Below are 69,770 nucleotides of genomic sequence, written 5' to 3'. Positions count from 1 at the left end.
TGCAATTTGCCAGCCACAGTAGCGAGACCACTTATAAAGTGGGCAAATTCGACACAGATGCCTCCGGATCCATCGACCCAGCTGTGTTTTACTCCCAACATCTGCAAAGCAACGCGGAGAAGCCAGGGAGGCTGGATGCCAAGGAGGATTCTGGGAAAACAACAACACGACTGGAGGAGAAGCAGGAAGCAGAAGGAGACTCTGCTCTCCCGAAGGACTCTGGGAGGCCTGAAGAGGCGAGCGAGGCAAAGGATTCTGGGAATGAAGCCATGGCAGAGACTCTCCCCCGCAAGGAGAGCGAGGCACAGCCGGGGACGGAGCAGAAGGGCTCCGGAGTAACCGGCAGCGTCATCTCCGTAGGGCCGGAAGTCAAAAATGGGGTTGCCGCCGAAGGAAATAAATCAATATTTCCTGGTCTGGTGGATTATAAACCTGAAAACGCCAACGAGAACATGGCGGACGAGATCACCCCAAACGCAGAGCGTCTTGTAGCGGAAATCTCCAAGTCCAACAGCTTGATCAACGGTGCCCCTCCAGCTTTGGAACGGGAGGATTCTGGGGGCGAAACCCCAAGGCACGATGGGAAAGGACTGGCCGATGGTTCCTCAGCTACCCCTAGCCAGGACCCGGGGGATTCTGGGAAAGGCGAGGCGGAAGCGACGAAGGAGGTGGTTGCGCCTCCTCGGCTCAAACGGCTCACCTCCCGCGGCAGCGTGGAGCGGTCCCTGCAGCGTGCCCCCTCGGTGGGCAGCGCAGGCCCCGTGGTGCCTCCCCGGGCCCACTCGGTCAAGTCCGCCTTTGCTCACATGCGCGACGCAGACCTGGTGAAGAAGCGACGTTCCCGGTTAAAGAGCGAGTCCCTCTCGGTGGAGGAGACGGAAGGGGGCGGGCAGGCGGAGGAGCCCGGCCAGCGACCGGCTGTGGTGAGCGGTGCCCGGCGGGGGGCAGTTTTGGGAAAAAAAATTGGGTTGAATTCCTTGGGTTAATGCGTTGTTGATTTTTTGGAACAGTCCTCTACTTACGACCACAATTGAGCCCAAAATTTTTGTTGCTAAGTGAGGCAGTTGTTAAATGAGTTTTGCCCTATTTTATGAACTTTCTTGCCGCAGTCGTTAAGTGGATCACTGCAGTGGTGAAGTTAGCACAGGTCGTCCTCAACATACGACCACAATTGAGCCCAAAATTTTCATTTTGTGAAGTGAGTTTTGCCCCATTAACAGTATACGAATTTTCTTTCCACGGTTATTAAGTGAATCGCCGCAGTTCTTAAATTAGTCAGACGGCCGTTAAGTGAATCTGGCTTCCCCATTGGCTTTGCTTGTCAGAAGGTCACAAAAGGGGATCGCGTGACACCCCCCCCCAGGACACTGCGACCGTTATACACATGAGTCAGTTGCCAAGCATCCTGCTTGTGATCACGTGACTGTGAGGACTGCTGCAACGGTTGTAAGTGTGAATAACGGTCATAAATCACTTTTTTCAGTGCCGTTGTAACTTTGAATGGTCACTAAACAAACGGTTGTAAGTCTATAGTGTGCTGGGAATGACTGCTCTGGGTTGAGCCTCACTGCCTTCTGCTCTTCTTTATCCAGGATGACGTTTGCAACGAGGGGACAAAGGCCCGACAAACGAAACCACCAGGTGAGTTAGGTGTGTGTGTGTGTATGTCTACAAGGGGTTGGAAATAAATAGTGTTAAGGCCAATAGCCTCCGGAAAGTGGGTCTGGGTCATCAGATTCACAAGAGACTCAGCAATAGCAGGATATGCTGTAAAAAAAAAATATGCCAAATCTAATTTTTTTTTCCATCCTTGCAGCCCCTCCCGTCGTTCCTTCCCCGGATCAGCCTCTGGACTCCGAATTGAGAAACAGCCACCATGAAGAAGAAATTCCAGTAAGAGGCAGAATGTGGCCTTAGAGTAGATAATTTTTTTGCAGAGAGTAAGAGTTTGGCCTAGTGGTGAAAGCACGAGGATAGAAAATGGGAGATGTGAGTTCTAGTCTCGCCTTAGGCAGGAAAGCTGGCTGGGTGACTTTGGGCCAATCACCAGGAGATGGGGAGGTCTAGTCCTGCCTCAAACTACACAAGCCAGTTGGGTAACTTTGGGCCAATCATCAGGAGATTGGGAGTTCTAGTCCCGACTTAAATTACAAGAGCCAGTTGGGTAACTTTGGGCCAATCACCAGGAGACAGTGAGTTCTAGTCCCGCCTTAAAGCACAAGAGCCAGTTGGGTAACTTTCAGCCAATCACCAGGAGAGGGTGAGTTCTAGTCCCGCCTTAAAGCACAAGAGCCAGTTGGGTAACTTTGGGCCAATCACCAGGAGGCAGTGAGTTCTAGTCCTGCCTTAAAGCACAAGAGCCAGTTAGGTAGCTTTGGGCCAAACACCAGGAGGCAGTGAGTTCTAGTCCCGCCTTAAAGCACAAGAGCCAGTTGGGTGACTTTGGACCAATCACCAGGAAACGGTGAGTTCTAGTCCCGCCTCAGACCATAAAAGCCAGTTGGGTGACTTTGGGCCAATCACCAGGAGGCTGTGAGTTCTAGTCCCACCTTAGCCATGAAAGCCAGCTGGGTGACTTTGGGCCAGTCCGTCTCTCTCTCTCTCAGCCCAGCCCACCTCACAAGGTTGTTACTGGGAAAATGGGAGGAGGAAAATATGTTGGATATATTCGACACCTTGAGTTGTTCGTAAAAATAATAAAGGCCGGGAAATAAATCAACAAATAAATTTTTTTAGCTTCTGCAAGATTTAAACATGGAGCCACAAGGTTGAGCTGCAACAACAACAACAAAAAAAATCCAGCTACAAAATTAACTCCAGGAAGTTTGGCCAGGAAGGAAGTTGGCAGCCCAGCCTTTCGTAAAACAGGAATGATAACACAAAGCAAACGCCGGCCTCATTTCTCAGCTCCTTTGTTTGGCTTTCTCATGTGCAAAGTTCCTTTTTTTTGCCATTAATCTGGAAGCCAGGCAGCCCAGCACATTCCGTTAAAATTTGAAGACTGAAAATGTAAACGAATTTAATTTAAATTTAAAAAATGTAACATGGCGCTCAGCTTGCTTTCGGTTTAAAAATGCAAAATTAAACTGAATTTAAAGTTTAGAAACCTAGCATTAAAACAAATTTAATTAAAATTTAACATTTAAATGGAGGCTCATTAATGACCATGTGATTCGCTTAATGACTGCAGTAATTTATTTTAAGTACCTTTGCAAAAAAAAATAAATTGTAAAATGGAGCTTAACTCACTTAACAATCACCTCACTTAGCAACCAAAATTTTGGTACCAAATGAGATCGTAAGTTGAGGACTACCTGTATACTTAAAGATCATTTAGTCCAACCCTTGTGATGCCCAGGCTGCAGTCACACAAATTCAAATCTCTCAAATACCAAATGAAAATTTCCCTCCAAGCCAGGATTTTTGTACAGGTGTTTTTAAAAACCGCAGCTGGGAAGTTCAAAGCCCCTTGAGAAATTCAGCTTTTCAAATCCGGAAAGTTTCTAGCCCTCATGAGGACTCGGAACACGAGCTCCTGGCGAAGGGCGTCTCATGACTTCTGTCCAATCATGTGGAAATTGAGCAATGGTTGAATTTCCTTCCTCTCTTTGTGGTCTCTGGGCTGAAGGGGAAAGACGATGAACAGGACTCTTGTTTGTTGTGATCACGGGTTCAAATTCAGAGAGAAGGAGCTTTCCCCCCCCCCTTTCTGTGCAGAGCTGAGAGGTCCACCAGGACTTCTGTTGAATAGGACAGGAAACAATTCATTTCACAACCGAATTTCAAGAAGTCTGCGTGACCTCAGCCCAGGAAAAATCATTCCCAATTCCCATTGATGATTTCTCCGGATCAGGGGGAAAAAATATATAAGGGGGGGGGGAGAAAAAAAAAGAATTTTGCTTGTCACATTGCAAAATGAGGCTATGCAAATGGTAGACAACGACGGTGATAAATATGAGACATTTGCCAAGTGCCTGAATTTTGATCCCACGAACGTGAGGATGCAGCAACGGTCATAAGTCACTTTTTTTCCCCCCCACTAAATGAAATGGTTGTAAGCCGAGGATTTTGCTGTTTTCGCTGTAGAAATTTCAAGACACCAGCCAGTACGTGGTTGCTGAATTGCGGGCTTTGGAGAACGAACAGAAGCAGATTGACGGGCGGGCAGCGGTGGTGGAGAAGGAGCTGCGGGATCTGATGGAAACAGGTAAGGGGGGATTCCCGTTGGGCAAAAACAGCAGCAAGCTAATTTTTTCCTGCCCTTCCACTGGTTAATCCCTGGGGTGCCATCCCAAAACATCTGGAGCAAAACGTGGACACCGTCGTAAACCAGCAAGGTCCCCATCAGTCGAATTGCAAAAAAAAAAAAAAAGCCGTTTTACTTCAATCAGAATAGAGCTTGGAAGGGACCTTGGAGGTCTTCTAGTCCAGCCCCCCTGCTCAAGCAGGAGACCCTGTGCCATTTCAGACAGGTGGCTGTCCAGTCTCTTCTTAAAAGCTTCCAGTGGAGCTGATCCATTTTATAATGGGGGGGGGAAAAATCACATTACCAATATTTTTGTGGGGTCCTTCTGTGATTCTGCTGCCATCTACTGTCTGATTGTGGGACTTGCACAGAAATCAGCCTTTGGGTGAGCACTTTACATTTTAAAATACTGTATTCTCAATTCTGGGAAAATATTTAGGAGATTTTAGCAGTCCATACTATGAATCCTGGACAACATCTAACCCTTTGGCTATCCCTGTCCGGCCGCACGAGGTCAACCAGAAATTAGAAACCAAATGTAATAATTGCATTGCAATTGCATCGTTTTTATCTTGAAGGCAACTGCTATTTTTTTTTCTCCAATTGACGTATGTGCGTGCATATGTGTTAGAATAAAGAATAGAATAGAAGCTGGAAGGGACCTTGGAGGTCTTCTAGTCCAGCCCCCTGCTTAAGCAGGAGGACCTATACCATCTCAGACAGGTGAATGTCCAGTCTCTTTTTAAAAACGTCCAGCGATGGAGCGCCCATGATTTCTGGTGGCAAGCTGTTCCACTGGTTGATTGTCCTCGCTGTCAGGAAGTTTCTCCTTAATACCAGGTTGCTTCTCTCTTTGGTCAGTTTCCAACCATTATTTCTTGTCCTTCCCTCTGGTGCTCTGGAGAACAACCTGACCCCTTCTGCCTCCCCAACTTCACAGCCCTGTTGGTTCAGCTGTCCATAACAGTTCCAGTTTCTCTTGTGGGATAATTAATTGCCCACCCTGGCTTGGGAAGGCCTCTCTATCCATTTTATATACAGAATATCCCTAACTCCATGCACACATCCACCAACGTGAAAAGCCCTTCCTTGTGCTCCCCTTTAGGTGCAGATAAGTTGAAGGAGGAGGAACTGATCCAGGAATGGTTCACATTGGTGAATAAGAAGAACGCCCTGATCCGACGACAGGATCAGCTACAGCTGTTGTGAGTAGCAGAAAGAACAAACCCTTTGTCTGAAATGGTGGAGGGTTTCCTGCCTGAGCAGGAGGTTGGACTAGAAGACCTCCAAGGTCCCTTCCAACTATTCTATTCTATTCTATTTAATTTTATTCTACTCTACTCTACTCTACTCTACTCTACTCTACTCTATTCTTGTTTCTATTCTACTCTACTCTACTCTACTCTACTCTACTCTACTCTATTCAATTCAATTCAATTCAATTCTATTCTATTCTATTCTATTATTTCTATTCTACTCTACTCTATTCTTGTTTCTATTCTACTCTACTCTACTCTACTCTATTCAATTCAATTCAATTCAATTCTATTAAATTCTATTCTATTATTTCTATTCTACTCTACTCTACTGTACTCTACTCTACTCTACTCTACTCTACTCTACTCTACTCTACTCTATTCTATTCTATTCTATTCTATTCTATTCTATTCTATTCCATTCCATTCCATTCCATTCCATTCCATTCTCTTATTCTACTCTACTCTACTCTATTTTATTCTTGTTTCTATTCTATTCTATTCTATTCTCTTCTATTCTCAAAATGAGCCATCGCATGATCGGACCCAATTTACGACCATTTTTACTATAGTCACTAAGTGAACTGTGCAGTCGTTAAACGAATCACACGCTCGTTCAGTGAATCACAGGACTGTTGAGTGAATCCAGCTTCCCCCACTGACTTGGCAAACCGCGATTACACCCGGCTGCGAGACACTGCAAACCGTTTGTCAGTGCCGGTCAGTGGCCGAGTACCCAAATTGCAATCGAGTGACCACACGGGTGATGCAGTGGTCATAAGTGCGAGGACCGGTCGTGCGTCCCTTTTTCCAAGGCCATCATAGCTTAAATGTTGAGCTGTCATTTAGTTTTTCCTCAGTCTTCAAAGCATCCCCCACATCCATCGACACACCCCGATTTCTTGCTCTTGGGACCGAATGTCGCTTATCTTCTTCCAGGATAGAAGAACAAGATCTAGAACGGCGGTTTGAGCTCCTGAGTCGCGAGCTTCGCGCCATGATGGCCATCGAAGGTGAGAGGGCAAGTTGGGGAGCCCCCTCGAGAGGAAAATGGGCACTTAGGCCTCATTGTAGCTCCCTGGAACAAAAAACAAAGAGGTTCGAATTTGGGTCTCCAGAAGGCCTACCTTAAAGGGGTGTTGTAGTTGTTCAGATCGGGAAGGTGGAGGGTGGGGATAAAAACCCAGGTCCCGCCCGCCAGCTGCTGACCCCATTCTCCATTTATCGACTCACAAAGATAGCGCTCTACGACGGGGCCTTTTCGGTGGTGGCCCTGAAATTGCTTAAAATCTGTATACAGCCACTTAAACAGCCACAGTTGAGCTCAAACTTTCCGTGGCTAAGCGAGACAGTTGCGTTTTGCCCCATTTTACGACCTCCCTCGGCGCAGCCGTGAATCGTTGCAGTGGTTTAAGTTAGTCACAATAGGCCGTCTTAGATTGGAACGGGCAGTTCATTAACAAGGTTGTCCACAGTTTGATTCTGTTTTTCTCAGTGCCCCTTTGTTTTTTTTAAATAATAATAATAATAATCCCCCTTTTTGATGCAACCATCTTAATGGGGAGGTCGGCCCTGCCTTCCCCGGCTGTGTTTTTCAGCCTTGGAAGAAGCTGCTTTCAAGAGTCGCTCGGCTGTTGGTGGATTTGCTTTTCTCCTTGACTCAAGTCGGGGAAAGGCAGCTGGCAAATCTGTTTAAGGGAATGTCTTGATGGAAAGCCTCGTTTTTTCCCCCCGCTCTGCAGACTGGCTCAAAACAGAAGCCCAGCGGCAACGGGAGCAGCTCCTTCTGGAAGAACTGGTCTCACTGGTGAATCAGCGGGACGAATTAGTCAGAGACCTGGATATCAAAGAGCGTATGTAAGTAGGCGTCTTTTTCCTTTGTCTTTCTTCCTACGTTTCTTTTTTTCTTTCCTTCCTTCCTTATTTCTTTCTCGCTTTCCTTCTATGTCCTTCTTTCCTTCTTTTTCTCTCTCTCACCTTTATCCTTCCTTCCTTCCCCTCTTTTTTTCTTTCTTTCTTTTTTTCTTCTTTCTTTTCTTTCTTTCTTCCTTCCTTCCTCTCCTTTCTTTCCTTATCTCTTCCTTCCTTTCTCCTTTTTCTTTTCATCTCTCCTTTCTTTCCTATTCCTTCTTTCTTCTCCCTCTTCTCTTTGTCTTTTTTTCTTTCTTTTTCTCTTTTCATCGTCCCTTTCTTTCCTATTCCTTCTTTCTTCTCCCTGTTCTCTCTTTTTTCTTTCTTTTACTTTCTTTTTCTTTTTCTCTCTCCTTTCTTTCCTATTCCTTTCTTCTCCCTCTTCTCTTCCTTTTTTTCTTTCTTTTACTTTCTTTCTTTCTTTTCCTCTCCTTTCTTTCCTATTTCTTTCTTCTCCCTCTTCTCTTTCTTTTTTCTTTCTTTTACTTTCTTTCTTTCTTTCCCTCTCTCTTTTCTTTTCTATTCCTTTCTTCTCCCTCTTCTCTTCCTTTTTTCTTTTACTTTCTCTTTCTTTTCCTCTCCTTTCTTTCCTATTCCTTCTTTCTTCTCCCTCTTCTCTTTGTCTTTTTTCTTTCTTTTACTTTCTTTCTTTTCATCATTCCTTTCTTTCCTATTCCTTCTTTCTTCTCCCTCTTGTCTTTTTTCTTTTTCTTTTTTCTTTCTTTTCTTTTCTTTTTCTCTTTTTTCTTTTTCTTCCTTCCTTCCTCTCCTTTTCTATCACTTCTTTTCTTCCTCCTTTCTTTCTTTCATCTCTCCTTTCTTTCCTATTCCTTCTTTCTTCTCCCTCTTTCCTTTGTCTTTTTTCTTTTTCTTTTACTTCTTTCTTTCCTTATCGCTTTCTTCCTCCTTTTCTTTCTTTTCATCTCTCCTTTCTTTCCTATTTCTTTTTCTTCTCCCTCTTCCCTTTGTCCTTTTTCTTTCTTTTACTTTCTTTCTCTTTCTTTCTCTTTTCTTTTTTCTTTCTCTTTCATTTTTCTTTCTCTTTTCTCTTTTCTTTTTTTTCTTTCTTTCTTTCTTTTTCTTTTCTTTTCTTTTTCTTCTCACAGCCCAAATATTCTAGCCACAAGGGTACAACCAAGGTGTGTGTGGGGGGGGGTATTCCTTTTTAACCCCTCAACCATTCTGTCACTGGCCTCCCAAAAGTCTTCTTCCAATCTGTAGTTGCTTTTTAAAGCGGAGGACTTTTGAAGGGCCTGGGGAATTGGCATTTAATCTAATTTTAATTACCTTGAAATTAAAACAGAATGAAATACAAGTTTGGGCCGTGCTCACCCGTCTTTGCCAGACACCTCCCATCCCATCAAAAGGTTGTTCCTTCCTGTTGCAGGTCCTTAGCTGCAGTATAGGGTGAAGGCACTAATAATGCCTCTGTACATACCCGGTAGTTCTTTCCCATGAGGGGTTTTTTTGTGTGAAAAGCTTTCATTCTTTTTTCCCAATGGAGGAAAGACAAAAAAACGGTTTAAGATTCCTATCATGTTGCATGTCCTTTATTTTCAGTAGGAAAACAGCTTGGAAATTGGGGTAAAATAAATCAGAATAATTAGGTCCTAAAAGCCAGCAGGAAATTAAACTAAAACTAATTAACCAGCAGTAACTTGCAAAAAGCATGTTGACTGTTTGCAAACATAGGATCTGCCAAAAGGGAGAGCAAAGCATGAGACAGAAGGATACAGCCAATATTTTCTGACTGGGAGAAAACTATTATTAAACCAAGAGCTTAGTTTATTCACGACTGCCCCGATGGGATTTAGAATTTTTTTAAAAAAAAAACAAAACACCATCGTTAATACCCTAAGAATGAGCCTGCCAATTTTCTTCTCTAAAGCTTGCTGGGAACAGCTTTATAGCTATAATAATTATAAAGTAATTATAATTGATTATAAATTATAAATATTATAATGTTGATAATTACTTGTAAAATAATAACGTCAGGATTAAAAAAAGCCAGTTTGGTCTAAGGCTTAAGGCACCAGGCTAGAAACCAGGAGACGGTGAGTTCGAGTCCCGCCTTAAGCCATGAAAGCCAACTGGGTGACCTTGGGCCAATCACCAGGAGACTGTGAGTTCTAGTCCCGCCTTAAGCCATGAAAGCCAACTGGCTGACTTTGGGCCAATCACCAGGAGACGGTGAGTTCTAGTCCCGCCTTAGCCATGAAAGCCAGCTGGGTGATTTTGGGCCAATCACCAGGAGACGGTGAGTTCTAGTCCCGCCTTAGCCATGAAAGCCAGCTGGCTGACTTTGGGCCAATCACTCTCCCAGTCCAGCCCACCTCACAGGGTTGTTGTTGAGGGGAAAATAGAAGGAGAAAGGAATAGTAGACACGTCACCTCCTTGAGTTATTTATAAAAACAATAAAGGTTGGGTATATATACTGAAATAAATCAAAATAAAAAACCGAATAAAGAAATAAAAATAACGGAGAGACCTAACCAAGCTCCCCTGGGTTCTGTCCCCCCAACCTTTCCTTCTGTCTCCCTTCCTGTCGCACCCCGAAATCTCTTCAGAGCTTTGGAAGAAGACGCCAGGCTGGAACGGGGTTTACAGCAGAGGCGTCATAAAATGAGCCGGCGGGAAAAGTGCCGCGTCAGCTGAGAAGGGCTCCTGCCTTCGTCTCCACCAACACCCCTGCAGTGTAGGAAGCCCAGCTGTCTCCCCCAGACCGCCACCAACTTGTTGCCTCCCAACCGTGCCTCCGGCTTGCTACGCGCGTCTGTTCATGCCCAGGAGAAACGCTCTGTGGACTTTCCCCCCACTTTTGAGGGGGGGCATAAGTTAAGATGCACTTCAGGGTTTTGTTCTGTTTTTTTAAAACTCTCCCCCCCAAAAAAACCATCCCGGAAAAAACTTTCGATGGGTAATTTCTCTCTCTCTCTTTATCCGGGGGGAGAGAGATTTGCAACGATCTGTTTTTAGGAATTATTTATTGGGTTGCGTGTGTCCCCGTGTGCTTGTGTGCCTGCCTGCGTGCATGCCAAGCGGTTCTGGGTTCAAAAAAAACGGGTCGTTCCTCCCGTTTTGAGGATGAAGCTTTTGCCGGGCCCCGCCTTTTACTTGGGAATTTTTGAATTTTTTTTTAAAACAATCCACGCTTGATGGTACCAAAGCCGCCGAGTGCCTTGAATGCTTCCAGTGCCAAACCGGATGACGGGCAGAGCTTTATGCCCGCCTCTTCCGGAAATTTGGGTTCCTGAGTATTTGCACTAAATTTGTACTGGACTTTAGAATAAATGTTTTCAAAACGGGAGCCAGCTGGCGAGTGATGCAAAGGGCCAGAGGAAGGGGTGGGTTCATTCCCAGGAGGGATACAGTCCTAATTGTACAGGTAGTCCTCAACTTACAACTATTTGTTTAGCGACCATTCAAAGTCACGCCGGCACTGAAAAAAATACAGTTCATTTGGTTCATTTGGTGACCGTTTGAAGTTACAATGCAGCTTACAAAAGTGACTAACGACTGTCGTTCACACGACCGTGGACACATGATCAAAATTCAGACGTTTGGCAACCGATTCGTATTTACGACGGTCGCAGTGTCCCCAGGGGTCGCGCGATCCCCTTTTGCGGCCTTTTGACAAGCAAAGTCAATGGGGGAAGCCGGATTGGCTGAACAGCCGTGTCACTAACTTAATAACTGAAAGGATTCAATTCACAACTGTGGCAAGAAAGGTCGTAAAATGGGGCAAAACTCCTTTAACAAATGTTTCACTTAGCAACAGAAAATCTAGGCTCAGTTATGGTCGTAAGACGAGGACCACCTGATTGGAGAGAGATGGGGGTGCAGTTAATGTGCGGTGAGAGGGACACTCTTAAGGGTCACCTCTTTCAGTTAAATTCCTCGGGGTGCAGCGTCCGAGATCGGAGGTCAATGCAAGTTGATCCCTGCTCACGATTCCCACACGATCCTCCTCCTCCGGCGTGGAGCTGCGGGACGGAGCAAAGAAACGGATAAGAGCGCGGACTTCTTTCAGTTGGTAAACTGTTTCCAGGGTCACGAGCATGGCTAGCACACCGGTAAGTAGGTAGCCTGTTAAAGGGCAAAAGAAGGTAAATTACCTGACAGTGAGGACAATTAATCAGTGGAACAGCTTGCCACCAGAAGTTGTGGGTGCTCCATCACTGGGGGTTTTCAAAGAGAGACTGGACAACCGTTTGTCTGGAATGGTTATAAAGGCAGGGGTGTCCAAACTTGGCAACTTTAAGACTTGTGGACTTCAACTCCCAGAATTCCCCTGGTATAAGGTCTCCTGCTCGAGCAGGGGGTTGGACTAGAAGATCTCCAAGGTCCCTTCCAAACCTGTTATTCTATGATTCTAAGACATCTCCATCCAGTTTTTTTGGATCACAGCATGAAACAAGTTTGACTTCTTTCTGAAAAACCTTTTCAGCAGCCAGGTTTACAATCCTGGCATTTCTTGGTAATGTATTCAAATGCAAACCAGGCACGGCTCAAAGTGTATTTTTAATCTCCCAGTTCTAGTTTACAGCCATTTGTACGGGTGGTCCTCGGCTTACGGCTACAATTTTGCCCCCAAATTTTGCTTGCTAAATGAAAGATTTGTTAATGTTATGAATCAGTTTGCACAAACTTAGCTCATTGCGTGAATTTATAAGTTTGTAGACTGTGCGCATTAACCTTCCGGAAGATTAATTCTGTAATCCGATTAAGGGCGGCGTATGTATGAATGTGTGTGCGTGCACATATACGCCTGCGCACACACATACAACACTAAAAATTGAGATGGGGGCAATTACGTCCCAACCCATTCTTTGCACCACTAAATCTCTAGTGACTTCCCATTGTATTTTCATTTCTTTAAGTAAAGAAACATAGGGAAGACTGAGTTTAAACTAGGTTTAATCCAGTTAAACAAATATACTCTCCCCTTATGTAACAAAACAAACTAAGAAATCGTTTCCTTCTCCTTGCCTAACTAAAGAGTTGCTGTTTGTTCCTCTGTTTTACCTAAATAAGGGTTAAACACAGCCCCACAATAATTTAAATCTAGATAGCTTTATGAAGTTATGAATTTTACTCTCCAAGATTCTGGTCCTTCTGGCTGGGGAGGATGGGTGTTGGAACCCTAACACACTTAGACCGCACATCATTCTTTCCAAGAATGATTTTGCCCACCTGACCTGTTTTAAAACTGAATTATCTTTGTTGTTTGTGAGAATCGGTCTTAAACATTGTTTTAAAGCAGGCCCAGAGCGGCCCATACATACATAATCCTCGACTTAAGTTTGACGTTACAACGGCATTGAGAAACATGGCTTATGACCGTTTTTCACGCTGACCGTTGTAACATACCCATGATCATCCCCATGGCTGTAGATCAGGGGTCTTCAAACTTGGCCACTTTAAGACTTGTGGACTTCCAACTCCCAGAATTCCTCAGCCAGCCCTGGCTGGCTGAGGAATTCTGGGAGTTGAAGTCCACAAGTCTTAAAGTGGCCAAGTTTGAAGACCCCTGATCTAGTTGTTGGAGTGTCCTTGACCAGGCACAAATGTCTCCATTCCCCTCTTACTGTAATTCTGCTTCCTGGACCTCGGTGGTCCTCCAAGCCAAATTATCCAACGGCACTGATGGAAAAAAAAAGATATTTAAGGGACGTCGCCTGCCTCGGCGACAGGGATTCCTGGCTGACAACCTTCCCGCTCCAATTCCTGACGACTTACACGTGATGCTCAGCTCGTAAAACCCGTGAAGCGATGGGGGAGACATGACGCGGGGTACAAAATCCCCCAACCCAATGGTGCTGAGCGAGATGAAGCAGAAATAGATGGACTCCAGAAAGGTCCAGTTGTCCTTTAAGATCCAGAAGCAAATGGCCGGGATCAAGATGAAGAGGGTCAGGGTGGCCAGCCCCAGGACCATCGAGTGGCCTAAGGCCACGTGTGCCCACGGGAAGCCCCAGCGGCTGTGAATGTATCGCACCGGCCGGTAGGTGAGGACAGGCAACAGGCAGCGGAGTAAACATCTGACGAACAATATGGTCACTGGGATGCCCACGAAGCAGTAAAGGATGCTGATAATTTTGCCCCAGTCCGAGAGAGGAACCATGTTTCCATAACCTACGATCAAGAGAACGGCAACAGATGATTAGAGGTCTGGAGGAATAGAATAGAATAATAGAATAGAATAGAGTAGAATAGAGTAGAGTAGAATAGAATAGAATAGAATAGAATAGAATAGAATAGAATAGAATAGAATAGAATAATAGAACAGATATTGGAATATAAAATAGAATAGATATTGGAATATAGAATAGAATAGAATAGAATAGAATAGAATAGAATAGAATAATAGAATAGAATAGATATTGGAATATAGAATAGAATAGATATTGGAATATAGAATAGAATAGAATAGAATAGAATAGAATAGAATCTGGAAGGGACCCTGGAGGTCTTCTAGTCCAGCCCCCCACTCAAGCAGGAGAACTTATACCATCTCAGACAAGTGACTGTCTAGCCTCTTCTTAAAAATCTCCAGTGATGGAGCGCCCATGATTTCTAGTGGCAAGCTGTTCCACTGGTTAACTGTCCTCACTGTCAGGAAATTTCTCTTTAATTCCAGGTTGCTTCTCTCTTTGGTCAGTTTCCAACCATTGTTTCTCATCCTTCCCTCTGGTGCTTTGGTGAATAACGTGACCCCCTCTTCTTTGTGGCAGCCCCTCAAATACTGGATCACTGCTATCATGTCTCCCCTGTTTCTTCTTTTCTTTAGACTAGCCAAACCCAAGTCCCGCAACCGTTCTTCGTATGTTTTAGTCTCCAGGCCTTTGATCACCTTAGTTACTCTTTTCTGAATTTTTTCCAAACTCTCAACCTCTTTTTTCTGAGATGGTGACCAAAATTGGTTGCAGTATTCCAGGCGTGGTCTCACTAGGGTGTTATAAAGCGGTACTAATACTGCATATAAACTGTACAATGAACGTTTGAGGAAATTAGGTGGGTCTAATTCAGGGGTCTCCACAAAGTTGCCAACTTGTAAGACTTGGGGACTTCAAACCAGGAATTGCTCAGCCCGCAATTCTGGGAGTTGAAGTCCACAAGTCTTAATGCCGTAAATAATGCTATACTGGCTGGGGAATTCTGGCACTGAAAAAAGGGACTTATGACCATTTTTCACACTTACAACCATTGCAGTATTCTCGTGGGTCATGTGATTGACATTTGGATGCTTGGCAACTGACTCACATTTATGACCGTCACAGTGTCCCGGGATCACGTGATCCCCCTTTGCGACGTTCTGACAAGCAAAATCAACGGGGCAGCCAGTTTCACTTAAAAACGGTGTGACAAACTTGACGACTGCAGGGGTTCCCTTAACAAATGTGGCAAGGAAAGTCGTAAAACGGGGCTAAACTCGCTTAACGAACCTCTCACTTAGCAACATCAATTTTGGGCTCGGTTGTAAGCCGAGGACGACCTGTAATCGGCGACAATATAATATACAGGTTGCATTATCTGTAACTGGACAGCTTGTGTTTCAACCCAGCCGAGCGAATCGCACAGCCATTTTTATCTCCTGTTGAACACAAGGGCAGATTCCGCTGAAGGTCACGGAGACCCACTAGGCATTATATCCCTCTATTGTTTTTGCGAGCAGCAAAGTAAATTTCTGGCGTTTAGCCACGCCAAAAGAACATCAAACTGCATCAAGCCTTAACAACAAATCCATTGTGACTTTCCAGGGTCGGGATCACAAAGTACAATTTGCTCCTTTGAAATGACTTCAACCAGAGTAGAGCTGGAAGGGACGCTGGAGGTCATCTAGTCCAACCCCCTGCTCAAACAGGAGACCCTATATGCCATTTCAGACAAGTGACTGTCCAGTCTCCTCTTAAAAGCCTCCAGTGATGGAGCGCCCACGATTTCTGGAGGCAAGCTGTTCCACTGGTTAATTGTCCTCACTGTTGGGAAGTTTCTCCTTAATTCCAGGTTGCTTATATCATGGGGACTAGAGCCTAGTCCAGAGGGCTGGACTAGAAGACCTCCAAGCTCCCTTCCAGCTCTATTCTGATTGAAACCTAGGCTCCAAGGCAGAACAAGAAGCAACGGATGGAAACTAATCAAGGAGAGAAGCAACCTAGAACTAAGGAGAAACTTCCTGACAGTGAGAACAATTAACCAGTGGAACAACCTGCCTCCAGAAGCGGTGAATGCTCCGACAGTGGAAGTTTTTAAGAACAGACTGGACAGCCATTTGTCCGAAATGGTATAGACTCTCCTGATCAAACGGGGTTGGACTAGATGACCTCCAAGATCCCTTCCGACCCTGTTACCTATTCTATGTTTACAATAATCCTGTTATTCTATGGTTGCAACTTGCCACCAGACGTCGTGGCTGCTCCAAAAGGGAAGGCTTTTTAAAAAAGAGACCGGACGCTCATTTGTCCAGAATAGTAGATGGGTCTGCTTGGGCTGGGGTTGGACTAGAAGACCTCCAAGGCCCCTTCAGTTATTCTCCGGGATCCCTGCCCTGCGCAGACACAACCTAGGCGTCCTCCAGCATCCCCACGTGCTGGCTCCCCTCCCTTGCCCCGCCCTTTGCCCCCAGCTCGACCCGCAGGGCAGACGCGGGTCGGGCGCGTCGTGGGGAGGCGCTCACCGGTGGTGGTGAGGGCGCTGGCGGCGAAGAAGAGCGCCGAGGTGAACTCCCAGGCGGGGTCGGCCGAGCCGTTGCCCAGGGCGAAGGCGCCGTAGCCGCGGGCGGCCAGGACGCCCCGGAGCAGCCCGGCCAGCTGATGCTCGGCCAGGCAGGGCCGGTGCTCGGCCAGCAGCGAGGCGCGGGCGGCGCGCAGGGCGGCCAGCAAGGCGCGCTCGGCGGGCGCCTCCAGGGCGGCGAAGACGACGGCGCCCAGCAGCAGGAAGAGCCCGTAGGCGGCCAGCAGGAGCCCGAAGCGGGCCGGCCGCCGCAGCAGCCCCGTCGCCGGCTCCATCCAGGTGAGCTGAGCTGGCAGGTGAGCCTCTGGCCCCGCCCCCCTCACCTGCCGGTGCTGGCCCCGGCGGCCCTTTGGGGAGGGGGGGGGCTTAACAGAACTCTTGGGGAGTCGAGGAGGGGAGGCCACTAGGAAATCACGCCATGGAGAGACGGGAGTGTTCCCGCCGCTGGAGGCTCTCGCCCGCCTTTAGGGGTTCCTGCAGGTGGGAAGGGAGGCCACTAGGAAATCACGCCTTTCAGATGGGAATGCTCCTCTCGCTGGAAGGTCTCGCCTGCCCCTTTCGAGGTTCCTGTAGGTGGGAAGGGAGGCCACTAGGAAATCACGCTGTGGAGACAGGAGTGCTCCTGCCCCTGGAGGCTCTCGCCCGCCTTTAGGGGTTCCTGCAGGTGGGAAGGGAGGCCACTAAGAAATCATGCCTTTCAGATGGGAATGCTCCTGCCACTGGAGGCTCTCGCCCGCCTTTAGGGGTTCCTGCAGGTGGGAAGGGAGGCCACGAGGAAATCACGCCTTTCAGATGGGAATGCTCCTCTCGCTGGAAGGTCTCGCCTGCCCCTTTCGGGGTTCCTGTAGGTGGGAAGGGAGGCCACTAGGAAATCACGCTGTGGAGACNCCCGCCTTTAGGGGTTCCTGCAGGTGGGAAGGGAGGCCACTAAGAAATCATGCCTTTCAGATGGGAATGCTCCTGCCACTGGAGGCTCTCGTCCGCCTTTAGGGGTTCCTGCAGGTGGGAAGGGAGGCCACGAGGAAATCACGCCTTTCAGATGGGAATGCTCCTCTCGCTGGAAGGTCTCGCCTGCCCCTTTCGGGGTTCCTGTAGGTGGGAAGGGAGGCCACTAGGAAATCACGCTGTGGAGACAGGAGTGCTCCTGCCCCTGGAGGCTCTCGCCCGCCTTTAGGGGTTCCTGCAGGTGGGAAGGGAGGCCACTAAGAAATCATGCCTTTCAGATGGGAATGCTCCTGCCACTGGAGGCTCTCGTCCGCCTTTAGGGGTTCCTGCAGGTGGGAAGGGAGGCCACGAGGAAATCACGCCTTTCAGATGGGAATGCTCCTGCCACTGGAGGCTCTCGTCCGCCTTTAGGGGTTCCTGTCAGTGGGAAGGGAGGCCACTAGGAAACCACGCCTTTAAGATAGGAACGGTCCTGCTGCTGAAGCTCTGGTCCGCCCCTTCGGGGTCCCTGTGAATGGGATGGGAGGCCACTAGGAAATCACACCTTTCAGATGGGAATGCTCCTCTCGCTGGAAGGTCTCGCCCCCCCCCCCCATTTCGGGGTTCCTGTAGGTGGGAAGAGAGGCCACTAGGAAATTGCAACTTTCAGATGGGAACGGTCCTGCCGCTGGAGGATCTCACCTGCCCTTCAGGGTCCCTGTAGGTGGAATGGGAGGCCACTAGGAAATCACTCCTTTGAGACGGGAATGCTCCTCTCGCTGGAAGGTCTCGCCCCCTCCCCCCTTTCGGGGTCCCTGTAGGTGGGATGGGAGGCCACTAAGAAATTAGGCTTTTAAGGTGGGAATGCTCCTGCTGCTGCTGGCTCTCAACCCTCCTTCAGGCTTGTGACCACAACTGAGCCCCAAATATCTGCATTCTTTCCAGAGTCTCAACATCTTTTGTTTTTGTATAGTGTGGGGGAAAAAACTGGATGCAATATTCCAGACGGCAGCATTTTATATGCCAGCGGTACTAGTACCTCTATACTAATCAATATTAGAAGAACAGTTGTTGTGCAGGCTGATGTTCTTCCTTCTGGGGAAAAGATTTGGGGGACCTCTCAACACATCCTGGAAAGTTGGTTAAGAGGAAGATCACCAGATGGCACGCAGCACAAAGGCTGGGCTGGGTAAAATAGGGAAAAAAAATCCTTATCAAGTTGTAACCATATCCTTTCCTTTACTCACTCGTGGTAGGAAGGGACGTGATCCGCTTCCAGCAGCAAATTTCGGCTTATTGCAATGCTTCAGTTTCAGCACAGGGGGGCAAACCTGCCCCCCCCCCAAAGTCAGAAATCCCCCCACCCGTTAATATTTGCATCTGGGTCCACAGAGGTGAAGATTAGGGTCAAAAAGATACTCCTGAACTTACAATCATTTCTTTAAGGACCGTTCAAAGTTGTAACAGCACTGAAAAAAGTGACTTACGACCGGTTTTTCACACTTACGGCCACTGCAGCATCCTCGTAGTCAGGGGATCAAAATTCAGACGCTTGGCAACTGACTCGTATTTATGACGGTTGCAGTGACCTGGGGAGTCACGTGGTGACTCAATAATAATAATAATAATAATAATAATAATAATAATAATAATAATAATAATAATGATGATGATGATGATGATGATGATGATGATGATAATGATAATGATAATAATAATGATGATAATGATAATAATAATAATAATAATAATAATAATAATAATAATAATAATAATAATAAAGTTGGAAGGGACCTTGGAGGTCATCTAGTCCAACCCCCTGCTCAGGCAGGAAACCCTACACCATTTCGGACAAACGGCTGTCCAGTCTCTTCTTAAAAACTCCCAGTGTTGGAGCATTCACCGCTTCTGGAGGCAGGTTGTTCCACTGGTTAATTGCAAAGTCCATGGGGAAGCCGGATTCATTTAACGCCCGTGTGACTAACTTTATAACAACTGTGGCAAAAAAATGTCATAAAATGGGGCAAAACTCAGGCAATAGCTTCCTTGCTTAGCCACAGAACTTTTGGGCCGAATTGAGGAATACCTTTATAGCAAACCAAAGTTTATTTTTGTGGCTTTCTACAAAAAAAAACCCACACACACAATGTTCATGTAAATTCAAGGCCCAAACAATGAATGGTTTGATGGACCCACTTATTTCAAACAAGGGGCCAGGAGAAACCACAAAAAACCCCCAAATCCATCATATCTTAAGCAGCATCTTGTACGAACCCCGTTATAGGATCTGGGCTGCAAAAATCATGTTTCCCAACCCTACATACAGGTAATCCACATCTTACACACGTTTTGTTTAACGACTGTTTGAAGTTATGACAACCTTGAAAAAAAAGTGTGAGACACGACTGATCCTTGCACTAACAACCATCGTCGCACGATCAAAACCGGCACGTATTTACAATGGCCGCAGCATCCCGGGATCCCGGGATCCCCATTGGCGACTTTCCCACCCTACTTCTGACAAGCAAAGTCAAACGGGGGAAGCTGGATTGGCTGAACCACACCGCATGATTCGCTTAACGACCGCACTTTTCTCTGAAGTGCAGTGATTCCCTTAACAACCGTGGCAGGAACAGGTTGTAAAATAATCAGATACGACCAAGTTAGCAACTGCCTTGCTGAGCAGCCGAAATTCTGCTGTCCTCAGATCGGTATATTTTTCAGAGATTCTCAACCGCAGTTAAGGAGCTAGTCCCTCACGTTTGCCAATCTGAGTGGAGGACGGAATAAGCGCAGCGTGGCTTTGGAACGCAGGTAGACGCCAGAAGGGAAACCTCCACGCACAACAGTGTGCAATCCATCCTTGCCCCCCCCCCCCGGGTGCCCTTCTTGTGTCCGATCCGAATTCCCAAACAGACACGTGCGCAGAATGGCGATATCCAGAGGTTTATTTTGGTCTCGTTTCACAGGGTCGGCCCGCCCGGTGCTGGGACGGTCCTGAACACAGTTGGCTCCCCCGCTCCCACCCCCCCACCCCGCTCATGGGAGTGTGTGCGTGCACATACGGGGGGGGGGAAGGAAATAAGAGCAGAGGGGAGCCTGGCACACGTGTGAATTTCAAGTAGGGGAGAGAAGACAACAGTAGTAATGCACACTTAAAAAGTGCTTTGGCCTGCCTTGGTCCCTGCTTTTCGCTTTGGCCTCAAGATGAGGGCTGAGGACGGGGGTGCACGGACAACCCCCCCTCATTTCCCCCCCAGCCCCCCCTTGTCCTTGGCTCTCGTTGTGTGCAAAAAGATAAACAGCCCTTTCGGGCAAGGCCTCCATTGGCTGGAATTTTTTTCAGGGAGAGGAAAGGAATGGAAAGCTAACCAGGACCATGGGGGGGAGGGGGTTTCTCTCGATCCTGGTGTCGTTTCCCCCTGCGCCCCCCCTCCCCATGAAATGGGGAAGACCCACTGGCGTGGGAGGAAAGGGAGCAGAGGGGAGAACTAAGATAGCTGCCTGTAAGGAGGAACCAGGATGGCAACGTGAAAAGGGCACCACGAGGCGAGCCAACGCTGGCTTGACAGCTTAGTGTTCATTGCATAGCGGAGACGTGGGGAGGAAGTTAGCCCCCAGTTCTCACCACTGAGGATCTAGGGGTTGTTTTTTTTTTTTAATGTCTTTCCCTGTAGAATAGCAGTCTGTGGTCCTCCGATCTTTGGCCACACGACAGGCCAGGATCCCATCGCATGAAGTCTGGCAGGCCACATCTGGAAACTGTGGGTCCCTGGTCATTTGGGGATCGTGCCTCCCGGGGGGCAGGAGGTGTCCCCCCACCAGGACGAGGCTGGCAGATCCTCTTGTGGAGTTGGGTGTGGTCCGGAGGTCCAGCAAACGGCGGGGCTGAGCGTCTCTGGGGCTGACCGCGTGGAGCTCCCGAGAAAAGGGTCGGCGGGTGCCGAAAAGTCCCCCCAGGCGAACGGATTCGAATTGGGCGCCCCGAAAGGATTGGTGCTTTCGGGACCGGAGGTTTTGACTTGACGTGGGCCCAGACGGGGGGACTGGACCGGGGTGACCGCTGGCGAGGCCCGAGATCCCGACGACACGAAGCTCCAAGGGTCGATCCGGCTGCGGATTGGGGAAGGGCGGGGGCGGGAAATGAGGGTGGGGTGAAGGGAGGGGCGAGGGGAGCGGGGGCTGCGGGGGGAGGAGGGAGACGGGAAAGCGCCATCTGTGGAAAGACAGGGAGAGCAAAGCTGCAATTGAGGTGGGGAAGAGATTCTGGTGCATAGGTGGACTTCAACTCCCAGAATTCCCCAGTCGGCATGCTTTAAGATGGGTGGACTTCAAATCCCAGAATCCCCCATGCTTTAAGATGGGTGGACTTCAACTCCCAGAATCCCCCATGCTTTAAGATGCATGGACCAACGCCCAGAATCCCCCAGCCAGCATACTTTAAGCTGAGAGGGCTTCAACTCCCAGAATCCCCCATGCTTTAAGCTGAGAGGGCTTCAACTCCCAGAATCCCCCATGCTTTAAGATGCATGGACTTCAACGCCCAGAATCCCCCAGCCAGCTTGCTTTAAGCTGAGAGGGCTTCAACTCCCAGAATCCCCCATGCTTTATGATGCATGGACCTCAACGCCCAGAATCCCCCAGCCAGCATGCTTTCAAATAAGTGGACTGCTGCCACTCACCCCACTTTGGGGTCTTGGTGGTCCGGCCTTCCGCGAGCTGAGGGACCCTGGGTGACTCCCTCGTCCAGAGGGGCGGCAAGGCGGTCCTGTCCCCCACCGAGGCCAGGTCAATGAGGAGCTCCGTGGCAGCGTCGTCCGTGCAGGGCTCCACCTGCAGGGCAGGGGTGGGGTCTCTTCGGGGAGAGGGCTTCCTAGCACCTGGCCCCTCCACGGGCCTCTCCTGAGAGGGGATCGGCAACTCCCGGCCCAAGCCCAGGGCGGCCAGCAAGGCTGAACCCCGGAGCAGGACTCTCTCGATGAGTCTGGGCCCGCTCGGCCTTTCCAGTGTTGGCTCCTCGGTTTCTGCCGAGGTGATGGGAATATCACCTGGAAGGACGAAAGAATGAGAAAATGGTAAGTGGCAACTTGGCAAATTTAAACCCAGGTTGGACTGGGTTCCCTCTCAGTAGCCTACAGATTGGGGTCTGTTTCTCTCCGTAGAATATTTAGCCTCACTCTTCAGGCTGGTCGGCTTCCAGAATGAAAAACTAGAGTAGGTCCCAAAGATGTTTTTGCAGGAGGCAACTGGACTTTGAAGACGTTTCGCTTCTCCGAGAAGCTTCTTCAGCTCTGACTGGATAGTGGGGAATGGAAGGATTTATACTCCTTGCAGAGAGCTGGTTATTTGCATTTTTTTTAGAGAGTCGTTGAGGCCACTTGTAGGTTTATCTGTATCTTCAGGGTCATTTGAGTAGTGCAAAAATGGGAGTGGAACACAGTCCTTTCAGCAATTCCAAGAAGGCTCCCCATCCATTTGCACCACTCAGGTGATCCTGAGGACACAGATAAACCTGCAAGTGGCCTCAACGGCTCTCTAAAAGAAGGCAAATGACCAGTTGTTTGTTTTTCTTTGAAGACGTTTCGCTTCTCATCCAAGAAGCTTCTTCAGCTCTGACTGGGATGGTGGGGAATGGAAGGATTTATACTCCTTGCAGACAGCTGGTCATTTGCCTTCTTTCAGAGAGCCGTTGAGGCCACTTGGGAGGTTTATCTGTGTCCTCAGGGTCACCCGAGTGGTGCAAATGGGTGTGAAGCCTTCTTGGAACTGCTGAAAGGACTGTTCCACACCCATTTGCACTACTCAGGCGACCCTGAGGACACAGGTAAATCTTCAAGTAGCCTCAACGACTCTCTCAAAGAATGCAAATGACCAGCAAGGAATATAAATCCTTCCATTCCCCACCATCCAGTCAGAGCTGAAGAAGCTTCTTGGAGGAGAAGCGAAACATCTTCAAAGAAAAACAAGGAAGTCCAGTGGCCTCCTGAAAAAGCATCTTTGGGACAACCGTGACCTGGAGGACGGGAAATCTCCATAGACAGAAAGACGATTAGGCTGCTCTTTTTTATTACCCCCCCCCCAAAAGGCACAGCATAAAAGGAAAGATAAACCGGAGGGAAGAGGAAAAATAAGACGCTCCGTTTTCTATCCCTTAAAACTGAACAGTGATTATTTTTTGTCTTGGGATGCCACCACTGGCGTGTTATAATAACTAAAAATGGCTGTGGAAGCACTTTTAGACGTCTCTTTATGAAGTACAAGGCAGACCTCGGCTTACGACCACAGTGAAATTTCGGTTGCTAAGCGAGACAGTTGATAAGCGAGTCTTGCCCCTATTTTACGACCTTTCTTGCCACAGTTGTTAAGCGAATCACTGCAGTTGTCAAATTAGACAGACGGTTGTTAAGTGAATCCGGCTTCCCCATTGACTTCGCTTGTCAGGAGGTCGCCAAAGGGGATCACTGCGACCGTCATAAATACGCTGCGACCGTCATAAATATGAGTCAGTGGCCAAGCGTCCGAATTTCGTTCGCATGATCCTGAGGATGCTGCATCGTTCGTAAATGTGCAAAACGGTCCTAAGTCCCTTTTTTTCAGTGCCGTTGTAACTTGGAACGGTCACTAACCTGAACTAACCTGACCGCTGTAAGTCGAGGACTACCGTTAGCTCGAATTGCAAGAAAACCAAAAGGAAGACGATGGGACTCACCGTTTTGGCTGGACTGTGGATGCAGCTGCGAGTGTACAGGGGAACCGCCCGGTTCTACGTACCACGTCGTCTCTTCTGGACGCGATCTTCTCCTGCCGTGGAGAGAAACGAGGATGGGGGACAATCCTGAAACCGCTGCTCTGTGGGAGTCACTGAATCCGCCAGAAATACTTTTTATTATATTCTCCATTTTATTCTGGGGCTCACTGTGAGTTGTGACCCTAATTAAAAACTCTGGTCAGTCACTCTATGCAGGGTTTCTTAACCGAGAGCAACTTTTAAGATATGGGGACTTCAACTCCCAGAATTCCCCAGCCGGTCAGCATGTGTGGACTTCAATTCCCAGAATTCCCCAGCTGGTCAGCATGTGTGGACTTCAACTCCCAGAATTCCTGAGCTAGCCATGCTGAGGGGAAAAAGAGAGGTTTCCAAGCTGAGCCATGCTGGCTCAGGAATTCTGGGAGTTGAAGTCCACGGGTCATAAAAGAGCCAAGGTGGCCTACCCCTATCCTAGGACGAAGATTAAGAGCAGGGGTCTTCAAACTTAGCCCTTTTATGACTCGTGGACTTCAACTCCCAGAATTCCTGAGCCAGCGTGAGGGAAACTTTGGCCCCCTCATGACTGGTGGACTTCAACTCCCAGAATTCCTGAGCCAGCCTGGCTCAGCTTGGAAACCTCTCCCTTTACCCTCAGAGTGGCTGGCTCAGGAATTCTGGGAGTTGAAGTCCACGAGTCATAAAAGAGCCAAGGTGGCCTACCCCTGCCAATTGCGATGAGGGTAAGATAGAGGCTCTCTACCTGCCATTTTGTGTACTGCGCTCAGACATTTTGGGGGACCCCGGGCTCTTGGTATGGCCGTTCCAGGTCTCGTCTCCCCGACGGGGTGCTTGTCGGGTCCGGTTCTGATCCTTCTCGCTCGGTTCCACTGTGGGGAGGACAAAAAAAACCAATGGGCAATTAAACAAACTGTACATTTTTGGTCACGAGGATACAAAAAAGATGCTGAGACTCTGGAAAGAGTGCAGAGAAGAGCAACAAAGATGATGAGGGGGCTGGAGGCTAAAGCATATAAAGAACGGTTGTGGGAATTGGGTATGTCAAGTCTAGTGAAATGATGGAAGTCTTCCACTATTTGAGGGGCTGCCACAAAGAAGGGGGGGGGGGTCAACCGATTTTCCAAAGCACCTGAAGGCAGGACAAGAAGCAACGGATGGAAACTAACCAAGGAGAGAAGCTAGAACCTCGAATACTGACAAAATATTTGTAGCTCAGGGTTCAACTTTGGGGTCCTTGGTGCTCTCTGAGCTTGGTGGTTTTCTTGCAGACGTTTCATGACTCAACTAGGTAACTTCATCAGTGCTAAGAGGAAGAAGAAGAAGAAGAAGAAGGAGGAGGAGAAGGAGGAGGAGGAGAAGAAGAAGAAGAAGAAGAAGAAGAAGAAGAAGAAGAAGAAGAAGAAGAAGAAGAAGAAGAAGAAGAAGAAGAAGAAGAAGAAGAAGAAGAAGAAGAAGAAGAAGAAGAAGAAGAAGAAGAAGAAGAAGAAGAAGAAGAAGAAGAAGAAGAAGAAGAAGAAGAAGAAGAAGAAGGAGAAGAAGAAGAAGAAGAAGAAGAAGAAGAAGAAGAAGAAGAAGAAGAAGAAGAAGAAGAAGAAGAAGAAGAAGAAGAAGAAGAAGAAGAAGAAGAAGAAGAAGAAGAAGAAGAAGAAGAAGAAGAAGAAGAAGAAGAAGAAGAAGAAGAAGAAGAAGAAGAAGAAGAAGAAAGACGGTGGTTGTGGGGTCCTTGGTGTTCTCTGAGCTTGGTCGTTTTCTTGCAGACGTTTCATGACCCAACTAGGTAACTTCATCAGTGCTCACATAGACAAAACTCCCCCTCCCTTCTAGCACTGCTGATGTTATCTAGTTGGGTCATGAAACGTCTTCAAGAAAACAATCCAGCTCAGAGAACATCAAGGACCCCAAAAATCAACCTGAGCTGCAAATATTCTATCTGTCGCTAAATGAACGGTCGTAAGTTAAGGATTTAACTCTATCAGCATCTAAACTTGTTAAGATGTGTCTGAGGGATTTGTCCAGAGGAACCCCATGCCACTCACATTGGATAGCTCGGAACCGTGGGAAGGTGGGAGAGCCACCAGCTCCCACATCAAAGAAATCCTTCCTTTTGTCCAGCCCTGGGGAAGCCTGAACTGTGATGCGATGCTTAAAATCTGAAAAAAGAAAAGAGAGAAAAAAAACATGTAAACCACATTGAAGTTGATCAGGTCGGATCTAGCATTTTCTGCACTCGTCAAGCGGTGTGTTAATGTGTGCATCACATTTATTTCCCAGGTTTCCCAAGTGCCCCAGATTTATTTCCCACCCAGAATCCCTGTGGACGCTACATGTATTTCCCCAGATCCCTGAGGGCGCCACATTTATTTCCCAAGATCCCTGATTTATTTCCCAGAATCCCTGAGTATTTCCCAGGATGTATTTCCCAGACACTCTCTGTGCACCAGATTCATTTCCCAAGATTCCCGAGGACACCACATTCATTTCCCAGAATCCCTCAGCCCACCCTATTTACTTCCCAGAATCCCCGAGAAGGCTGCTCCATGGCCACAGTAACCTGCAACAAATGCTTTTGCAAAAGAAACACACACACACACCCGGCAACCAAAGGACCTCCAGAAAGAGCGAAACCCACCCGGAGCCCCTTCCCCAGAGCCCGGATCCCCACCCGGCCTTCCTACCAAGCGGCATGCTGATGTGCTCGCTGTCCCGGCCTCGGAGCTTGTTTCTCTTGAAAGTGCCCTTGCGCTTCTTCACGTGCGGCCGATCGTGGTTCATCTGCTGGATCAGGAGACTGAGTTCGCGCTCAAAAACCTCCAGCTCCCACTGGGCCAGTTCGTGTTCCCGCTGGCGGAGGAACTCCTCCTGGGATTTCTGCTTCAGCGCCGCCTGATTCAGCTCCTCCTCGCGGCTCAACAGCTCCTGGGGAGAAGAACCCATCCCGGACGATCCCCCGTGAGAGAGGGAATCTCTGGGTCTCCCAGGAGGGGATCCTTGGAGAAGCCAAGGCGGACAAGCAAATCAGTTATTAACTGCCTCACGGGTCATTAAACAAATCTAGCTTTGGCTTTGCTCGTCAGAAGCTGACTGGGAAGTTTGCAAGTGGCGGGTTGTGTGACCCCGGGACGCAGCGACTGTTGTAAATACAGGCCGTCCTCGATTTACAACAGTTCGGTTACTGACTGTTCACTAAAGTTACAACGGCACTGAAAAAAGTGACTTGGGAGCGTTTCTCACACTTACGACCGTTACAGCATCCCCATGGTCACGTGATTTACTTTCGGATGTTTGACAACTGGTTCCTATTTATGACGGTTGCAGGGCCCCGTGGGGGTGTGTGTCATGTGATCCCCTTTTGTGACCTTCTGACAAGCCAGGTCAATGGGGAAGCCGGATTCACTTAACAACGGTGTTACTAATTTGACGACTGCAGTGATTCCCTTAGCCAATGTGGCAAGGAAAGTTGTAAAAATGGGGCAAAACTCACTTAACAAATGTCTCGCTTAGCAACCTATATTTTGGGCTCGATTGTGGTCATAAGACAAGGACTACCTGTAACAACTTCCTAGACGTTCTCTTGCTTGAATGGGGCTGGACTAGAAGACCTCCAAGGTCCCTTCCAGATTCTATTCTATTCTATTCTATTCTATTCTATTCTATTCTATTCTATTCTATTCTATTCTGCTGTTTGTTTCAATTACATTCACTTTTAATTTAATATTCCAGCCCCCTCACTTCTCTCTGAGTTTCTTTCTCTTCTTCATTTTTTGGCTGCCACGAGGCTGATTTTGAAAGTCTCTGGGAAGTAATTATTTCCTTTTTCCCAGGATCCCCTACTTAGTCATTCTGGAGCTTTCTCAGAAAACCAGATAGACGCCTTACGCTCAAGGCAAAAGTACATTCACTGGCAATTGCTCCTGACGTGACAGTCTTAAGAGTGACTATCTTCTAAATTATTCGCTTTCCCCCACATGGTGCACATTCTGTACCGTCACAGCCAACCAGCCAATGTGGTTGAAGCAAAAACAGGAAATCCCTGATGCTTCCTGCCCATTTTAGTTGAGCCACAAACACAACAGACGGTTCTCCTTTAGCCCAAAGCAAAACATTTTGCACTGTTTTAATTGGCTTTTAATTTGTATTTTTATGAAGTACAGGTAGTCCTCCACCAGAATTGAGCCAGGAATCATAGTTGTAAGTCATGCGGGTTTGTTCAGCAGGCCGACATGAGATGGATCAGATGCTTGCAACATTTTTATTTTTAATTTTTGCAGTACTGGCAGAAACCGAAACTAAATCCTGCTTTCTGGCAAAAACATTCTAAATCATGGTCACGTGATTGCAGGAGTCCGCAAACGGCTGCAAATGCTGGCTGGGTGCCGAGCACCAAAATGCAGTCACGTGAGTGTCGGGGGCCTCATTAGAACATCTCATCTGGATTGTAAGTGCTTTTTTTTCCAGCATCTGTCGTAATCTCACTAATTGCCACTAAGCAAATGGTCGTTCAGTCAAGGCCCACCTGTGTTTTAATCATTTTTAATTTGTTTTTATGTTTTGTGATGTACCCCAGCCAGAGTCAGAGGTTGAGATGGGTGGCTATATAAATCAGATCAACCAATCAGCAAATACACTTTTTATATCTGTACCCCACAACAGAAGGCAGGAGAAGAAGCAACAGATGGAAACTCATCAAGGAGAGAAGCAACCAGGAACGAAGGAGAAAATTCCTAACAGTGAGGACAATTAATCAGTGGAACAGCTTGCCACCAGAAGTTGTGTGTGTTCCATCACTGTAGCTTTTAAAAAAAGAGACTGGACAGCCATTTGAAATGATACAGGGACTCCTGCTTGAGCAGGGGGTTGAACTAGATGACCTCTAAGGTCCCTTTCAACCCTCTTTCAGGTAGTCCTCAACTTACAATTGAGCCCCACATTTTAGTTGCTAAGTGAGACATTTGTTAAGTGAGCTTTGCCCCATTTTTCCACCTTCCTTCCACAAGCGAACCATTGCAGTTGTTAAAATTAGAAACACAGCTGTTAAGTGAATTCTGCTTCCCCGTCTGACTTTGCTTCTCAGAAGGACGCAAAAGTTGATCACGTAACCCCGGGAGACACTGCAACCGTCATAAATAGGAACCAGTTGCCAAGCATCTGAATTTTGATCATTGGGGATGCTGCACTAGTCGTAAGTGTGAAAAACAGTCATAAGTCACTTTTTGCAATGCCGTTGTAACTTTGAATTAATAATAATAATAATAATAAAGTTGGAAGGGACCTTGGAGGTCATCTAGTCCAACCCCCTGCTCAGGCAGGAAACCCTATACCATTTCAGACAAATGGCTGTCCAGTCTCTTCTTAAAAACTTCCAGTGTTGGAGCATTCACCGCACTGGTTAATTGTTCTCACTGTCAGGAAATTTCTCCTTAGTTCTAAGTTGGTTCTCTCCTTGATCAGTTTCCATCCGTTGCTTCTTGTCCTGCCTTCAGGCGCTTTGGAGAATAGCTTGACTCCCTCTTCTTTGGGGCAGCCCCTGAGATATTGGAAGACTGCTATCCTGTCCCCCCTCGTCCTTCTCTTCATTAAACTAGACATCCCCAATTCCAGCAACCGTTCCTTATATGTTTTGGCCACCAGTCCCCTGATCATCTTTGTTGCTCTTTTCTGCACTCTTTCTAGAGTCTCAACATCTTTTTTACATCGTGGTGACCCAAACTGGATGCCGTATTCCAAGTGTGGCCTCACCAAGGCCTTGTAAAGTGGTATTAATACTTCACGTGATCTTGATTCTATCCCTCTGTTAATGCAGCCCAGCATTGTGTTGGCTTTTTTGGCAGCTGCACCACACGGCTGGCTCATATTTAAGAGATTGTCCACTAGGACTCCGAGATCCCTCTCACAGTTGCTACTATTGAGCAAGGTACCACCTATTGTCACTAAATGAACTGTTGTAAGTCGAGGACTACCTATATAGGGCAACCGCTGTGGGTTGGACTAGAAGACCTCCAAGGTCCCTTCCAACGCTGGTATTGTTATATTATTTAACTGCATCCTGGATTTGAGCCCTGTTTGGAAAGGGACCCCCCCACACACAGACATACTCAGCCTTTCCCTTCTGATTCTCACCTTCTCTTTTGCCCGCAGCTCGTCGAACATATCCTGGATCTCCACTTTCCAGTCGTCCTGCATGGAGTGGAAGGATTCTTGTGGCAGGTCGCGCAGCACCTGCGTTTCGAGGACCGTCAGCTGATCAAGGATGGAGGCAAAGCTGGGGCGCGCATGGGGGTCCTGCTGCCAGCACTCTGGTGGGACCGACAGACAGCAGAAGAGGGAAACAAAAAGAGAGGAGTCAAATAACAAAGCTGAGAATCAGTCGCCCCTTGGAGACTGTGCAACGTTGAGCTGTTGGACCTTTCTGTTATGTACCCCATGCGTAGGAGTTGTGCTTAAGGCAGGGACAGCGTGACTGGTTAGGGAAGAGAAGAGGGAGAAGGCAGCTGTTGCAAGCATCTGGATTCTGATCACATGACCCTGGGGATGCTGCTTATGAAAAACGGTCATAAGTCACTTTTTGCATTGCTGTTATAACTTCAGACGGTCAAGGTTGCAAGCCGAGGGCTGCCTGTACTGGGAACACTGCTGCCAGCATAGATTTCAGCTGAGTTAACAGAAGGGAAGAGAAACATTTAAAAAAAGACTTTTTGTTCCAATCTAGCAGAGTTTTTATGCTGAAAATCCCCAATCTGGCCTCTGAGATATTTTTTTTTCTTACCTGTCATCAGACGTGAAAAGGATTCTGGGCACGTGGAAGGTATCGGAAGGGTGAGTTTGTTGACGGCAACCCCATAAGCCACTGCCAGCCCGTCAATTCCCCGGTATGGAACTTCGCCGGTGAGGAGTTCCCACAGGAGCACTCCGTAACTGGAAGAAGAAGAAACAGGGAAAAGATTACAGATAGTCCTCGACTTTATTTGGAGGGGACCTTGGAGATCTTCTAGCCCAGCCCCCTCCTCCAGTAGGAGACCCTGCCTACACCATTTCAGATAGATGGCTCTCCAATCTCTTCTTAAAAAATCTCCCACGATGGAGCACCCACAACTTCTGGAGGTAGATTGTTCCACTGATTGATTGTTCTCACAGTTATTAAGTTTCTCCTTAATTCCAGGTTGCTTCTCTCCTTAATTAGTTTCCATCCATTGTTTCTTGCCTGCCCTTTGGTGCTTTGGAGAATAAGTTGACCCCCCCCCCTTCTTGTGACAGCCCAAAACTGGATGCAATATTCCAGGCGTGGTCTTACTAAGGTTTTATCTATCTATCTATCTATCTATCTATCTATCTATCTATCTATCTATCTATCTATCTATCTATCTATCTATCTATCTATCTATCTATATCATCTTTCTCTCTCTGTATATATATACAAATATATATCTCTCTCTCTGTATATATATATAAATATAATCCATCTATCTATCTTTCTCTCTTCCTTCTCTCTCTCTCTCTCTCTCTCTCTCTATCTATCTATCTATCTATCTATCTATCTTTTCTCTCTCTGTGTGTGTGTGTGTGTGTGTGTGTATAAAAAATCCATCTATCATCCATCCATCCATCCATCCATCCATCCATCCATCCATCCATCCATCCATCTATCTATCTATCTATCTATCTATCTATCTATCTTTTCTCTGTGTGTGTGTGTATAAAAAATCCATCTATCATCCATCCATCCATCCATCCATCCATCCATCCATCCATCCATCATCTATCTATCTATCTATCTATCTATCTATCTATCTATCTATCTATCTATCTATCTATCTATCTATCTATCTATCTATCTATCTGTCTGTCTATCTGTCTATCTATCTATCTTTTCTCTCTCTGTATATATATATGTCTCTCTGTGTGTTTGTGTGTGTGTGTGTGTATAAAAAAATCCATCTGTCATCTATCTATCCATCTATCCATCCATCTCTAAATGAACCGTTGTAAGTCGGGGACTGCTATGTAAGTCTAAGATCTATTCATGCATTTAAATCACGCATTTGCTTTCTGGCAAGCTGTCCACCACAAAGTCAAAGGACTCCGTGGCCAAACAGGTTTTGAACCTCTGTCCTTCATCCATCTGGAGAAACTCTCCAGATTTTCCCCCCCCCCCCACCTTACCTCCAGATGTCGCTACCGCGGGAAAAAGTGGAATTTTTGATGACTTCCGGCGCCATCCAGGCGTAAGTCCCAGCCGCGCTCATCTTAGTGGTTTTGTGCCATTCTCTGGCCAGCCCGAAATCGGTGATCTTTAGGGTCTTCCCACTGACCTCACCATCGTCCACGTGTTCGCTCAGCAGGACTGTGGAAGGAAAAAGAGAACGCATTCAGACAACCCCAGAGACAGGCAAGCCGTGTTTTTGAACAGCCGGTTCTGGGAACTCTTCCCTGTACAGACGTAGGATCCCAATTGATCCCAAAACTTGGTTCACAGTGGTTAAGTGAATTTTGCCCCCCCCCCCCCATCGCACAACCTTTCTTGTCACAGTTGTTAAGTCCATCACTGCAGTTGTCAACTTTAGTCACATGGTTGTTCACTTTGCTTTATCACAAGATCACGAAAGGGGTTTCACATGACCCCGGTCGTAGATACGAGTCAGTTGCCAAGCGTCTGAATTTCGATGGTGGGACCAATGGTGAAAAACGGTCGTAAGTCATTTTTTTCTTTTTTTCTTTTTTTATAAGGATTTTATTAGTTTTTCTCTTATATACATGTGTTAGTTTTTCAACCAGCGCGCTGTCTGGATTCAAAAGCGCTAAGACATAATCAATTCCTAATCCTTGGTTTTTTCCTCTAGAATGACTCCCAGATTTGGTAGTATTCTGTTTCTTCTTTATCTTTCAATCTCATAGTTAATCTGTCCATCTCTGCACATTCCAATATTTTTTTAATTATTTCTTCCTCTAGTGGTACTGCTTCATTTTTCCAGGATTGCACGGAGACTATTCTTGCTGCTGTTAACGACGTGTAAAGCCAAATATAAACTTTGTTTATTAGTCTTTCCTGGCCTTATACATAGTAGAAAAAAAATCAGGTTTAAATTCCACATGTTCTCCCAACATTTTTTTCTAACCAAACATGTATCTTTTTCCAATAAGCCTTTGCTTTACCACATGTCCACCAAATATGATAATACGTGCCTGAGTTATGTTAAGTCATTTTTTTTCAGCGCTGTTGTAGCCTGGAACGGTCACTAAATGAATCGTTATAAGTCAAGGACTATGTAGTTCCGCGGACCGAAAAGTTCGGTCATAAATCATGGCGGATGTAACTCGGGGAACCATGTGGCCAGACCTGAATTTGTTGGCATTTTTTTCAGCAATCGTTAAGCAAATGCTGAAATTATTAAGCGAGTTCATTTTCTCCAATAGGCATTTTTCAGCTGGTTACAGGGAGCCCTTGACTTATGCCCAGTTGTTTAAGGATCTTTCGCAGTCACAACGGCCTTGGAACTGGTGCTTTTACGGTCCAGAAAGCACTTGGGGCTAAATGTCTCACCATGACTGCGCCTCAAGTGCCTGGCAACCTGTTTGCATTTACAACCAGTTGCAAAGTGCCCTGTTATCCACGTGATCGCCATTTGCAACATTCTCCACAGGCTTCCCCAGAAGGTCAGTGGGGAAGCCAAGAGGAAAAATTGCAGCTGGAGGGGCTGCTGAAATTGAGGTCTGTTCCCCCAATAAACAGAAGGACTCCGTTGTTGTTTATTGGTAGTATGCCAAAAATGTTTAAAAGCACATCCCAATTACATTTACAATTAAATTAAATTATAATTACAATCAAAGCGCCTAAAGGCAGGACAAGAAGCAACGGATGGAAACTCATCAAGGAGAGAAGCAACCTAGAATAAGGAGAAACTTCCTGACAGTTAGAATAATTAGCCAGTGGAACAACCTGCCTCCAGAAGCGGTGAATGCTCCAACACTGGAAGTTTTTAAGAAGAGACCGGACAGCCACTTGTCTGAAATGATATAGAAGACCACCAAGGTCTCTTCCAGTTCTATTCTGATGGATGGATTGAAGTAGCCTTGCAAGAAGCTGGCCAGTTCAGAGTTTGATAGCGGTGCTGTTCTTCTTCTCAAGGACTCTTTGTGGCTGGGGGAGATTTTTTCAGAGGGAAGAACAAACAGCGCAGCCCAGCAACCTCTTGAAACAATGCCCTGCATGCCTGGGAGAGGTTTTTTTTTTTTACTGGTGGTGGTGGGGGGTCCCATTGGCTTCCTCCAACTTGCTTCCTGCCCGTCTTTTTCCTGGCTTCCCCCTCCGTCCAAGAGCCCGGCGGGGAAGGGAAATTCAAAGAGCAGCTGGGGAAAGGTGGACGGAGAACCCCAGGGCTGGTGAGGTCCACCCTCTCCATTGCCGGGCAGAACAATGGGTCAATTCTCCGGCCGGCCCCAGACACAATGGAGCGCCTAGTGAGACGGCCTCCCCACGCACAAAATGTCTGCCTTGCCTACCGATTGTGGGAACGGAGCCCAACCGGCCTATGGGTTCCCTGGCTGGGATTTTGCTCAATCGGCGGGTTTCTGGGAGCATTGAAATTAAGAGGGACAGGACCTCTGATCACATGCAGAGCCCCCACCGGAGTTCCAGAGCAAGATTGTTGCTCTCTGTTTACGGATTGTCCTCGATTTACAACAGTTTCATTCAGTGACCGTTCAAAGTCACACCGGCACCGAAAAAAGGGACTTATGGCTGTTTTTCACACTTACGACCTTTGCAGCATTCCCATGAACAAAATTCTTGCCAACTGACTCGTATTTGTGACGGGCGCCGTGATCCCCTTTCGCAGCTTTCTGACAAGCGAAGTCACTGGGGGAAGACAGCTCCACTTAGCAACCGTGTTCCTAACTTAACAAACTGCAGCGATTCATTTAACAACGGTGGCGAGAAACGTGGTAGAGTGGGCCGAGATTCACTTGAACTGCCTCGCTTAGCAACAGAAATTTTGAGCCCCACTTTGGTCGTTAAGTCGAGGTCTTCCTGTACAAAATTCCGCTCCCGTTCGAAGGAGATTTCAGCAAGGGAGAAAGAATGTGAGACGGAGGCGGCTGAAGTGGGAATTTTTATTTATTTTATTTTCTTGGGTAGGGTTTATATGCCACCCATCTCACCTTGAATTTTCTGCCCAGTCGGGGGGGGGGATATTTTTAGGGAAAGAAAGAAAGAAAGAAAGAAAGAGAAAGAAAGAGAAAGAAAGAAAGAAAGAAAGAAAGAGGAAGGAAGGAAGGAAGGAAGGAAGGAAGGAAGGAGAAAGAAAAGAAAGAAAGAAAGAAAGAAAGAAAGAAAGAAAGAAAGAAAGAAAGAAAGAAAGAAAGAAAGAAAGAAAGGAAAAAGATGGGAAAGGAAAGAAGGAAAGGGAAGGAAGAAAGAAAGAAAGAACGAAGGAAGGAAAGAAAGGAAAAAAGAAAGAAAGAAAGAAAGAAAGAAAGAAAGAAAGAAAGAAAGAAAGAAAGAAAGAAAGAAAGAAAGAAAGAAAGAAAGAAAGAAAGAAAGAAAGAGTCACTTGACTGGTGAGATGGACAGCACGTCAATTCAATAAACAAATAAAAAAAAACAGAAAGCTGCTAGATCTCATGAATTTGCCTCCCTCTCCACTGCCCATTCTGGTTTTCTCCCTCAAAGCCATAAATATCAAGAGTCGCAACGTTTCCGGCATTGCCTGTCCGTCTGCAAGGACAGCCCCCCCCCACCCCCTCGATTAGCTGGAAGGCAAAGAAAGCTGACTTAGTGTCGCAACCGGTCCACGAAACCAGCAAAAAGGAAGGAAGCAACTGGTGACACTGGATCCCCGTGGCGAGATGAGAAAGCGGAAAGGAGGCAGGGGGAAGGGAGGGAGAGGATGCAGCTACTGTGCTGCTGCTGCTGCACAATCCCCCCCCCCCTCGCCCCAAATTCACAATTTCCTGTGCTTGCCAACTCCTGAAAACAGGAGCAGCAGCAAAGGAGGGGGGGGCGTTGGGGAGGGGGAAGGAGTAGATGCACCGGTGTGAATTTGAGGTCAGAAAGTCCAGATCTAGAAATTGTAGATTGGCCTTGAAACTCGCCCTGGATTTCATCCCAGGAGAGACTAACCAGGTTTATTTCTCCTCCAACAAAAGGGCTCCAGATTCATATACGGAGCCCAACAAATGGTAAGATCACCAGGACTGCAGCCAAGAAATTAAAAGATGTTTGCTCCTGGGGAGGAAAGCTATGGCAAATCTAGACAGCATACTCAAAAGCAGAGACATCACCCTGCCAACAAAAGTACATATAGTCAAGGCTGTGGTTTTCCCAGTTGCAATATATGGCTGTGAAAGTTGGACCATAAGAAAGGCCGAGCGCCAAAGAATGGAGGCCTTTGAACTCTGGTGCTGGAGAAGACTCCTGCAAGTCCCCTGGACTGCAAGGCGATCCAACCGGTCAGTCCTAGAGGAGATCAACCCTGACTGCTCTTTAGAAGGCCGGATCCTGAAGTGGAAACTCAAGTCCTTTGGCCACCTCATGAGAAGGAAGGACTCCCTGGAGAAGAGCCTGATGCCGGGAAAGATGGAGGGCAAGAGAAGAAGGGGACAATGACAGAGAATGAGGTGGCTGGATGGAGTCCCTGAAGCAGCAGGCGTGAGCTTCAATGGACTCCAGAAGATGGTAGAGGACAGGAAGGCCTGGAGGAACGTGGTCCATGGGGTTGCGATGGGTCGGACACGACTTCGCAACTAACAACAACAACTGCTTTATAATGCCTTGGTAAACATTTCAAATATCGCATCCAGTTTTGGTCGCCACGATATAAAAAAAGATGCTGGTGGTTGGGAAAGAGGGCAAAGAGCAACAAAGATGATCAGGGGGCTGGTGGCCAAAACATTGGATGAGTGGTTGTGGGAACTGGAACTATCCTGGACAGAGGGCTGGACTAGAAGACCTCCAAGGTCCCTTCCACCCCTGTTATTCTTTATTTTGTGGGTATGTCTAGTCTAGGGAAAAGAAGGATTAGCGGGGACATGATAGCTGTCTTCCAACAGGTTTTCCTAACCCAGATGACCTCCGATTGTCGGAAAGCAACTTTACTCCTGTCCCATTTTCACTTCTGATAAACAGGCCTGGCGGGTTTTTCTGCCATCCTCTGCAAACCTTGGAAAACCTGCCGGATCGGAAGTGTGTGTATGTGTGTGTGTGTGTGGGGGGGGGAATTGTGATTGTATGCAAACCACGGCAACCAAAATTTGTAACGTGTCACCCCTGTCTCTGCCAACCCAAAATAGTAGATTGCTACTTTGCTGTAAGGTAGTCCTTGATTTTGCAACCATTGGTTTAGCTAACTATTCAAAGTTACCGTGGCACTGAAAAAGAGGCTTGCGACCGGTCCTCACACTTACGACCATTGCAGCATCGGGGATAGGCAACCTTGGCTCTTTTATGACTCATGGACTTCAACTCCCAGAATTCCTGAGCCAGCGTGGGGGAACTATGGCCCCCTCATGACTTGTGGACTTCAACTCCCAGAATTCCTGAGCCAGCATGGCTCAGCTCGGAAACCTCTCCCTTTCCCCTCAGCATGGCTGGCTCAGGAATTCTGGGAGTTGGTGTCCACCAGTCATAAAAGAGCCAAGGTTGCCCATGGTTACGTGATCAAAATTTGGCTGCTTTGCAAGGTATTTATGATGATGGTTGCAGCATCCTGAGGTCATGTGATCACCATTTGCAACTTTCCGGCAAGCAAACTTAATGGGAGAAGTCGGATCTGCTTAACAATGAGTGATTTGCTTAACGACGGCTGTGATTCACTGAACAACCATGGGGGGAAAAGTTGACTCACTTAACAGCCGCCTTGCTTAGCAGTGGAAATTCTGGAACCACCTGTGGTCGTAAGTCAAGGATTACCCGGTACTTCTTGACCTGTCCTCTGACTTACGACCACAATTGAGTGCAACATTTATGTTGCAAAGTGAGACATTTGTTAAGTGAGTTTTGCCCCATTTTACGACCGTTCTCACCACAGTTGTTAAGTGAATCGCTGCAGTTCTGAAGTTAGCAACACGGTTGTTAAGTGAATCTGGCTTCCCCCATTGATTTTGCTTGTCAGAAGGTTGCAAAAGGGGATCACGTGACCCCAGGACACTGCGACCGTCATAAGTATGAGTCAGTTGCCAAGTGGCTGAATTTTGATCATGTGATCATGGGGATGCTGCAACGGCCGTAAGTATGGAAAACGGTCATAAGTCACTTTTTCCAGTGCTGTTGTAACTTTGAACGGTCACTATATGAACCATCATAAGTTGAGGACGAATTGTAATAACACAGGAGCAAAGGAAGTGCACTCTGCACTTGCTCAGAAGTGCCATGTTTTTTTATTATTCCCATGTCATGGTTCAAAACGGCTAGAAGATCAAGGTTTCAGCAGCTAAACCCCAGTTAATATTAGACCCGGATTGTAGGAAAGTCTGAATGTTGTCACTGCTCCCCCCCCACACACAAATGTTTCCTAGTTTGTTCCTAGCATGATTTCGTGATTGAAGTGCTCCAGGTTCGAATCCTATGCTGAATCAACCAGAGCCCAGCCCTTCTCTACAGGAAGGAGAAGAATGTGTATAAACTATGTTTTAAAAATCTGGTTGTACAAGATTAGAGAGGTTTGATGTCTCAGAACATGACACCACAACGGCTTAGTGTGAGTCTAGGCAAGCAAAAACTCACAAGATTTCCGTTTCACAGGCAAGAAAATGAAAGCCATTTTGCATTTTAGGAACACACAAAAAAATCCAGCCCCTTAAAGAGGAAGGCTGGAGAACAGATGCCTTGTCTAAGAAATAAATCTCATATCTGCCTTCAGGTTTTCTGGGAAGACTCCATAATGCTCTCCCTGCAAGGATATTCATTTAATTATCAACCATCTTTCATGGAAAGATCACCGCAGATGGGGACTGCAGCCAAGAAATTAAAAGACACTTGCTCCTGGGGAGGAAAGCTATGGCAAATCTAGACATCATACTCAAAAGCAGAGACATCACCCTGTCAACAAAAGTACGTATGGTCAAGGCCATGGTTTTCCCAGTTGCAATGTGTTGGACCATAAGAAAGGCTGAGTGCCAAAGAATGGAGGCCTTTGAACTCTGGTGCTGGAGAAGACTCCTGCGAGTCCCCTGGAATGCAAGGCGATCCAGCCGGTCAGTCCTGGAGGAGATCAACCCCGACTGCTCTTTAGAAGGCCGGATCCTGAAGTTGAGACTCAAGTCCTTTGGCCACCTAATGAGAAGGAAGGACTCCCTGGAGAAGAGCCTGATGCTGGGAAAGATGGAGGGCAAGAGAAGAAGGGGACGACAGAGAAGGAGGTGGCTGGATGGAGTCCCTGAAGCAGGAGGCCTGAGCTTCAATGGACTCCAGAAGATGGCAGAGGACAGGAAGGCCTGGAGGAACGTCGTCCATGGGGTCGCGATGGGTCGGACACGACTTCGCAACTAACAACAACAAATCCTGGTTTTATTGGCAGGAAGTCCTTGACTGACAAGTCACATCTGAGCCCAAAATTTCTGTTTGCTAAGCAAAGCAGTTGTTCGGTGATTTTGGCCCTATTTTACAACCTACTTTGCCACCGTTGTTAAGCGAATCACTGCAGTTGTTAAGTTAATGACACGGTTGTTAAATGAATCTCGCTCTCCCACTAACTTTGCTTGTCAAAAGGCGATGGCATGACCCTGGGACACATGTTGGGCATCTGAATTTTTATCATGGGACCATGTGGTCGTTAAGTGTGAAAACTCCTCATAAATCACTTTTTTCGGGGCCGTTGTAACTCCGAGCAGTCAGTAAAGAAACGGCTGCAAGTCGAGAACTTAACCTGTAATTTGCACTCCCTACTTTGTTTTCCAGCAGACCCCCAGATTATCTAACACTGCAACGGACAAACTCTGCACGTGTGCAAAGTGCATTCCCTCCCCCCCCCCCAGATCCCGCCCGCCTGAGCTGACAAAGCTGGCTCTTCTATCCGTTTTGTAACAGGCTGGAAATTCATTCGCAAGAATCTCCCACTTTTTCTGCGCCGGATTCCAGCGGAAATAGGCCGGTCTTGTTTTGCATGGAAAGAAAAACAGGCATCTCGCCCTTACAGGAGGAAACACAAGGCCAGGAGAGAGACGGCCACCACCGTCACTTCCTCCTCGTGGGTCACTTGGGTCAAGCTCAGTCATCATTTGGTGGCCAACCTCAGGATCAGAACGGGATCGACTTGGCCATACAGAGAGGACGGGCCGGGTCTTTCCCTAATGTATGCCCACCTTTGCTTTAAAAAACCCTGCCCCCCTGGCAATCCCAGTTGAGTGGAAAGGGTGGGAAAGGAAGAGAACTCTGTGTATGCTCAGAGGAACGTTTGTTTCATACCCAGGAGAGCTGGGGGACGCTCTTGTCTAGCTTTCCTCTATGCCTGAGTCTAGAACTGTGTTGCCAAACCTCGGCCCCTTTCAGATGGGTGGACTTCAACTCCCACAATTCCCCAGCCAGCTATGGAGTTGAAGTCCGCCCATCTGAAAGGGACCGAGGTTGAGAAACATTGATCTAGACTCGCAGTGTTTCTCAACCTTACAGATGAATGGACTTCAACTCCCAGAATTCCCCAACAAGCCTAGCTAGCTGGGGAATTCTGGGAGTTGAAGTCCACCCATCTTAAAGTGGCCCAGGTTGAGAAACATTGATCTAGAATAGGGGTGTCAAACTGCCGGCAATGGCAAAACAGTCCTGATACGTTGCGTGACGTCACGTGACGTCGCGAGTTTGACATGTCTGATCTCGAGCAGTGTTTCTCAACCTCACAGAAATTCTGGGGGTTGCAGTCCACCCATCTTAAAGTGGCCAAGCTTGAGAAAGCAATGATCTAGATTAATTTGAATGAATCGATGGATCTGTGCTGGATCCCAGACTTTTCCTCGGAAATGATTTGATCGAAGGGAAAACGCCCCTTTACAAGTTGTTAGCAAGCTTCTGGAGGCCACCCCAACATTTCAGGGGACCCCTTCAAGGAACCCCAGGTGGAACGGAGGAATTGGGGGAACTGGGGTTGGGAACAAAGAGAATCTGAGCCACCCAAAGTAGGGGAGCTTCTTTTAAGTTTCCTAGATGTAGGGAAGTCCACAAAGAGGTCCAGAACTTCAAAATTGCCGCTTTTCCCGCGCAATTTGAAAACAGGACTTTGATTAGTCCAGCCAATGTTTTGACGCTTTGGACTGTCCCACCGGTAGCCTTCTCTAGGCAGATGGTTTTACCCGAAAAGAAAGATTGAAAAAAATAAAATAATAGTTCAATAAATAAAAATAAATAAAGATATATATATATATAAATACAGGTAGTCCTCGACTTAAAAGAGTTCAGTGACCGTTCAAAATTACAACTTATGACCCTTTTTCACCTTGACGATGGTTGCAGCATCCCCAGAGTCACGTGATCAAAAATCGGATTCTTAGCAACTGACTCGTATTTATGACGGTGGCGGTCTCCTGTGGTCACGTGATCTCCTGTGGTCACGTGATCAATGGGGAAGCCCACTTAAGAACAGCCGTGATTCTCTTAATCACTGTGGCAAGAAAAGGACGTAAAAGGGAGCAGAATTCACTTAACAATTGTCTCGCTTAGCACCAGAAATGTAGGTCTCCATTGTGGTCATAAATTGAGGACTCCCTGTACTTTGCAACTTTAAGATGTGTGGACTTCAACTCCCAGAATTCCCCAGCGGCCATGCTGTCTGGCTGGGGAATTCTGGGAGTTGAAGTCCACGCATCTTAAAGTTGCAAAGTACAGGGAGTCCTCAACTTACGACCACAATGGAGCCCAATATTTATGTTGCTAAGTAAGACATTTGTTAAGTGAGTTTTACCCCATTTTACGGTCAACTGCGGTCATAAGTTGAGGACTACCTGCAAAAAAATGGCAGGAGCAATCCATGTGGCGTTAAAAAGAGACAATTCAGGGCCAAGTCCGAATTTGGGGGGGCCACCGTTCCGCTCAGCTGTGGGCCCTGCAGCCAGACCCGGGTTCAAATCTGGCCTGACCTCTCCCCAAGACTTACTGTTGTTGGATTTCAAGTCCCGGTGGATGACGGGCACGATGGCGCCGCAGTGAAGGTAGTCCATGCCCTGCGCGATCTGGACGGCCCAGTTGATGAGGATGTGCGGCGGGATGCGGCGTCCGGCCAGCATCCGGCTGAGTGGTCCTCCGGCGGCATACTCCATCACCAAGCACAGGTTGGGCCCCTGCAGGCAGACGGCCTTCAGGACGATGATGTTGGGGTGCTTCAGCATGGCAAAGAGACGGGCTTCCTGGCGCACCCGCTCGGCCGTGGTGCTGATGTCCTCATCCGGGTCCTGGCGGGCCGCCTTGACCGCCACCAACTGCCCCCGCCAGCTGCCCCGGTAGACCTTCCCGAAGCCCCCCACCCCGATCACCTCCTCCAGCGTCAGGTCCCGAAAGTCGGCCTCGGGAGGGTCCCCGGGCCCGGCGTAGGCCCCCGTCTTGGGCGAGACATAGTTGGCCGGGAAGATGCCCACGCGGTCGTGGAGCTTGCCGGCCCACCAGCCTTCGTCCCCGGAGATGGCCGAGTCCCAGGACAGGACCTCCACCAAGTCGCCCTTGCGCAGCGTCAGCTCGTCCGTGCTGGCCGCCTCGTAGTCAAACAACGCCGTCCAGACCGGGTTGGCGTAGGTGGTGGTGGGAGCCCCGGCCCGGGAACCTGGCCCCCATCCGCCCACCAGAGGGGCCTTGCGCAGCATGCTTTTCAGTGGCTCCATGCTGCCCTCCCGGCCTCATCGGGTCCAGGGACATGGACCCCCTCCCCCTGTCGGCCAGCGGAAGGGAGACCACGGGGAGATCTCGGAAGGGCCGGGCGCGGAGCTAGCGCGAGCCCCCTCCCCTCGGGAAGGCGGGTCCACGTCTGCAAGCGGGCCGGGCTCTACATGCCCCCGCAAGGCTTCCCCGGCGCCCGCGGGCGCCGCGCTCTCTTCCTCCTCCGTGGGCGCGGGCGGAGGCCCCGGGCAGAGCTCGCCTTCCGTGCGCGCGGCTGCTTCCTCGTCTCGGCCGGTCCCTCCCCGCGAAGAGTCCCGGCCCCGACCCCGGGGGCTCCCGGAGCCGTCTCCCCCGGAGCCGCCCGGCTGGCAACGGAGGCGATCCCGGTCTGCGAGGCGCCCCGACGGCTCGGCGGCTTCTCGGCCGGCCGCGGAGCGAGCGAGCGGTCCTTTCCTCGGAGCGAGGCGGGCAAGGCAGGGCGAGGGCGGGCCTGCCCGGCTGGGACTGCCCCGGTGGAGGCGGGTCTCCCCGGCTGGCTGGCTGGCTGGCGCTCCCTCTCCGGCGGAAGAAAAGGCGAGGCTGCTCGGCTGGCCCCCGGGCGGGAGACGATGCCTGGCTGCGCGGAAGCCGAGCCGAGCCGAGCCGAGCCCAGCGCCGCCCTGCCAACCCCGGGCAGTGGCGCCAGCCTCCGGGGCGCACAGCGCTCCTCGTCTCTGGAGCGCTGTGCGCGCTGCTTCTCCAGGATCTGGCACTCCGGTTCCCATCAGGTTGGGGGGATGATGGGAACTGGAGTGCCCCTCCTTGCCCTTGTCCTAGGGGGGCTTGCTTCCACCCCGGGAATCTGGAGAGATTGCACAGAAAAAGAAAACCCGCGTTCAAATGAACGTCTGAAAGGTGGCTCTTGGTTTTTGGAGCCGTCGGAGGGCCCTTTTCCCTCCCTCCTCCTTTGCAGAAGGCTTTTCGGCTGATTGTTATCAATAGCAGGAAGATGATTAAAAGATTATTAAAAGGAAGAGCCGAAGATCAGAGTGGCCGTAAATGTTGCGCTGCAACTGGGATGACCCCGGAGCGCAGTCAAGAGCTGAGCTTCCCTTGATGCCCCGGAGCCTTTGAACTCTGGTGCTGGAGAAGACTCCTGCGAGTCCCCTGGACTGCGAGGCGATCCAACCGGTCAGTCCTGGAGGAGATCAACCCTGACTGCTCTAGAAGGCCAGATCCTAAAGTTGAAACTCAAGTACTTTGGCCACCTCATGAGAAGGAAGGACTCCCTGGAGAAGAGCCTAATGCTGGGAAAGATGGAGGGCAAGAGAAGAAGGGGACGACAGAGGATGAGGTGGCTGGATGGAGTCCCTGAAGCAGGAGGCCTGAGCTTCAATGGACTCCAGAAGATGGTAGAGGACAGGAAGGCCTGGAGGAACGTGGTCCATGGGGTCGCGATGGTTTGGACACGACTTCGCAACTAACAACAACAACAGCGGGCGTTCAGAGTATTCCTGCCAGATCCGGGAGCGCATCCAAGCATAAATAGTTTGAAATCTCAAAACCAGGGCTCTTCAAATTGGGCATCTTGAAGACGATGGACTTCAGCTTCCAGAATTCCTTGGACAGCGTGCTCTTAAAGTTGCCACGTTTGGAGACTCCAAGCTCTAAACTAGCTTAGTATCTTGATTGTCCTTGAGTTGGATGCACCGTCGTAAGACTGAGATCAGGTCTTGTATCCTGAAATTGGACCTGGAAACTGACTTTCCCCAAACTTTCCCCAATGTGGTTTTTCTTTCCAGCAACTGATGAAAATGTGGATCTGGGCAGGTTTCTCCTGCCGTCACCCCCTCCTCTCCTTTCTCTGTGATTTGTTATCCTAATACATGGGTCTTCAAACTTGGCCCCTTTATGACTTGTGGACTTGAACTCCCAGAATTCCTCAGCCAGGCACGCATGCCTGGCTGAGGAATTCTGGGAGTTGAAGTCCAAGTCATAAAAGGGCCAAGTTTGAAGATCCCTGTCCTAATATTTACTGTAACTGACGATAATGGGCCACTCAGGGCAAAGATGAAAATAAATCCATCAATCTTTTAATAAAGGAAATAAAGGAGCAAATGACAGTGAAGGGAAAAGAATTGTATTGTTCACATAGTCCTCGTTTAACAACTGGTCGTCTAGCAATCGTTCAAAGTTACAACAGACCTTTCCAGAGCTATTTCTAAACTATTTTTAAAGTTCTGATGGAACTTTATCTCCATCTTTCCCAGCATCAGGCTCTTCTCCACGGAGTCCTTCCTTCTCATTAGGTGGCCAAAGGACTTGAGTTTCATCTTCAGGATCTGGCCTTCTAAAGAGCAGTCGGGGTTGATCTCCTGTAGGACTGACCGGTTGGATCGCCTTGCAGTCCAGTAGCGCCAGAAAGAGTTAGGAAACCAGAAGTTTCCCACTGGTATTTTGCACATCATCATTCTGTTTTGCTGTTTGATGATGCAACAAGTGACAGGTTATTTTGTAAGTATTTAAAAAAAAAAACTAGCTATGGTAAATAAAAATTTCTCATTGGGGATGCAAAATTTGGGACACCCAACAGATGGCAGCAAAGCTTTTTTATATATATTTCTGCCGCCATCTAGTGGTCGTCTTGGAGACTTTTAAACCAACCTGGGGCTTTATCGTAAGTTTGCAATTAATATTAATATCGTATCAGCAAGAACCAAGCTACCGACTCATGACTTGCAAAGCCAGAAATTGAAACTCATTTCTCATTGGCGGACAAGACTGCCTCTCAAAGGGAACGGACCCATAGCAAGTAGTCTAACGCTTAAATGCCCGCCCTTTGGAGTGAAGCTACAAGAGCGATTAACGTCAGAGAATCTGCGCATGCGCATTGTCACGAGGGTCTGCTTTGGAGGATGAAGTCCGTCCTTATCTCGGCAGATCTGGCTCGCATGCGCATTTGGATCCTGGCAGTCATTCGCGCATGCGCACCACCGTTTCCTTTAAACGGCGATAGGAAGCGTGAGGTCTGTTGGGACAGACAGTAGAAACAGTTATCATCTAGAGATAGTAAATTGGAGAGGGTAATTTCATTATCTGGATGGAATGTTTCTGGGTTCTTTTAAAGACTTTGAAATGTTTGTTTTTCCCACTGGCAATTTACATCAAACTTGTGGTGTTGGCTGGGTTACATTTGTAGGAAGAGCATTCATAATCCAACAATGTATTTTTATTTTCCTTCATATTTTTTGCCTGCTTATTCTTTTTCAATATACATGCATATGATTTATATCCTTTCACATATCCTTTGTATGCATTGTTTTGTACTGTCTATAAACACATGAGACATCTTTGTTTTCATAAATTCTATCGGCATACATTTATATTTTTACTTATAAAGTGTAAGATTTTATTCTATGCACAGTGAAATATACATAATATACATAATATGGATACAGTGCACACAATTTTACTTTCTTGTGCACTATTATCTACTCATATTTCTCTATAAATAAACAACTTTATTTCGGTCATTAACCAGCAGAATTTGTTTTCGTTAGCTAACAGACATTTTCTTCCATATAGTTTATCTTCTTTATGTAGTATCCCTATACACATACACAAATACCCTTTTCATATGTAAAACTTATTTATTTTCATTTATAGTAATACTTTTGTACTGTTTTATAATTTCCAGTATATGCAAATATAAACACCTATCTGCTTTCTTACTTTACTTGTATTGATATACCACGTGTGTTTGTGTGTATGTGTGTATGCAGGGCTTTTTTTCTCATAGAACGCCCAGAACGGAGTTCCGGCACCTTTTTTGGATGGAACCTTGTAGGGTAGGCAAGGCGGGTTGTATGATGTGTGTGAGTTCCGGCACCTTTTTTTTTTTTTTAGAAAAACAGCACTGTGTGTGTATGTGTGTGCATACATAAACATATACTATATAGTATATAGTATATATAGTACTTGTATACACACATACATATACTTACAGGTAGTCCTTGACTTATGACCACAATTGAGCCCAGAATTTATGATGCTAAGTTTGTTAAGTGAGCTTTGCCCCATTTTACAACGTTTCTTGCCAGGGTTATTAAGTGAATCACTGCAGTTGTCAAATTAATAAGCCGGTTGTTAAGCAAATCTGGCCTCCCCCATTGAATTTCCTTGTCAGAAAGTCGCAAAAGGGGATCACGTGACTCCGGGCCACTGTGACTGTCGTAATTGTGAGTCAGTTGGCAAGCAACCCTCACTTGACCACGGGGGATGCTGCCTGCCATGGTCATAAGTGTGAAAAATGGTCATCAGTCCCTTTTTTCAGTGCCGTTGTAACTTTGAACGGTCACTAAATGAACTGTTTGTAAGTCGAGGACTACCTGTACTTCATATATAAATATGGAGAAAGAGAGAGAGCGCATATATGTAGGTATAAAGTTCTTTTTTTCTTCATTTCTGCCTCCAGCGTATTGCAAATTGCTTAATTGGGATGGCGTGTTTGGTGTTAATTAGGGGGGGGGACAATTAAAAACTCGGATCCCCCTCTTCCCGTTTCTCTTCCCGTCTCTGCCCCCTCTGACTTTCATAGCTCTACGTGGCCCCCGCCAACCAGCTCGGACGTGAGAGGACTCCGCATGCGCAGTGCCGCCGCTTCTCCTGCAGCTGCTCGGGCGCTTCTTCCGGCCTCCCCAATCCCTGATGAGGTTCAAGCGCCGGGAGTCCCCCTCGGCTCCTTAGGCCGAGCGGGGCTGACCCTTGACCCCGGAAGTGAACAAGACCTGGACTCGTTTGACCTGCGGGGCGCGCAGGGGGCCGGGGTGTTAGGGATTAATGCTGCCCCCCCGTTTCCCCAGGGGAGCCCCGGGAATTGGAAGCGGACCCTCCTCCCCGCGCCCCCTTCGCCTTTAGCAGCCCAATCCTGGGAGGGGCTCCCATGGCCCAGGGGTGGAGGGGCCTCCCCCTCTAGGCAGCCTTGGGGGGCTCTGGTCACCCCTGCTGCCCCGGAGCTCCTTTGGGGGGGCGGCCTCCCCTCCCAGCGGGATCCCCAGCCCTCGGGTGGCTACCCCTGGGTCCTCCTCGGGGCGCCCCCATGGCCTGAGGGGCGGGGCTGAAGAGGAGGAGCAGCCAGAAAGGGGGGGTGACCCCAGTGGTGGGGGTGGCCCTTTAGAGCCGCCTGCCAGCCCTGCAGGGTCGGCCCAGGCGGCTGGTGAGCCATTGGCAGCCCAGGAAGGGCCGGTGGGCTCTCCCAGCCGGGACTCGAGAGGGGCAGAGGCGGGTTCTGGATTCCCCAGCCCTTCCAGATCATGGAACTCAAGCTGCCTTAATGAAGGCCCCTGGGAGCTCCAGCTGGGCAGTGGTGTTCCCTCTGGAGGAGGACGGCGAGGGAGAGGAGGAAGACGACGGAGAGGAGGAAGAAGAGGCGGCCCCACCGTGGATATGGGGTCGCAGGTCCTCCAGATCTTACGCCAGGGCGTCTGGGCTTCGCTGACCGGCGGCTGGTTCTTCGACCCGCATCAAAGCACTTTCTCCAACTGCTTTCACCTCTACACCTGGATCTTTCTGCTCGTCCTCCCTTTCCTGCTGTACATGGTGAGTCATAAGCCTGGCTAGGTTGGGAAAATCTGGGCTAATTTCCTCCTCCGCTGGTTAATTTCTGGACTCGCTTGCTGGAAGATGTGCAGGTGGTCCTCGGCGTACGACCAACATTGAGCCCAAGACGTCTGTCGCTGAGCGAGACATTAATTAAGCGAGTCTTGCCTCGCTTGATGGCCATCCTTGCCACCGTTGCTAAGGGAGTCGCTCTCAGTGGTTGAGTCAGTCAAAATTTTGCTTGTTAAATGAAACGTGTGTTAAGTGAGTTTTGCTCCGTTTTACGACCTTTCTTGCCACCGTTGTTAAGTGAATCATTCCAGGGGTTTAGTTAGTAACACCGTTGTTAAGTGAAACTGGCTTCCCCCTTGACTTTGCTTGTCAGAAGGTCGCAAAAGGGGATCACGTGATCCCGGGTTAAGGGAATCCCCGCAGTTGTCTAGTTTGTCACACGGTTGTTTAGTGAATCTGACTTCCCAGTTGACTCGGCTTGTCGGAAGGTCGCAAAAGGGGGATCACAGGACACCAGGACACTGCAACCGTCATAAGTGTGAATCGGTGGCCAAGTGTCTGAATTTTGATCACGTGACCCTGGGGATGCTGCAATGTTTGTAAGTGTGCAAAACAGTTGTAAGTCACTTTTTTCAATGCCGGTCACTAAAAGAACTGTTGTAAGTAGAAGACTACCTCCACTTCCTTCCAAACTTCCTGAAATGCCTCTCCTCTCCTCTTTAGCTTCCTGTTTTTCCCCCCTTCCTTCAAGACACATAAAAACGAAGGTTAGGCTCCCGTCTGATTTTAGCCAGTGCTTAGAAAGGATGCTGGTCTGTCTAATCCAGCCTAGCTTCTTGCTCTGATGGGGCTACCCTCAGTTTTCCAATTGATATGGTGGTTTACTCAACCCTTCACATGCTTTACCTATCATTTCCTCAGAGGGATTATTCGCCCTCAGCACTTCCTACATAGCCAAGAACATTCCTGGTTCTGGGAGATGATTACCCAGTTACATTTCCTAAATTGACGCAATGCTCGGTGTTGGGTGTAGCTTCTTGGAAAATGCAATTTGGCTGATACCTGCCATGACACGAGGGCAGCGTGGAGGGAAAGAGAAGAGGTGAAGGGGTCCACAGAATCCACACTTAGCAATCCTTCAGTCAGAAATAATGACATTTACTATATATGGAGGGTCACAATAGTAACAGTTTAACAACCGTCTATTCTGAGCCTCCTGTCTGGTTGGTGCCCAGAATATCGGAATTCCCGAAAACCATCCTGTTGAACGAGGGCGAAAATAAACTGCAGATAATTTAAGTGCATTAAGGAATCAATAAGGATGCTATAAAGATTCTGAAGGTTGGATTCTTATATCAATTAGTTGCGATGATGGTTCAGAGTTTTGCTTTCGGAGCCTGGATTAAAGCTGCATTGCTTTTCCAAAATAAGAAGCCGGAACAGGGCAATTATAAAACTTAGGTTGAATTTCAAAACAAGCAAGACAGCAGTTGAGCGCCCCGGATTTTGGTTACCTGGTTAACGCACGTTGCTGAGTATATAAAGTTTTCTTTCTGGGGACCCAAAGCTCCGTTCTTCCTCGCAGTTCTGAAGGGGGGCTGGATCCAACGTGGGTACCTTCCAGATGCGTGGAATTCTATTCCCAGATTTCCCCAGGACCATTGCTGGAATCAATTTATTGCAAATACGTCAAGTGATGTCTGCTGACCTGGGGTAGGAAGCAGATTAGAAAAAGGTTTTGGAAAAGAATCACTCTGAAAGCAGGAGCCAACGTGTGGTGTTGTTGTTGTTATAGAGCCAGTTTGGTGTAGAAGTGAAGGTGCTGGCCTAGAAACCAGGAGATGGTGAGTTCTAGTCCTACCTTAGGATGAAAGCTGCCAGGGTGATTTTGGTCCAATCAGCAGGAGACAGTGAATTCTAATACATTAAAGCCGACTGGGTGACTTTGGGCCAATCACCAGGAGATGGTGAGTTCTAGTCCTGCCTTAGGCATGAAAGCCAGCTGGGTGACTTTGGGCCAATCACCAGGAGATGGTGAGTTCTAGTCCCACCATAGGTATGAAAACTGGCTGGGTGACTTTGGCCAATCACCAGGAGACAGTGAGTTCTAGTCCTGCCTTAGGCATGAAAGCCGGCTGGGTGACTTTGGGCCAATCACCAGGAGACAGTGACTTCTAGTGCTGCCTTGTATGAAAGCTGGCTGGGTGACTTTGGCCAATCACCAGGAGACGGTGAGTTCTAGTCCTGCCTTAGGCATGAAAGCCGGCTGGGTGACTTTGGGCCAATCACCAGGAGTCGGTGAGTTCTAGTCCCACCATAGGTATGAAAGCTGGCTGGGTGACTTTGGCCAATCACCAGGAGACAGTGACTTCTAGTGCTGCCTTGTATGAAAGCTGCCTGGGTGACTTTGGGCCAATCACCGGGAGTCGGTGAGTTCTAGTCCCACCTTAGGCATGAAAGCCAGCTGGGTGACTTTGAGGCAATCACTCTCCTCCTGACCAGCCCACCTCACAGGGTTGTTGTTGTTGTTGGGAAAATAGGAAAAGGAAGAAGTGTTAGGTTTGCCCGCTGTCTTGAGTTAAGCAGAGGCAGGATGAACATCGAGTAAATAAAAATAAATAAGTTGAAACACACGGTTTTGTAGGGAAACAAGCCGAGGGCCGAATCTCGATAATTTAACTAGGTGAGTGAGCGTGTCAAGAGTGCGAACACTGCAAGGCTTGAGTCAATCTCTTCTGCATTTAAGAAAATATTTTCTTTCAAGGGAAATAACAACAGTCCTCTTCAAACAAACAACAGTGTGTGGAAAGAAGCTGCACTGGGGAAAGTTGAAACTTGTTCCCTCTTGTTCCAAAATGCAAGACGCGGAACGGTGGGTTTTAGTTACAGGAAGCCGATTTCAACTGAATGATGGGGGGGGGGGGGAAATCCACTTCAGGATAATAAAGAGGAATTGGTGGCCCACAGGAGTGGCAGCTTCCCCTTTAGATACAGGTCGTCCTCATCCTACGACTACAATTGAGGCCAACGTTTCCGTTGTTAAGTGAGACGTTTGTTAAATGAGATCCCCCCCCCATTTTATAACCATTCTTGTTGTGTTCTCCACCACAGTTTTTAAGTTAGTAGCAAGGTTATTAAGCGAATCTGGCTTCCCCCGTTGACTTTGCTTGTCAGAAGATCGCAAAAGGGGATCACGTGACCCCGGGCACTGCAAACCATCATAAATACGAGTCAGTTGCCGAGCGTGTGAGTTTTGATCACGCGACCGTGGGGAGGCTGCGTCGGTCGTCGGCGTGAGAAACAGCCACTTTTTCCAGTGCCGTTGCAACTCCGAATAGCCATTCAGTGAATTGCCGTAAAGCGAGGACTACCTGTATTTTTAAGCCAGAGTTGGACAGACAGTTTTGAGGATTGCTTTGGATTTGCAATCCTGCCCAGACAAAGAAGTGAGATTCTGCAACCTGAATGGCCTTTTCTTCCAGCTCTGTGGTTTTTTTGAATTTTTAAAAATAACACTGCCGGCCAGTCCCGTTGCGGTATTCATGAAAGGATTAAAGCAGTCAAAACAAACGGCCTGTTTCCCAGGAGCTGCGCGTTGAGTAAAAATGTCCTTCGCGGAGTTGCAAAGCCAGGAAAAATGTCTAGGAAATAAGAGTGAAAGAGAAGGGACAAGGTCAAGTCAGGAATCTAATCTTTAATCTGAAATCCAATTTCTCAGAGTGGCCCAGAGAGGAGTAGGAATTTATTACGGTATTATTAATAATACTGCCTATCATTTCCTCTTAACAAAGTCCTTGATTCACAACCACGATTGAGCCCCAATTTTTTGCTAAGTGAGACAGTTGTTCAATGAATTTGAGCCTGTTTTACGACCTTTCTTCTCACAGGTAACCACTGTAGATAATAATAGTAGTAGTAGTAGTAGTAGTAGTAGTAGTAGTAATAATAATATAAAGTTGGAAGGGACCTTGGAGGTCATCTAGTCCAACCTCCTGCTCAGGCAGGAAACCCTATACCATTTCAGACAAATGGCTGTTGTTGTTAAGTTAATAATACGGTTGTGAGGTAAATCTGCCTTCCCCACTGACGTTGCTTGTCAGAAAGCCGCAAAAGGGGATCACAACCATCTGTATGACACAGTGCTGTTTTCAGTGCCGTTGTAACTTCATATGGTCGCTAAATGAACTGTTGTAAGTCAGGGACTACCTGTATTTCTCCATCTTTCAAGATTTAAGGTAGCTGGACTTTCAACTGCCATGATTCCCCCAGCCAGCCGTGCTATCTCGAAGTTGCTACGGGTAAGACACGCTGCCTAAATCAGTTTTCTATTTTAAGAGGAACGTTTAATTTAAATATCAACGCAAAATTAAAGCTGGGAAAATTCATAAGGTTATTGGTGGTCCAAAAGGTGGAATGTTAAAATAAGTAAGGCATATAAAATTATTGATAAATGTAAGAAAGCTATTAAGTAGCTGATTAGTGACCAAAGTTAAAACAGTACCCAAAAAAACACGACTGTTTTTCACACTTACAGGTGTGTGTTGCAGCCTCCCCCATGGTCACGTGATCAAAATTTGAGCGCGTGGCAACTGGCTTCTATTTACGACGGTTGCCGTATCTCGGGGTTGTGTCACCTTTTGTGACCTTGTGACAAAGCAAGGCCAAGGGGTCATGTGACCCTACATATAACTTTCCCAAGCCAGCGGCCAACAAGCAAAGTCAAGGGGGGGGGAAGCCCCATTCAGTGAACAACGGTGTGATCTGCTTAACGACCGTGGCAAGCAAGGTCGCAAAACGGAGCCAAACTCGCTTTGCAACAATTTTGGGCACCATCGTGGCCGTACGTCGAAGACTCCTTGTACAACCCAGAGATTTTTCTGGATGTTTTCCAGCTTCGGGTTTTGGGGTGGTTTTTTGTTTTTTGTTTGCAGCCCACGACTTGTGACATTGCAGCCCAGTGTATAGCTGTGTTGGCAGCACCACGTCACTCACACACCTATTTTAGGGTAAGAGCTGTGAAACATGCAGAGATACACCTCACCTCCTGTCTCTCCAGCGGGGAGACTCAAATCCTCCGTTGGAGCTGTTCTCCCACGTCCCGTCTAGCCCTTCTTTGCATTGGTCCTTACAATCAAACCTTTAGACCAGGGGTCTTCATACTTGGCCCTCTTATGACTTGTGGACTTCAACTCCCAGAATTCCTCAGCCAGGCACGTGGAGGTAGACTAGAATACAGTATAACAAGAGTTGGAAGGGAAATCAATAACAAAATCATTCATATATATCTCAGGTTACATCAATAACATTCCCTCACTGTTTCCCACAAATATTATATCATATTCATGTTAATAAGGCTCAATCAATCAGTACATTTATCAACAGTATTTTACTTATATATATCCAAGTCCTATTTAGAGGTTTTATTTAATTCCAATATATTCCAATATAATTGGAATATAATTCCAATATATTCCAATTTAGCCTTTTATAACCAAGTTTAAACTTCGGATAACCTTGATTTCCCTCATTTCATTACAATATAATTAACAAAACTAAAATACACATATTATTCCAAAAATTACCTTCTTTATAGACAAATATATTCTAATTCTCATTCTAATAACTTGTCCTTTAATAACAAAATATCTTTCATTATCACAAATCTATTTCCATAGAACAATTAAAGTTATAGTCGAACAGTTAATTTTAACTCCCATTATAAATCTTTAAGTGCTAAATATAAAAAAAAACATTATCTCTAAAAAGCTGCTTTACCCATTAAGTAGATTTCTAAATCCCATTTTTAAATCTGACTCTGGCTTTCCTTTTGTGCCAAATAGTTTTCCATGCCAGTCGCTCTAAAACCTCGAATGTATCTCCCTGCATTCCTACACCTGTTGTTTGAATCAAGGGAGAACGTCCAGTTATCAGTCTTTCAAAAGAACTGGCCCCTTTGTAATTGTTAAGATATTGCCCTAATAATTCAAATCTCCATGTTTGGTTTAAGGTATTTATAGTCAATTCAGTAGTCTGGTCCTCTTCTTGCGATTTCATCTGAGTAGAATAGAGAGTCATATCCGGTGTTGTTTGATTATCTAAAATGTCTAAGTTCTCTGCTTTTGGAGTTACAGGTGCTGTAATTAAAGTCATGGAGAATGTGATTTATGACTGTTAATTGGAGGAGGGAATTGTGCTTTGATACTGTGTGCTCAGGAGAGGGGAATTCAGTGTTTGGCTTCGATTATGTACGTGCCCACGCTATGCGTCTCGAATAAAGATTCTTTAAGGTTAACAATGCCTCGAAGTTCTTTGAGGCGTTTCATCTGTCGGAACCCTGACATTAATCTTTGAGACGAGCACTGACCATGATCATGACATTAGACAAGGATGGGCGTCGTTTTTTCACAGGTGTCCCAGTCCGGTGTCACGGATGCCGAGGTCAAAGAGGTGTGTTTGCTGGGTGTAAGACCCCCCCTATTCACTTTGTGACCTTCTCCTTTGGCAGGTGATGCCCCCCAGCATCATGGTGGCGGGAATTTACTGCACCGTGGTGGCCGTCTTTTTCACCACGGTCAAAACCGTCAACTACCGTCTCCACACCATGTTTGACCAAGGGGAGATAGTGGAAAAAAACTCCATCCTGGTAGAATCTGGCAAGGCCGACGAGAGAGACACTGCGGAGGACGACAATATGACCAGGTGAGCGAAGGGCAGCAGGAACAGGCAGTCCTTAACTGACAACGCTTCCATTTAGTGACCGATGGACAGCTTCGCCAGAAAGAAAATGAGTCCTTCAAATGCATGAGATAGCAATAGCAATACCTCTTATTCAGGCAGTCCTCGGTTTACAACAACAACAACAACAATAATAATAACAACAACAGAGTTGGAAGGGACCTCGGAGGTCATCTAGTCCAACCCCCTGCTCAGGCAGGAAACCCTGTACCATTTCGGACAAGTGGCTGTCCAGTCTCTTCTTAAAAACTTCCAGTGTTGGAGCATTCACCGCTTCTGGAGGCAGGCTGTTCCACTGGTTAATTGTCCTCACTGTCAGGAAGTTTCTCAGTGCATTTAGTGACCGAAGTTACAACAGCACTGGGGGGAAAAGGTGACCTATGATCCCTTTTTCACACTTACGACCGTTGCAGCATCCCCATGGCCGGGTTCAAAATTCGGACGCTTGGCACCTGACTCATCTTTATGACGGTTGCAGTTATCTCCCGGAGGGGGTGTCACGTGATCCCCTTTGACGACCTTCTGATCATGCAAAGTCAACGGGGGAAGCCGAATTCACTTAACAACCATGTGACTAACTGAACAACTGCAGGGATTCACTTAACAACTTGTGGTGAGAAAGGTCGTAAGATGGGGCAAACGTCCCATCACTTGACAGGCGTTTCGCTTAGCGACAGAAATTTTGGGCTCAATTGCGGTCGTAAGTCGAGGACTCCCTGCGTGAGGCTAAAAGTCGGCAGCCAAAGAAGGATAGAAAAACAGCCATCCCAAGCTTTAGGGATGGACAAAGGGCTCCTAAGGATCTGAACAGCCAGATGCAGGGGTAGGCAACCTTGGCTCTTTTATGACTGGTGGACTTCAACTCCCAGAATTCCTGAGCCAGCCATGCTGAGGGGAAAGGGAGAGGTTTCCAAGCTGAGCCAGGCTGGCTCAGGAATTCTGGGAGTTGAAGTCCACGAGTCATGAGGGGGCCATAGTTCCCCCACGCTGGCTCAGGACTTCTGGGAGTTGAAGTCCACGAGTCATAAAAGAGCCAAGGTGGCCTACCCCTGCTCTAGAGAAAAGGACTGGGGGGGACATGATAGCAGTGTTCCAGTACTTGGGGGGCTGCCGCAAAGAAGGGGGGGCAACCTATTTTCCAAAGCGCCTGAAGGCAGGACAAGAAACAACGGTTGGAAACTGATCAAGGAGAGAAGCAACCTAGCACTAAGGAGAAACTTCCTCACAGCGAGGACAATTAACCAGTGGAACAGCTTGCCACCAGAAGTTGTGGGTGCTCCATCACTGGAAGCTTTTAAGAAGAGACCGGACAGCCATTTGTCTGAAATGGGTACAGGGTCTCCTTCTGGAGCAGGGGGTTGGGCTAGAAGACCTCCAAGGCCCCTTCCAGCTCTGTTCTGATTGATTGATTTCCTCTGCCTCCTCTTTTTCTCTGCAGGGATCCCGGAGGAGTCGAGATGACCGTTTTCCGTAAAGTAAGCTCCACTCCGCCGGTGAGGTGCAGTTCGCAGCATTCGGTCTTCGGCTTCAACCAAGTCATGGTAAGGGGGAGAAAGTTCGGGTCGAAGGGCTCAGCCTGCCCCGCAGTCCATTTCGTTGCTCTTCAGGATAGTTTGATTCTGCAGGTTGTCTTCAACATATGGCCACAACTGACCCCGAAATTCGTGTGGCTAAGTGAGACACTTGCTAAGGGAGCTTTGTCCCATTTTTAAGACTTTTCTTCCCACAGTTGGTAAGTTAGCAACACGATTGTTAAGCGAATCTGGCTTCCCCATTGACTTTGCTTGTCAGAAGGTCGCAAAAGGCGAATCCTGTGACATACACAGGCCGAGCGTCTGAATTTTGATCATGGCCATGCGCATGCTGCAGTGGTCCTCAAGATGAGTCAGTTGTCCAGAATCCGATGTTTGATCACGTGATTATGCAGATCCTGCCACCGGCGTAGGTGTGAAAAACGGTCACAAGTCACAGACCGGTACTTGTCTGTGGCCCAGGGGTTGGGGACCTTTGGCTAAGGGGGTTTGTGTGTTGTACGAACACAACTCTTGGGGGGGTGGACTAGATGACCTACAAGGTCCCTTCCAACTATTCTATTCTAATCTATTCTAATCTATTCTATTCTATTAATTTAAATTCTATTCTATTCTATTCTAATTTAAATTCTATTCTATTTCTATTCTATTATATTCTAATTTCTATTCTATTCTATTCTATTAATTTAAATTCTATTCTATTCTATTCTAATTTAAATTCTATTCTATTTCTATTCTATTCTATTCTAATTTCTATTCTATTCTATTAATTTAAATTCTATTTCTATTCTAAATTCTATTCTATTCTAAATTCTATTCTATTCTATTCTAATTTAAGTTCTATTCTATTTCTATTCTATTCTATTCTAATTTCTATTCTATTCTATTCTTCATAAACTTGGCTTTTCTGAAGTGACATTAAACCTGGATGCAGAGGATTCAAAGATCTTATTTATACATCAAATAAAAAACTCACTGCTCATTTGGGATGGGCAGTACAGAAATTTAATAAAGCAATAAAACAAATGAAAATAAATAAATAAATATAACAAGCTCCTTCCTTCTTCTACGGACTTTGGTTCTGCCCAGCTTGGCATTTTTTTGAGCTATTTTGCAACAGGCTGTGTCGGTCACGGGTGTCCATCCATGGCAACCTCAGGACAAAGCAGTTGAGGTCTGATTTGTTCCTCTTTTTATGCCTTCCAGGATCTGCTGCCCCACTTGGAAGACGGAGGCCCCATCCGAGGTAAGCAGTGGAGAAAGGCGGGGGCCACAGTGCCCCCCCTCCTCGGTTGAGCCTGGGTCAAACCAGTTAGGAAGGGAGCTATAAAAACAAAACAAGGGCCACCCTGTACAAGTGCCTTTGCGGGATGCTGACGTGCATTTCAGGACAGGTAGTTTACCTGTGCCTCTGCCCCCCCTCCCCACGACCATTTCCAGATGGATGCTCTCTGTGTCCTTAGGACGTACGTTGTCCACGCTGCTAACATCGGATGTTTTTGCTTTGACAACAGTTGGAGATGCAACCATTTTCTTCCTGTGTTTTACTTTTAGAGTTAGAGTTAGAGTTAGATCAGTGGTTCTCAACCTTTTTAATGCTGCGACCCCAACCGGTCATAAGTCGAGGACTAAACCGGTCGTAAGTCGAGGACTAAACCGGTCGTAAGTCGAGGACTAAACCGGTCGTAAGTCGAGGACTACCCAACCGGTCGTAAGTTGAGGACTTTCCCTGCCCGGGAGCACCGCGCATGCGTGGTTCCGCCCCCTCCACCGGCCGAGGCGTAGCTGGCAAGTGGCAGAGACGGAGCAGGCCGACCACCAGCTGGCCCAGCCCAAGGGAGGTAAGGCACCCGCCAGAAAAGGGGGAAAAAATGGCGGACAAAAAAATGGCGTACAGCCTTGCTTGGCGACCCCCATGAAATGGTCGATCGACCCCAAATGGGGTCCCGACCCACAGGTTGAGAACCACTGAGTTAGATGGTGCTGGGGAGAGGAAGGAGCATGAGAGTTCAGCTAGACATAACAATACTGGACCTAGTGTGAGAACCAAGGTTATTGAAATAAGAGATGATAAGAATTGGCGGGCTGGAGAACTGGAGGGAGAGCCCGCATTTCAAGCTAATTGGGGAATGTGATTTATGACTGTTAATTAGAGGAGGGAATTGCGCTTTGATACTATGTGCGCAGGGGAGGGGAATCCAGTTTTTGGCTTCGATTATGGAGTGCCGATATTATGCTACTCAAAATAAAGATTCATTAAGGTAAACAATGCCTCAAAGTTCTTCTGAAGAGTTTCATCTGTTGGAACCACGACAGCACGGCCACAATTGAGCCCAAAATTTCCATTGCCAAGCACAACAGTTGGTCAATGAATTTTGCCCCGTTTTATGACCTTTTTTGGCCATTCGTTGTTAAGCGAATCACTGCCGTTCGGTGAATCCAGCAGTCATTAAACGAATCTGGCTTTCCCCATGGACTTTGCTTTCGGAAGCCGGCTGGGAAGATTGCGACTGGAGATCACATGATCCTGGGACGCTGCGACGGTCCTCATCTTATGACCGAAATTGAGCCCGAATTTAACAATGTGGCCAAAAAAAGATTGTAAAATCGGGGGGTAACTCACTTAACGACCGCCTTGCTTAGCAATGGAAATGCAGTGGTCCCGGCTGAGGAGGGGAGATAGAGGAAGAATGGAGAGGGACAAAGTCTCCATCCAGGTCTTTTCCCGCAGACATCAAGGAGCTCGTCCGGGAGCAGGGAAGCAACAATGTCATTGTGACTGCCGCTGACCGGGACATGCTTCAGAGCTGCTCCCCGGAAAGTCAGGGTGAGTTCTCACGTCTTGGACGCGGGTTTGAAAAAGGAAGGAGCCTCAGCAAGGTGGGGGAAAATGGATCAAAAGATAGAGGAAAGCCAGTTTGGTCTAGTGTGAATTCACCAGGAGACTAGAAACCAGGAGACGGTGAGTTCTAGTCCCGCCTTAGCCATGAAAGCCAGCTGGGTGACTTTGGGCCAATCACCAGGAGACGGTGAGTTCTAGTCCCGCCTTAGCCATGAAAGCCAGCTGGGTGACTTTGGGCCAATCACCAGGAGACGGTGAGTTCTAGTCCCGCCCTTAGGCATGAAAGCCAGCTGGGTGACTTTGGGCCAATCACCAGGAGACGGTGAGTTCTAGTCTGGCCTTAGGCGTGAAAGCCAGCTGGGTGACTTTGCACCAGTCACTCTCAGCCCAACCCACCTCACAGGGCTGTTGTGGGGAAAACAGGAGGAGAAAGGACTATTTAGGTCTGTTTGCCCTTAATCAGTTGAATGAAACTAACGAAAGGAGGATAAAAATCAGATAAATAAAATTGGCTTCTCCCACTCCTATGTTGGATTTCACGGACTGGGCCCCCCTTCACAAAGGCCTTTTTTTGGGGGGGAAACGGGACCCTAACTTGTGTCTTCTCTCTCTAGCCGAACCTCCAGCGCCCTCTGCAGACTCGGAAGGCCCGAAGACCGGCCTGCTTCCGATGCCCAAAGGGGACCCCCCCGCCAGCCTCAGGAAGCAGCCCCCGTCCCTCCCCATCCAGACCTCCCTCCAGAGCACCGATTCCTCCGAACAGTCCCCCCCGGGCAGGGAAGGGGCACAGGCTCCCCATTGGACCCCCAGCGAGTCGGAGAGCGTGGGGGACACCCCGCTCAGCCCTCTGCTCAAGGGCACCTTAAGCGAGGAGCTTAGCCACAGTTTCCTCAGCCTGGCCCTGCCGGAGTCCAGCAGCCACGGCCGGCGGGAGAAGCACCACTCCGGGGCCGAGTACCAGCCGCTGGAGCCCCGGCCCGACGGCCCCCGCCCGGCCGGCTCGTCCGACAGCTGCTTCAGCGGCACCGACAAGGAGACCCCCAGCACCCTGAGCAGCTACCGCAGCGAGAAAACCAACTCCACCCACTTGGACAGCCCCTCCTTGGGGGCCGGCCCCGAAGAGGGGGTCCCCGGGGAGGAGGCCGGGCCCTCCTCGCCTCCCCCAGCCGACGGGGGCAGCGACACGGACGCCCTGTCCGACAGCGAGCTGCTTCGCTCGCCCGAGCTGGCTTTCCTGGGGGAGCTCAGCTTTGACACCCAGAACACGTTCAACTCCCTGGAGACGGTCAAAGGGGACGGCGAGGTGTGGGGCGCCCCCAAGCCGGAGCAAGTGGTCCGGCCGAAGGATTTGGGGCTGAAGAGCCGGCCTCGCCTCTCTCGGAAGCACGGCAGCAGCTACCTGCCCATGCGCACCCTCCTGGACAGCAAGGCCTACACCGAAGGGTTCTTCGCCGACGAGGATTCCAGCGACTGCAGCGATCTGAGCCGGGCCTCGAGTCTACACTCGCAACACAACTACAGCTCGGACAGCTCTTCCAGCACCTCCTGCTACTCCCCCGAGCGCCACGCCCCGGCCCAGCACGGCGGCAGGCACGGGGTCCCCTTGGCCGAGACCAAGCCCCCGCCTCCGCCGGACAGCTGCGCGCTGCCCCCCAAGCCCTCCCATTACGCCCAGCGCACCGGGAGCACCACCAGCGCCAAGACCCACGCCAGGGTGCTCAGCATGGACGGCAGCAGCCAGCTGGCCGACGGGAAGCCTCCGGGCGCCCTCACCGTCTCCAAGTCGGACTTGGAAGCCCACGCGGGGAAGCTGGCCGGGGAGCAGGAGCTGGGCAGCACCGTGCGCAGCCAGTCAGCCAACCAGCCCGGCTGGCGGGGGGAGCTGCAGGCCGAGGGAGCCATCGGAGGAGGTAAGGCTCCTGAATGGGACGGCGCTCCCGACAGAGGAGAATGTAGCTCTGGGTGGAAATGTGGGGGGCAGGGGGTCCTTGGGGTGAGTATCTGGATTGGGCTGTTTTCCTGCAAATGTTTCGTCACCCAAGTAGGGAAGATCATCGGTGCTGGAAGGTAGAGGGGTTTGGGGAAAGGAGGAGGAGGAGGAGGAGGAGGAGGAGGAGGAGGAGGAGGATCAATGCTGGAAGGGAGAGGGGTTTGTAGGGAGGAGGAAGAGAAGGAGATGGATCAATGCTGGAAAGGAGAGGGGTTTGGGGAAAGGAGGAGGAGGAGGAGGAGGAGGAGATGGATCAATGCTGGAAAGGAGAGGGGTTTGGAGGGAGGAGGAAGAAGAGGAGAAGGAGGAGCTGGATCAGGGCTGGAAGGAAGTGGGGTTTGAAGGGAGGAAGAGGAGGAGGAGGAGGAGGAGATGGATCAATGCTGGAAGGGAGAGGGGTTTGCTCCCTATTTACCAGTATTTACTACTAGTTTGCCCTACCAGTGTTCTTGGTGCTTCCTTGATCAGGCTGTTATTTAACCTGTGATTGTTGGTCTGACGAGCTGGGAGTTCCTTGATTGGAACACTCTTTCTTTGCTTCTTCATTCTTGACGTAATGTTAACATCGGCAATGTTAACGTCGGCGTTAATCTCTACTCGTCTGAGTGTGGATTGCCGGCCAGGACCAAAACCCTGACGAGGTTACCTACTTCGGTAACGAAACGTCTGCCAGGAAACCACCAAGCTCAGAGAGCCCCCCCCCACCGCAAGCCCAGGGCGTCAAGCTCAGCTGCTCAGGGCAGAACGCTTGCGCCCAGTTGTCCCTCAACAGCGCGCACCCTTCGCACCCACTCGGCCTCTGCCTTTTCTCTGCCAGCTGCCGTCGGGGAGGACCTGCCCAAGTCGGAGCAGTCCAGCAACATCAAGCGCGTGCAGGCGATGCGCCGGAGGCACAACGCCGGCAGCAACCCCACCCCTCCGTCCTCCGTCATGGGGTCCCCCCCGAGGTAAGCCCCTCTGCAGATGACTTTTGTGCCGCCCCCCGTCCCCCGCGGCGGCGGCGGCTGCCGTCTGGCCTCTCACCTCTGGCCCTTTCTGCAGTTTGCAGGACCTCCAGCGGGGCCGAGCGTCCTCCCACTCCCGGGCGCTCACCCTGCCCTCGGCCCTCCAGTTCGCCAGCTCGCTGCTGCTGCCCCGGGGCGCCATCCACGAAGCCTGCAACTTCGACGACACGTCGGACGGGGCGGTCCACTACTTCTACGACGAGAGCGGTGGGTGGGGCCCCTTGGGCGGGAGGAGGGGACCCTTGCAGGGCCGTGAACTATCCCAATTGGGCAGCTTTTAAGACTTAAAGGCCTGGCTGGCCGAGGAATTCTGGGAGTTGAAGTCCTCGGCGCTTCACGTTACCCACTTTGGAGACCCCTGGACTAGACGTTCCCCAGTTCCTACCATACACTTTAGCCTCCAGACTCCTTAGCATCATAAAACAGGCAGACAGCTGGTCATTTGCCTTCTTTTAGAGCAGGGGTCTTGAAACTTGGCCCTTTTATGACTTGGGGACTTCAACTGCCAGAATTCCTCAGCCAGGCACGCGTGCCTGGCTGAGGAATTCTGGCAGTTGAAGTCCCCAAGTCATAAAAGGGCCAAGTTTCAAGACCCCTGTTTTAGAGAGCCGTTGAGGCCACTTGGAGGTTTACCTGTGTCCTCAAGGTCACCTGAGTGGTGCAAATGGGTGTGGAACACAGTCCTTTCAGCAGTTCCAAGAAGGCTCCACACCCATTTGCACCACTCGGGTGACCCTGAGGACACAGGTAAACCTCCAAGTGGCCTCAAGGACTCTTTAAAAGGATGAAAATGACCAGCTGTCTGCAAGGAGTATAAATCCTTCCGCTCCCCACCATCCGATCAGAGCTGAAGAAGCTTTTTGGATGGGAAGTGAAACGTCTTCAAAGAAAAACAAAGACAGTCCAGTTGCCTCCTCAAAAAGCATCTTTGGGACAACCAGGACCTGGAGGACGGAGAATTTCCATGGACAGTAAGAAGTCTCCCAACGTAGTCCATTTTTCTCTCTCTTTCTGCCCAGGAGTCCGACGTTCCTACACTTTTGGGCTTGCCGGAGGCGGTTACGAGAATCCAATGAGCCAGCAAGCGGGCATGGAACACACCACCAACAGCGGCTGGTGAGTCTCTTATTTCAGCGGCCAAAACGTTCCTCCGGAGAAGGAGATTGCTGGCAGATTTTTGGAGTAAACTACAGGTAGACCTCGACAATTGAGCCCAAAATTTGGCTCCTAAGCGAGACATTGACCTGTCTGAGATGGTATAGGTTCTCCTGCTTGAGCAATGGGCTGGACTAGAAGACCTCCAAGGTCCCTACCAGCTTCTATTCTATTCTGTTCTGTTCTATTCTATTCTATTCTGCATTCTATTTTCTATTCTGCATTCTATTTTCTATTCTATTCTATTCTATTTTCTATTCTGCATTCTATTTTCTATTCTATTCATTATTCTATTCTATTCTACTTTCTATTCTGCATTCTATTTTTTATTCTGCATTCTATTTTCTATTCTATTCTATTCTATTCATTGTTCTATTCTATTCTATTCCCATTCTCCATTCTGTTCTATTCTATTCTATTCTATTCTATTCTATTCTATTCTATTCTGCATTCTATTTTCTATTCTATTCTATTCTATTCTATTCTGCATTCTATTTTTTATTCTGCATTCTATTTTCTATTCTATTCTATTCCCATTCTCCATTCTATTCTATTCCATTCCATTCCATTCCATTCCATTCCATTCCATTCTCTTATTCTATTCTATTCTATTCTATTCTATTCTATTCTATTCTATTCTATTCTATTCTATTNCCTCCTTGGGGGCCGGCCCCGAAGAGGGGGTCCCCGGGGAGGAGGCCGGGCCCTCCTCGCCTCCCCCAGCCGACGGGGGCAGCGACACGGACGCCCTGTCCGACAGCGAGCTGCTTCGCTCGCCCGAGCTGGCTTTCCTGGGGGAGCTCAGCTTTGACACCCAGAACACGTTCAACTCCCTGGAGACGGTCAAAGGGGATGGCGAGGTGTGGGGCGCCCCCAAGCCGGAGCAAGTGGTCCGGCCGAAGGATTTGGGGCTGAAGAGCCGGCCTCGCCTCTCTCGGAAGCACGGCAGCAGCTACCTGCCCATGCGCACCCTCCTGGACAGCAAGGCCTACACCGAAGGGTTCTTCGCCGACGAGGACTCCAGCGACTGCAGCGATCTGAGCCGGGCCTCGAGTCTACACTCGCAACACAACTACAGCTCAGACAGCTCGTCCAGCACCTCCTGCTACTCCCCCGAGCGCCACGCCCCGGCCCAGCACGGCGGCAGGCACGGGGTCCCCTTGGCCGAGACCAAGCCCCCGCCTCCCCCGCCTCCGCCGGACAGCTGCGCGCTGCCCCCCAAGCCCTCCCATTACGCCCAGCGCACCGGGAGCACCACCAGCGCCAAGACCCACGCCAGGGTGCTCAGCATGGACGGCAGCAGCCAGCTGGCCGACGGGAAGCCTCCGGGCGCCCTCACCGTCTCCAAGTCGGACTTGGAAGCCCACGCGGGGAAGCTGGCCGGGGAGCAGGAGCTGGGCAGCACCGTGCGCAGCCAGTCGGCCAACCAGCCCGGCTGGCGGGGGGAGCTGCAGGCCGAGGGAGCCATCGGAGGAGGTAAGGCTCCTGGATGGGACGGCGCTCCTGACAGAGGAGAATGTAGCTCTGGGTGGAAATATGGGGGGGGGGGGTCCTTGGGGTGAGTATCTGGATTGGGCTGTTTTCCTACAAATGTTTCGTCACCCAACTAGGGAAGATCATCGGTGCTGGAAGGGAGAGGGGTTTGTAGGGAGGAGGAGGAGGAGATGGATCAATGCTGGGAAGGAGAGGGCTTTGGAGGGAAGAGGAGGAAGAGGAAGAGGAGAAGGGAGGAGCTGGATCAGGGCTGGAAGGAAGTAGGGTTTGAAGGGAGGAAGAGGAGGAGGAGGAGATGGATCAATGCTGGAAGGGAGAGGGGTTTGCTCCCTATTTACCAGTATTTACTACTAGTTTGCCCTACCAGTGTTGGCGAACCTGTTCTTGGTGCTTCCTTGATCAGGCTGTTATTTAACCTGTGATTGTTGGTCTGACGAGCTGGGAGTTCCTTGATTGGAACACTCTTTCTTTGCTTCTTCATTCTTGACGTAATGTTAACGTCGGCAATGTTAACGTCGGCGTTAATCTCTACTTGTCTGAGTGTGGATTGCTGGCCAGGACCAAAACCCTGACGAGGTTACCTACTTTGGTAACGAAACGTCTGCCAGGAAACCACCAAGCTCAGAGAGCCCCCCCACCGCAAGCTCAGGGCGTCAAGCTCAGCTGGGCTTGACGCCCCTCAACAGCGCACACCCTTCGCACCCACTCGGCCTCTGCCTTTTCTCTGCCAGCTGCCGCCGGGGAGGACCTGCCCAAGTCGGAGCAGTCCAGCAACATCAAGCGCGTGCAGGCGATGCGCCGGAGGCACAACGCCGGCAGCAACCCCACCCCTCCGTCCTCCGTCATGGGGTCCCCCCCGAGGTAAGCCCCTCTGCAGATGACTTTTGTGCCGTCCCCCGTCCCCCGCGGCGACGGCGGCTGCCGTCTGGCCTCTCACCTCTGGCCCTTTCTGCAGTTTGCAGGACCTCCAGCGGGGCCGAGCGTCCTCCCACTCCCGGGCGCTCACCCTGCCCTCGGCCCTCCAGTTCGCCAGCTCGCTGCTGCTGCCCCGGGGCGCCATCCACGAAGCCTGCAACTTCGACGACACGTCGGACGGGGCGGTCCACTACTTCTACGATGAGAGCGGTGGGTGGGGCCCCTTGGGCGGGAGGAGGGGACCCTTGCAGGGCCGTGAACTATCCCAATTGGGCAGCTTTTAAGACTTAAAGGCCTGGCTGGCCGAGGAATTCTGGGAGTTGAAGTCCTCGGCTCTTCACGTTACCCACTTTGGAGACCCCTGGACTAAGACGTTCCCCAGTTCCTACCATACACTTTAGCCTCCAGACTCCTTAGCATCATAAAACAGGCAGACAGCTGGTCATTTGCCTTCTTTTAGAGCAGGGGTCTTGAAACTTGGCCCTTTTATGACTTGGGGACTTCAACTGCCAGAATTCCTCAGCCAGGCACGCGTACCTGGCTGAGGAATTCTGGCAGTTGAAGTCCCCAAGTCATAAAAGGGCCAAGTTTCAAGACCCCTGTTTTAGAGAGCCGTTGAGGCCACTTGGAGGTTTACCTGTGTCCTCAAGGTCACCTGAGTGGTGCAAATGGGTGTGGAACACAGTCCTTTCAGCAGTTCCAAGAAGGCTCCCCACCCATTTGCACCACTCGGGTGACCCTGAGGACACAGATAAACCTCCAAGTGGCCTCAATGACCCTCTAAAAGGAGGCAAATGACCAGCTGTCTGCAAGGAGTATAAATCCTCCACCATCTGATCAGAGCTGAAGAAGCTTTTTGGATGGGAAGTGAAACGTCTTCAAAGAAAAACAAAGACAGTCCAGTTGCCTCCTCAAAAAGCATCTTTGGGACAACCAGGACCTGGAGGACGGAGAATTTCCATGGACAGTAGGAAGTCTCCCAACGTAGTCCATTTTTCTCTCTCTTTCTGCCCAGGAGTCCGACGTTCCTACACTTTTGGGCTTGCCGGAGGCGGCTACGAGAATCCAATGAGCCAGCAAGCGGGCATGGAACACACCACCAACAGCGGCTGGTGAGTCTCTTATTTCAGTGGCCAAAACGTTCCTCCGGAGAAGGAGATTGCTGGCAGATTTTTGGAGTAAACTACAGGTAGACCTCGACAATTGAGCCCAAAATTTGGCTCCTAAGCGAGACATTGACCTGTCTGAGACGGTATAGGTTCTCCTGCTTGAGCAATGGGCTGGACTAGAAGACCTCCAAGGTCCCTACCAGCTTCTATTCTATTCTGTTCTATTCTATTCTATTCTATTCTGCATTCTACTTTCTATTCTGCATTCTATTTTTTATTCTGCATTCTATTTTCTATTCTATTCTATTCATTGTTCTATTCTATTCTATTCCCATTCTCCATTCTGTTCTATTCTATTCTATTCTATTCTATTCTATTCTATTCTATTCTATTCTATTCTATTCTATTCTGCATTCTATTTTCTATTCTATTCTATTCTATTCTATTCTATTCTATTCTGCATTCTATTTTTTATTCTGCATTCTATTTTCTATTCTATTCTATTCCCATTCTCCATTCTATTCTATTCTATTCTATTCTATTCTATTCTATTCTATTCTATTCTATTCCATTCCATTCCATTCCATTCCATTCCATTCCATTCCATTCTCTTATTCTATTCTATTCTATTCTATTCTATTCTATTCTATTCTATTCCATTCCATTCCATTCCATTCCATTCCATTCTCTTATTCTATTCTATTCCATTCCATTCCATTCCATTCTCTTATTCTATTCTATTCTATTCTATTCTATTCTATTCTATTCTATTCTATTCTATTCCATTTCATTCCATTCTCTTATTCTATTCTGTTCCATTCCATTCCATTCTCTTATTCTATTCTATTCTATTCTATTCTATTCTATTCTATTCTATTCTATTCTATCCAATCCATTATTCTGGCTGAGGAATTCTGGGAGCTGAAGTCCGCAAGTCATAAAAGGGCCCAGTTTGAAGACCCCTGGCCTAAGTGATCGATCCTTCACGTGAAGCCTGTTGTATCGTAGGAAAGCTTGCCGGTGTCAGAACGTGTCCCAGCGATTAAAAAAGGAGGATGGTTTAGTCAGGCGGCTGTTCAACGGGGAGAGTTCTGTTGCTCATGGCCTCATCGCTCTGTGTTTGCCTTGGCAGGGAGAGACACTCGCATTCCTCCAGTTTCAACTCCGCAGAAGTTCCCGAAGGGACCCCGGCCCTCTCCCTGCTGCAGCCGCGGCCTGTGGTCCTCCAGGGTATGCAGGTCCGCCGGGTCCCCCTGGAGATCCCCGAGGTAAGACTGGGAGGCTCAGACGCTGCTTTTCAGGTGTCTGTGGAGATTCTCCCATCATCCAGGCCATGGTTAGGCCAGGCCTGTCCCAGCTTGGCTCTTCAGGAAATAAATATGATCCTCCTCCTCCTCCTCCTTCTCTTTCTCCCCCCCTCCTCCTCCTCCTGCCCTCTTCCTCTGAACTCCATTCCCTCCTAACACTGATGATGTTGCCTAGTTGGGTAATCAGATATCTGCAAGAAAACAACCAAAGTCATAGAGACTCATAGTCCTCCTCCTCCTCCTCCTCCTCTGCTTCTTCTCCTCCTCCTGCTTTCCTCCTCCCCCTCCTCCTCTCGACTCCATTCCCTTCTAGCACTGATGATGTTGCCTAGTTGGGTCATGAAACGTCTGCAAGAAAACAAAGAAGCTCAGAGAGACTCAAAGTCCTCTTCCTCCTGCTCCTCCTCCTCCTCTTCCTCCTCCTCTTTCTCCTCCTCCTCCTGCCCTCCTCCTTCCCCTCCTCCTCCCCCTCCTCCTCTCAACTCCATTCCCTTCTAGCACTGATGATGTTGCCTAGTTGGGTCATGAAACGTCTGCAAGAAAACCACCCAGCTCGGAGAGCCCCAAAGGCCCATCGGAAGCACCTTTGGAATGAACAAAGGAGAATATTTGCAGCGCACGGTTGACATGAGGGTCCTTGGTGCTCTCTGAGCTTGGTATTTTTGCAGACATTTCATGACCCAAATTAGATAACATCCACAGTGCTGGCGTTTCTGGCTGGGGAATTCTGGGAGTCGAAGTCCACAGATCGGAAAGTTGCCAAGGTTGAGAAACGCTGGCTTCTACTTTCCATTGTGGTGAGGAAGTGAAGTTGGAATAGCAACGTTTTGGTTGTTGTCGTTGTTTTCTTTTTCCAGTTTGATCTTCTGGACCAAGAATCCTTGCACGAATCCCAGGAAAACACCTTGATGATTGAGGACAAGTGTCACCCTCGACAATACTACAAATTTTGGCTTCTTCCCGGGCACTGGATGCGAGTTCGCTACGACCGGTTGGCGCTGCTGGCTCTTTTGGATCGGTGAGGGCCCAATTTGCAGGCTTTTCTGGGCTACCTTGGGGAGGAGGCATCTCTTAACACAAAAAGCGTGAGACAAACACACACACACACACACACACACACACCTTCTAGACTGGCAAAACAGCTGGCTGGCACCTTCTCACTTTGCGTCACCTTAACAGCCCCAAATAGACACCCAAAATTCTGCTAATTCTTTTTTTTTAATGCATTGTATTGCTTTTTTAAAAATATAAACACCTTGATATTTGGTAAACAGCGTGTTGTCTGGGTTTATATTTACAAACTAATCACTAACAGTTACTTTCTACATTCCAAAATCCACCTAATAGCTTGCTCGATTTTCTCTTCTTCCAATCATATTCTCTTTGCCACCTTAAATTAATACAGTTCTTATTAATTTGATAGGTAGCAATTAAATAAAATATTAATTTGACAGGTAGCAATTTCTAAAATTTCTAC

At 48.5% G+C, this 69,770-nt stretch overlaps 3 protein-coding genes across 3 annotated transcripts in view; 1 reads left to right on the top strand and 2 right to left on the bottom strand.

Annotated features, from left to right (window-relative positions):
• Positions 1–11,282: 11,282 nt before the first annotated feature.
• LOC107288999 (potassium channel subfamily K member 1) lies at positions 11,283–16,422 on the bottom strand. The gene is made up of 3 exons (XM_015817680.1): positions 16,092–16,422; positions 13,154–13,549; positions 11,283–11,500 (listed from the first exon to the last, which is right to left on the bottom strand). Exons 1-3 carry the CDS (start codon positions 16,420–16,422, stop codon positions 11,283–11,285), a joined length of 945 nt encoding a protein of 314 aa, XP_015673166.1.
• A 189-nt stretch (positions 16,423–16,611) lies between these two features.
• MAP3K11 (mitogen-activated protein kinase kinase kinase 11) lies at positions 16,612–42,626 on the bottom strand. Its single transcript, XM_015817679.1, has 11 exons — positions 41,909–42,626; positions 31,995–32,175; positions 30,601–30,749; positions 29,955–30,130; positions 26,513–26,753; positions 25,874–25,987; positions 24,580–24,706; positions 23,781–23,872; positions 21,754–22,119; positions 20,981–21,287; positions 16,612–16,621 (listed from the first exon to the last, which is right to left on the bottom strand). The coding sequence occupies exons 1-11, from the start codon at positions 42,624–42,626 to the stop codon at positions 16,612–16,614; spliced, it is 2,481 nt and encodes an 826-aa protein (XP_015673165.1).
• A 5,419-nt stretch (positions 42,627–48,045) lies between these two features.
• Positions 48,046–69,770, top strand: part of PCNX3 (pecanex 3) — a 43,634-nt gene continuing 21,909 nt past the window's right edge. Inside the window, exons 1-12 of the mRNA XM_015817678.1 lie at positions 48,046–48,198; positions 54,716–54,909; positions 56,384–56,486; positions 57,684–57,723; positions 59,209–59,308; positions 60,016–61,229; positions 62,127–62,256; positions 64,556–64,558; positions 65,918–66,087; positions 66,893–66,989; positions 68,119–68,254; positions 69,190–69,311. Of these exons, the coding sequence (XP_015673164.1) occupies positions 48,046–48,198; positions 54,716–54,909; positions 56,384–56,486; positions 57,684–57,723; positions 59,209–59,308; positions 60,016–61,229; positions 62,127–62,256; positions 64,556–64,558; positions 65,918–66,087; positions 66,893–66,989; positions 68,119–68,254; positions 69,190–69,311 (2,462 nt within the window). The remainder of the gene's footprint in view (positions 48,199–54,715; positions 54,910–56,383; positions 56,487–57,683; positions 57,724–59,208; positions 59,309–60,015; positions 61,230–62,126; positions 62,257–64,555; positions 64,559–65,917; positions 66,088–66,892; positions 66,990–68,118; positions 68,255–69,189; positions 69,312–69,770) is intronic.

The sequence above is a fragment of the Protobothrops mucrosquamatus genome, unplaced genomic scaffold (assembly GCF_001527695.2).
Source record: "Protobothrops mucrosquamatus isolate PMUCROS unplaced genomic scaffold, P.Mucros_1.0 scaffold621, whole genome shotgun sequence".
Lineage (NCBI taxonomy): Eukaryota > Metazoa > Chordata > Lepidosauria > Squamata > Viperidae > Protobothrops > Protobothrops mucrosquamatus.
This window is presented reverse-complemented; position numbering and strand designations above follow the sequence as displayed.

Coding starts and splice junctions, on each gene's coding strand:
- LOC107288999 (XM_015817680.1), bottom strand. CDS start 16,422: ATGGAGCCGGCGACGGGGCTGCTGCGGCGGCCGGCCCGCTTCGGGCTC. Junction 13,550..16,091: donor CAGCGCCCTCACCACCACCG/GTGAGCGCCTCC, acceptor TCTTGATCGTAG/GTTATGGAAACATGGTTCCT. Junction 11,501..13,153: donor TTACGAGCTGAGCATCACGT/GTAAGTCGTCAG, acceptor GCCCTTTAACAG/GCTACCTACTTACCGGTGTG.
- MAP3K11 (XM_015817679.1), bottom strand. CDS start 42,626: ATGGAGCCACTGAAAAGCATGCTGCGCAAGGCCCCTCTGGTGGGCGGA. Junction 30,131..30,600: donor CTTTTCACGTCTGATGACAG/GTAAGAAAAAAA, acceptor CGGTCCCACCAG/AGTGCTGGCAGCAGGACCCC. Junction 24,707..25,873: donor ACGGTTCCGAGCTATCCAAT/GTGAGTGGCATG, acceptor TCCTCCCCACAG/TGGAACCGAGCGAGAAGGAT.